At 38.0% G+C, this 71,531-nt stretch overlaps 2 protein-coding genes across 2 annotated transcripts; one reads left to right on the top strand and one right to left on the bottom strand.

The window, feature by feature from the left end:
- Window positions 1-804: 804 nt before the first annotated feature.
- LOC113750540 (origin of replication complex subunit 3-like) lies at window positions 805-11,916 on the top strand (the record flags this gene model as incomplete). The annotated part of the gene is made up of 12 exons (XM_027294502.1): window positions 805-1,092; window positions 1,196-1,273; window positions 1,550-1,626; window positions 1,735-1,822; window positions 2,327-2,538; window positions 3,488-3,557; window positions 6,935-7,020; window positions 7,998-8,087; window positions 8,805-8,880; window positions 10,116-10,243; window positions 10,452-10,634; window positions 11,268-11,916. Coding segments are annotated over 12 exons (1,482 nt in total), but the record flags the coding sequence as incomplete, so codon positions are not given.
- A 29,123-nt stretch (window positions 11,917-41,039) lies between these two features.
- On the bottom strand, window positions 41,040-47,028 carry LOC113750539 (anthocyanidin 3-O-glucosyltransferase 1-like). The gene is made up of 3 exons (XM_027294501.1): window positions 46,709-47,028; window positions 41,568-41,904; window positions 41,040-41,153 (listed from the first exon to the last, which is right to left on the bottom strand). The coding sequence occupies exons 1-3, from the start codon at window positions 47,026-47,028 to the stop codon at window positions 41,040-41,042; spliced, it is 771 nt and encodes a 256-aa protein (XP_027150302.1).
- Window positions 47,029-71,531: the final 24,503 nt, after the last annotated feature.

The raw sequence follows: 71,531 nt of genomic DNA, 5'->3' as shown, positions 1-71,531 counted from the left end.
GTAAATTTTGCATATGGATTCTGCATTAGATAGGCTTACACGATGTTGAAAAACCCCATTGCCAAGTTTGCATGTACAACTGTCTTAGGTTGAAAAGCAAATTCTACTACACTAATTGTTATATTGCTTCCTCATGAAAAGTAAATAGTTGTGTTGATTTGTGTTAGTTGCACCCAATATGAATTGCAAAACTCGTTGTGTGTATCAAATAGGTGATGGCTAGTAATAGCTGATGAAGCTAACTATAGTGATGAGGTAATCGCATAAATTTGTTAAAAACACAAAGACAAACTTCTTGGGCTTGATTAATCCAGTTGCCTAATTTTTCTGAATCGTTTGTAGACAACATGAAGTAGCGCAATTTAAACCTTGAACCTCTGTTGTCCATTCTGGATGATCAGACATCATATAGTTCTTTCTTGCAGAGGCAACCTTCCTTTTCTCAACTAAGAAATTTAGCATTACTAGGTTAATCATCCTTTCCCCATTCAATTGACCGAAAACCAGATGCCGTTTCAACAAATATGGTTTTCATACAAAGTATGTATCTCTGCATGCGTATTGTGATTATTCCTTTTCACTATCTTGAACATAAGTTTAACTGGTAAAGCTTCTTATTGGATATTACAAAAATTAAAGACTTGCACTAGCCAGATGCTGAGCTGTCAAATAGCCCTCTATAAACAGAAATAGGAAGTTCTGTTACTCAGATTTTTGCAACATTCATGTTTGCCTGTGAACTCCTCAATGTGCTTTGGTTTTGGCAACATTTTGTTTTCTGCGGTGTATTAACATGCTTACTGATATGCTCTTATCAGTGAATGGACTGTTAAACTTCCTATAATCCTGATAATGGGAGTCACAACCATTGTTGATGCACTGAGAGATATATTGCCTTCAAGCACACTTCAGTATCTGTCACCTTCTAAATTTGTGTTGGAATCACCAACTGAGAGGATGGATGCAGTCATCGAGTCTGTCCTTGTTAAATATGGTACTTGTTTCTGCTTGGGCCATGAGGTAGCAACTTTCCTCAGAAACTACTTCTTAAGGGAAGACGGAACACTTACATCATTTATTAGAGCCTTCAAGGTTGGTATGCAGTGTATGTCTTGAAGATAGCTTACTGAAGCCAAACACAATGCTTATGTGTCTTTTTAACTGTTTTCTTCTTCCAATAACCTGTCCATTGCAGATGGCCTGTGTCCAGCATTTCATCTTATATCCATCAGGCCTTGCAATTTCTGGGTTACTAGAGAATAAATACTCTCATGTAAGATCTATGTGTCGACTTTTCTTAGTTCTTTTTTTTTTGGGTACTTCAACCTCATTAACGTGGGACTGCTCGTAGGATTGTATTTCCACTTTGGTATCTATTTTGTCATGTTGTACTCTGGTTTCTTAGGCAGTTGAGCTTTGGTTGATGGTGTTGGTGTTGAGAAAGTAATTAGGCATAAACAAATTCTTTAGCCATTTGGGCTTTGATGGCTAGTAAGCTTTGAATCAGAAGAAAAATATGTCTCATATGTCATGCTATTGATTGTCCTAGGACCTGAGCTATGGTACTATTGCTTCACTCCAAGGAAGTATAGTCAAGCAGGCCTTTGGTCTTCCATCTCAGCTTAGGTACCTAAGGAAGCTGTTTCTGAACTTTAGTCTTCTGATGAACAATGAATACATGATATCACAGAAAGAGAGTATGGCTTTCTAAGTTTGGTTTACATATTTTGGTAGGAATAATCAAGTTGAACCAGATGGAGATATATTCCATGATCTGACAGAAATACAGAGGCATTGGCATCTATGGAGCTCTTTGGTTATGGTACATTTTATTCTCCATTCTCGGCTATTGCTAGCATCTTTACTGTAGCTTCTTGGTTATTGGCAGAAAGCTGGAACATTTTAGTGTTACTAATTGATTTAATATGGGTTAGCTACATGGTTATCCTTCTAGTATTTTCGCTTAATATTCTGCGGTTTGAAATGAATTTCTGTGCAGTTATTATTAAGAATATAAAGCACAACATTTGCCCTTGCAGGCTTATTGGCATCTCATTTATCTATATCAGTCTTGGAGATATTTTGGTTACACTTGTAGCCTTAGTGGCATCTCATTATTTTGCATCCAAATAGTTTTTTTAACACTCTTCACTCTTGTTTAAACTTAAAATTTTTTTTGAGAATTATGTTATAGTTTTTTCTTCTTGCCCTGTATCCTTCTCCGGTTTTATATATTGAGAGATTTTTTTTTTGGTGAATACTTATTTTAAGGAAGTTAGGTCTAGCAATCATTTCACCAATTTTTGACAGATAAACTTTGTTGCAGTGCATTTATGAAGCTGCAAAGTATCAGAAAACTACATTGTTGGATTTATACTGTGAGGTTCTTGATCCTCAGCTGTACAAGACTGAGGCTTCTGGTGATCAGGTTGCATCCAGATACAGTGGTAGCCTGTGTTCAAAAAGTCACTGTTTATTGGGAAAGCATCCTTCCTTGGAAATGTGCGGTTCCATTTGTCAGGCAGCCCGTGGACTAAGGTATGTGGTTGCAGTTTCTTTTGGTCAGGAACACACTAAATTATTTCATTTCATTGAGCTAAGAAGTACATCCAGAATTCTGTTCTGTCTTGTCAGTGTTCTAGGCAACTAAATGTCCGTGCTTTTCTTTAAACATGTGCTCTAGTTCACTCAGCTGCAGCTTGACCTAGATGAAGTACAGATGTTCGAGCTCTTAATCTTGTTCACAAAGACTTAAGTAGACAAATGCAGCCTCATTTTTAAGCATTTTAATCCATAAGATATTTTGTATGTCAAGTAGATCAAAGAAATGAAGGTTTGTAGAAACCTAGTAATTGAATATGACTCCAGGCAGTAGAATTTAAAGCAATTGTTCATTGTCTGTTTTTTGCCTGGAAATCGTTTTAGGATGCCTAAAAGAAGCATCATATTCCATGTTTCTTTTATGTACTCCAGCAATCTGGATAGTTACTCTTGATAGAGTTTAGTTCTGAATATTGAAGGTATATATATATATATTTGGACATTAGCATGATGTGGATAGGGTGTTGACATCTTTTCTGCCCAAGTGGATTAAATGTAACCTTCAGCTACATGATATTTTTTTATTTGTCAAATCAACTAATACAACTTCTCATCTCCATATACTGCTCTCAATTTTTCAAGTGAAATTCTTGTTTTACATTGTGCACTACTAAAGCTTAGGATATTCAGTTTTCTGTGATATTCCCTCTTGATGGCAAATGTCTGAGGTGTCTTTCTCATTAATGAACTGTATACTTTAAACCTAACTGCCCAAAAAATTGATGTGTTGATATCGTGCTCTTAAACATGCTAAGATTGGAGTACTGCACAAAATTGCTATTAACCAATCACATATACTGTATGTGGGACAAACTTGTCACAAAAATATTTATGTCATGCCATTGAATTATAGCGTCATCAACCAATTGATTTGTTGTATTCTTAGGGATTTACCAGCTAAGGAGTTGTGGCAGTTGCTGATGAAATGGAGTGAACTGACCAATGGCACAAGTGAGGTGAGCTTATTGTTCTTCTTTACTTTAAGTTGAGGCCTTCTTGTGGTAGTAACTTCTTGTTGTTGATAGAGCTCTTGTAGCTCTTATTTTGGGATGTCTATATCATTTATTTGTTTAGTCATCTGAAACCTAGATTAGAAGTTTTCTTTGAATATGAACATCATGATTCCTTCTAAAGATGTCATTTGGTCACAGAACTAAGCATCTTATTTGCAATTTATAACCATATTTTATTAGAAAGGGTCATGCCTAGCAAACTTCTTGGACCAAAGTAATAGATCAAACTATTTAAGCAACTTGGTTGACAATGGTTATAAACAGTAGTCTGAGTCCCACTTGATGATTGAGCGAATCATGGTTGTGATCATTTTATTCATGTGTTCTGTCACATAGATGAAGTAATGTGCATTTTCAATAGTTTCAGCTATAAGATTAACTGCTTAACTGCTTTGAGCTGTTAAGAGTGGAGAATTATCTTTTTTTTTTTTTTTTTTAAGTTCCATATCTTTTATTGATACCCCCAGTACCAAAAGTCAGGGATTTTTAGGCCATTGCAATTGAAAAAGTCATTGTGTACAGTAGGAAAACCAAAACTGCTACACTACGTACAAAAACAGTCAAAACAGGATAAAAAAACAGCAAGAGAGATTCCTAGTTCCAAACAGAAATTCTATTTAGCCTGCTGCCTAGTCGCTGGTCTCCAACCAAGCAAAATGCTTCTGATACCCATCAATGACCTTTTGCTGAGTCCTGAAACATGTCTAAGCAACATTAGAAGTGTGTTCAATTGATCCAATATCGGTGAATCTAGGAAACAGGATTCAGTTTTGCCAAAACGTGTGGAATATCTTACTTTTTTTGGGCAGATTGCATTTCCTCATTCAGCTAGCAATGCTAGTAGAAATTTGTAGAACTATTCCAAGTAATTCTGCTAGGAGAGATGGCTGAGTGGTTGATAGGCCTGGTCAGAAGAAGAGGGTTTGATCTAAATGAATGAAACAGAAGAAATCCAAGTGAAAAAGGAGGGCCAACTATTTTGATTTTAATCTTAGTAAAGGCAAGAAAGATAAAAAAATCCAGTTTCATAATGGTGACATTTAATTGCTTGAATTTTCTAACAAAATCATGTTATTATCCTCTGCCTCCGCAACTCATATACAGCAGTAGCAAGAGCTATCCTTCTATACAACTTATAAAATTGTCCTGAGAGCAATGTGGGATATATGTTGCAACTTACCAGTCCATCCTGCAATGGGCTTAAACAATAGACACTTCTCAAATAGCTTTCTGAACAAGGTAAGAGAAACACAAGAAGAATAAAGGATCTAGTGTTTTACAGAAGAATAAAGGATCTCTAGTGTTTTAGCAGCTTGTGAACATAAAACGCACATCAGATCCACATCAATTCCCCTGGCAAGTAATCTGTCCTTGTTAGATAGCCTTATTGTTCAATAAACTTCTAAACGACAGATAGTGAATGATTATACTACCTACTTGTTGGACCTTGATATTATTGAATTTGTCAAGTCCATTTTCAATCTGTTATTTTTTTAATTTGTGCTTATATAATTTTTTCTGCATTCTGCTGATTTTAAAATGTATTTAGAGTTACAATAAAAGGTGAAATGGTTGGCAAGAATTATCTTGCTTTTCTTTGATGGTCTAATACTGTTGTTAATTGGAACTTGGAATGAAGATATTAAGATAAAAGAAGAAATACTATGGTCCTGTACAAGAGTTTACTAGATGGGAGCCCAGGCAACAGCCAAGCAGGTGTATGATTTAGTTTGTTAATTTTTTTGGAATCTTTTTCTAGATTCAATTCCTGCGAGGTTTATTTCATTTTGTGGTAAGATCATTGGATAGATATATCATGAGGGATTGCACTGATCCTTTTATGTTCTGGCCATGTCCTTTTCCTCTCATGAGAAGGTTTACATATCTTGTGAGGAACATTATAGTAGTTATTACTGTTGTAGGATTTTGAGTAGTTAGGAAATTAAAACCAGTTCTGTCAGGGTTGATTCTAGCTATGTTAATTTCGGGACCCCACTTGACTAGGGGGTTTAGATTTTCCTGTAATGTTTGTGGGTATTACGAGTTAAAGATTTTATATGCATAAGGTGTTAATACTTGTAAATGATAATGTTAGAAACCAAATTTTTACTTAGCAAACTTGTTTAGAAGAGAAAATAAATACTTCATCATTGCTAATGGATTATTGACTGTTCATAGAAAGACCAGTTGTCCAAAGATGAAATGCAAACATAGAGATTTTTACTTGGCAAATTTTTCACTTAGCAAACTTGTTTAGAAGAGAAAACAAATACTTCATCATTGCTAATCGATTATTGACTGTTCATAGAAAGACCAGTTGTCCAAAGATGAAATGCAAACATAGAGATTTTCTTTCCTGAAGGAATTAAATTTGCACGGCCAATTTGTTTTCTTAAGATCTGGGAATCCCAGTTGACTTTGGAAGCAAATTGGGATGTTCTAAGTTTTACTTTAAATTTCTTATGGTTCTGAGTTCTCTACCAAAATAGTCAGTGTCAATGACATTCAAAACTATATTTCTGGTTATTAGCAATGAATACTGTCCTTGGTGTCAAAAGAGGAGAAGATGATTTTTACAGCGTTGAATTGTTACTGCCTTAAACTTTCAAAAGTTTATAACTAGAAATTCCTTTTGTAAATTTCTTTATTGTGTAATACTTGAGGTAATCATGTTGCAAACCATGTAAAATACTTTTGCTCCTGTCATCATGTATATTTCTTTTCAGATCACATCCGATCCTCCTATTTGAATTGGGATGTTGGTTATTATTTTTTTTTCAATCTTAGTGCAGTATCTTTCAAACTCATGCATGTCAATAAGCTTTGAGTTTATGCTAATGCATGTTCTTCTTGATATCACATATAGCTTAGTAATCAACAGATTTTGGCTCCACCACTCATCAATTTGTCTTAACAACGAAGTTTTGTTCTATTTTATTTGAGATATTTGCCCTTATGATCTTTGTATTTGCAAGAAAAGTTGGGTGCTTGTACAGTAGCATCTTGCAGTCTCTGTATACTTGGCATCTAACAATTAGCCATATACATGCTTTAATGTCTTAAAATGCCCTGGTCATGTTCTCACACTTACTTTTACAGCAGATTCTTGTGGAAATTTTACCCTTTCTGTGTACTTGGATTCTTCCTTTTCTATTTTGCATTTTTCAGCATGTCTTTACCTTTCAACTATGACTTGCATTCTTGTGGCCGGGGAAGTCTGCAGTGCTACTTGATAGCAGACTTAAATCAATCTTGTTTCTACTTGGCCTGTACATCAATTGATGCTTGATGTAGCCTTAATTATGTAAACCATCATACAGGTCCATGAGAAAATAAAGGAGTTGCAATCTTTGGCACGGTCTGAGGACAGGATGCATTTGTCTATGCAGCCAATGGACATGTCCAAGTATGTTTCTACTTATTTTTTCTTTGATATGAATAGTGGTATTTTCTAGTGATAGTTCCATTTTCCTTTAACCATAATTACATAATTTTAGTGGGAGATGGAATGATGGTGCATCATATTATCAGAAAGCTCTTCCTCAAAAGTGTATGCCAGTCTAGTTGTGGAAGCTTCTGGTGCAAAGTCAATATTTGAAAACTAGAGTTATTTTAAAATTTGCTTGGGATATCTCATTTCCTTTCCTTTTCCATATGGTTCCTATACTAAGAATATTGCAGAAATGAGGTTTCTAGGTATGTATATTTTATGAGGGTGCATATTGTTTCAATCTCTTGGCCATGGTCCACTAGGCAGTTCTTGTCTTCCATGTCACTGATATTGGCATCTATAGTTAATGTTGCATAATGCTTTATTGAAGACTAGATAATCAACAGGGTATCAATAGTAAGGATCAGATATTGTCCGAAAATGGTTCTTCAAATTGAATTTGATGGCCTAAACACCATCACACGAGAGAACCAGGGCCTATTCAAACTTTCCATGATTAGCGAATATTTTTTGCATTTTTCATGTGGAAATATCTTCAGCTACTGCTGTAGAAGTATTGATCCCCAAGGAACCAGTGGTCTTTAGTTTCACAAGTGAGGTGAGAAAAGTCAGATCAGAAGAATGATGCCAATATGATCTCCTCTACTTCCATTTACTCTGTTGTTACGTAAATGGAGATAGGGCTTTTCTGTTTAAAAGTATTAACTTTAATACTTGGCACATGGATTTTTTAAGCTTTGATTCATATTTATTCCTTTTATTCTTCTCTCCTCAGAATGCCCAGAATTCCATCATGTACTGTTTCTTTTAGCTCCTATATTTATCCAGTTCTTCTATCAATAGCAAATATACAAGTTGTATGTCACATATCGCTTACAGTTGACTTTGTCATTCATCAGCACATTGATGGACATTTTCTCTTCTTGTCATAGTATACATACAACTCGTGGCAACTTAATTTCAGGAAAGGATATGGCCAAACTGAGTGAACAAGCTGCAAGATTGGCCGGTTGTATGGTGTGGTAAGTAGGTCATATTCCTACTTTATGCATTTGGTGCCTTTGTTGTTGAGTGATGAATTGTCAAGAGAAATGTATATTTAGAATGTAACTAGGGGACTGGGAGGAGAGGGAATATATATCTGGTGGGATGGTGAGGACGATGAAACTGTAATGGGAAACCCTGTAAAAGGTGCTCTGGAAGGCTGCAGCAAGGTAAAACCTTGGGTACTCTCTAATTACCTAAAAGGTCACTGAAACTACTTGTGATTGTTCGATTTGTTGACCAAAAGTACAATCAAGAAAAGTGTACTTGAGACTGCACAATGCACAGTATGGACATCATTTTAGAACTTCTATGTTCTTCCTATCTTGATCCTATTAATTTCAAAATTCAACTCCTGTCTAAAGGTCTTGTAAACATATCTATGATAACTCTACACAATGGAACATTTAAAATCTGTAAGTGCTTAAAAGAGAGTTACCAAATATGCTGCAAATTAAACAATTCTTGAAACTGGAGCAAAAGCCTATTTTGCTGATGTTTTATGTTTATTCTGTTGTATTGTTATACCTATTTTTAGCCACACACAGATTTGCAGGCCCATGTAGAGAGAGTTTATGTAACTTTTTGTGTAGACTGCTGCAGCTTATGTTAAAATTATTAACTGATATTCGTGGTTTTAGTTTTATTTGTGCGCTCTCCTTGTTGAAGTTTTACCAACTTTTGATGTTTTCCAGGGAATACATGGAGCCAATTGAGTGTATTCCTTTGCATGAAGTTATCTGCTTCAAGAATGTTGACAAACTTCAATCAGTTAAGTTTCGAGGATTACTTTGATCATGTATTTGTTTTAGCTTACAGGTTTCCACTTATCCAATCTTCCCATTCTTTTCAAAGACTGTTTTAGACATTTTGGAGTTCTCTTCAAACTCTTAAGTGGTTTAAAATCATATTATATGTAGCATTGCAGGGCACCAGATTTGATCCAATTAATTAGTAAATTTAGCTTGGAGGTTAACTTCATTACCCAATATCTCTCTCTTTTGATTCTCTGGAAATTGTCTAGTGAATCCAGTTAGATAGTCTACTTCTAACAGAGTGAACAAGAGTACAATCTAGGCTAGTAATTTATAAGCCTGTAGTTGTAACCATATGGAATACATGTAGTTATTGTTATACAGCGTACTTGGGTGTGGAATTCCAAAAACTATGTGTGTGTCCGATGAAAGTGAAGAAGCTCAATCTAGCTGGTATTATCTTGTATGAGAGAGCTTTTACAGATAGAAAACACCTTATCAGGGTACAGAGAATGATAAGAGAGGAGTGTCCCTTGTAAAAAATAAGACTGAAGAAGACAAATCATGTGAGAAGCTCAATCTTGCTTCTAAGAATGTCTTTACTGTAGTCCACTGGCTTTAAATTGTATACACTTAAATTGACTGCGAGTATACAGGGTGGTTATTTAGTAGGGAAGCTTCCTAAATATTAATAATAGGTTTGACCAGTGAGGATTATGTACCAAAACTAGTATTAGGCACCACAAAAAAATGGATATATGTAGTACTTTATTGTTATCCTTTTGCACCCAAAATTCTACTTCTCTTTGTACTAATTAAGATTTTATTCTGAGAGCACGTCTGTTTTTGTTCATGCTGAAGTTGAAGTTCCAGTATTCCACAATAGAACAGTTGGTGTTCTTGCTTCTTTGCTTGCATCAGATTCAAAAACTAACAGTTATGCAATAATAAAAGGGTTCCTTATTTAGCACCACAATCTCAGTGGACTATCTTCCCTAGCAGTGACTCCTGCAATTTCTTATAGTTAGAGTAAGCCAGTTTCTAATAATCCAAACAGCCTATAGCACCACTAAAGCTTCCTTCATTCTCCATGTAGAACTCAGACAAATTTCATAGATCTTGTGCTGGGTACCTGCTATTGTAATTTCATTATGGGGTTACCATGTAAAATTTCTTATTTGGTATTTTGATAATAAAAAGTGAAACAAGTAATATCCATTGGCTTACTTGTCTTTTTCTGCTTCGTGTTAGGCCTTGATTGGAGACCCTAGGACAAGAATTCAAATTGATCTGTTGGAGTCTCAGAAATTCCTCAAGTGTAGTTGCTGCAGAGAAAATGCCTGCATATCATTGCCATCCATACATGATACCTCAATAATGTAAGTCTTATCTAAGTTTCTCAATTAGATTTTGTTCATAGTTTAATTCAGATAGATTTAAGAGTTATCTGCCTGTGTAATAATCTATTGCAACAAAAGCTCATTACCTTTTCTTATGTCAAGGATATGTAAATTATATTGACAAAATTTCCGTACATGCTGTCCTGAGTCACCAGTTTGACAGGGTTATTTTCACATATTTTCTCAGATATAGCTTAGCTCAAGAACATGGTGACCTTATCAATATCCATGACTGGTTTCAATCTTTTAAAGTGACAATCTCTAAGTCAGGCATGAGAACTAAAAGTAGATTGAAGCAGTCACAGTCACCCTCACCAAAGAAGAGAAAACCTTCGAATGAACCACAAAAGATAAGCGAAGCATCTATTCAGTATCCTTTCACTTTTCCTTTGTTCATGTTTATTGTCATCTTTCAAATTATTGTAGACATTGTCTGCTTATTTGTTTTCTTTAACCTTTTTTTTCCACGGACTATTAAGGATATCGCGTCAGTGAAAGCATTGGTTATATGTTTATATTGCATCCAGAAGTCGTCAATTCATGCTATTCTACAGGTTTCCCCAGTGGTTTCTCATTATTCTAGGAAGTATGTACTTTGTTAGGGCTCTCTACGACTCACACTTAATGTTCCAGAAGTTGTCTTTCAGAATCATAGCTGGTCTCAGAGTCTCCTTAATTTCTAGCATTGTCATTGACCACAGTTATTTTTTGCACATGAAAATGAAAGAGAAATATGATCTTCACAAACCTAAATGCTACGTACAAGCTTGCAATGCCCCCACTCCCCCTAAAACATCCAACGCTTATTTTGCATAAATGAACATTTTTAACTCGCATAGTGAATGTGGACAAAGTGCACATATATTTATTTGAGTTCCTGCAGTCTTGTGTAGACTTCTAATTATGCATCTCTCAGCAATAGATGTTGCATTGAAAGTTTACTTGAAGATTAGGCACAAAATCTGGTGATTCTTCGTATTGATATCCTTAATTATTTCTATAGAGCCAGGTTCTGCAGGGCAGTCTCTGAGCTGCAAATTACAGGATTGATAAGGATGCCTTCAAAGAGACGCCAGGATTATGTTCAGCGAGTTGCATTTGGATTGTGACAAGGACGCAACTGTTGTGTGCTGAATCATACATTTGATGAATAGGATCTGTAAATTCTCATTATTTTTTTTCTAGAAACGATAGACGATTTTATTATATTTGTGTATGAACCATACACTTAGTGAGCAAAGGCTCAATTCTCCTCCATTGTTGTTCTCTTGCTTTGATCATTGCAAGTTTAAGAGCCACTACATTGTCCAGCAGACTATTCCCTGCGCTATATTCTTTGAGTTCTCACTAAGCTCTCTGAATAATCTTAATCTTGAATGACGGTCTTCTGCTCTCTTTAAATACTCTCTCATTTCTTGCCTTCAAGATTTGCCAAAGAATATTTACGGTTAGTGGAATATGTTCCATTCCTGCAGGTCTACTCCTGGCTTCAATTAGAGCATTCCACCATCTTTTAAAGTTCCCTCTTTGGTCTTCAATTCCATCCCATTTCACTGGTGATAGGTGCCAAACTTCCTCAGCAATTCTGCTGTGAAAGAGCAGATGTTCCATTGTTTCTATGTCTTCACCACAGCTTTCACATATTGGAGATCCCTTCTTTGTTCTATTGAAAATAACTTTATTCAATGGTAAAGCTTTATTCAAACATTTCCAAATGAAGATCTTCAAGTTGTGCATTGCATTGAATTTCCATAGGTGTTTTTCTTCCAAGCTGGATTCTTCTCCTGGCTGCCCTTTTTGGTATTGATTTCTTTCCTGCCTGCTAAGTTTCTTGTAACCTAATGCAATCGTGTACTAGCCATTTGCATTATGTATCCAGAAATGACAGTCCTCCCTGTTAGCCAGACTTGTGGGTATTCTTAGAATTCTCTTGGCCTCTTCTTCATTAAATAGCCTGAACACTAACATTTGAAGTCTTGGATCAGGTCTTCCACTTTCTGTACTTCACAATTTTGAGGTCTAGTTGACACAAGCTTCCCTTGGGGATTCTTTGGTATCCAAATGTCGTTCCAAATTTTTGTACTTCTCGTACACTATTTTCTTCCTGGTGCCCTTCTGCACATCCTCTCTCACTATCATTAGACTTTGCCAAATCCATGATGCATTGTTTTGGGCCTTACAGTCGAAGATTGTCTCCTTTGGGTAGTATTTTGTTTTCATCACTTTAAGTTGGGCATTGTTATGAGACTCTAGATTTGCTTACCTAGCATAGCTTTGTTGAAATTCTATAGGTCTCTGAAGCCTAAACCACAACTTTTTCTATCCAAGGTTAACTTTTGGCACGAGCACCAATGCATCTTCCTTTTCCCATTTTCCTTTCCCCACCAGCAGTTAGACATCATTTGACTCAGTTCTTTGCATAATCTAACTGGTACTTTGAAGCAAGACATTGCATAGGTTGGCATTGCCATAATTATTGCCTTGAGTAGAACTCCTTTGCTAGCTTTACTCAGCAGCTTATTTTTCCAATGAAGCATCTTCTTTTCACAGCTTTCCTTGATGAAATTGAACACCTGCCTTTTGAGCCTAGAGATTACTATATGTAAACCTCGGTATCTTTCCAGAGTCACTACTTGTATGTTGCTGAACTTGTTGCACACCTCCATTTGCTGTGATTGAGATACATTCGTCCTAAAAAAGACAGGATTTCTCTAGATTAACCATTTGCCCTGAGCCCTTCTAGTACTTTCTCAAAATCTCCATAAACTCTTCTGCTTCTTTGGGATTTGCTTTGCTAAAGATAAGGGAGTCATCTGCAAAAAAATAAGTGAGTGATTGTTGGTCCTTGCCTGCAAATCTTCATCCCTGTGATCTTTCTTTCCCTTTCTACTTTCTTGAGCAAGTTGGTGAAACCTTTTGAGGATAATAACAACAGATAAGGAGATAAGGGATCTTCTTGTCTGATTCCTCTCATTGGGGGTTACATGGCCTTTTATCTCACCATTAACATTGAAAGAATAGATAACTGTTTTGAAGCAATTCATTATCCGGCTGATCCACTTGTCACAGAAGCCCATTCGTTTCATTATTTCCTCCAAGAACTTCCACTCTAATCTATCATAAGCTTTAGACATGTTTAATTGCAAAGCAAAAAAAAATCCATTTCTTCCTTGCCATTTTTTTTAAGTAGTGAAGAAATTTGTGAGAAATAACGACAATATCTAAAATTTGCCTACCAAGAAAATTTGCCTACCAAGGACAAAAGTTGCTTGATTTCTACTGATGCACACATCCAGCACTTTCTTTAGTCTATTTGCAAGGATTTTAGATATAATTTTGTGCTGGACCTTTCAAAGGCGTAAAGGTTTGTAATACTTAAGGGTAGTGGGGTTATCTACTTAGAAATTTGTGAGATCACAGTGTGATTTAGGGTTTTGAGCGTGTGATACGAATCTTGTTGATGACAAGAATCGCGACAATGAACCTTAGATCGATGGTGATGTTTCCAGGCTTGAATTTGTTGGATGTTCCTACTCCGGACCCCTCTAATCCTGGTGATTGCGAACCTAATTGATCCACAATCAAACGAACTGGTGAACCCTAGGAATTTGTTAGAAGGCGCCACAATCAAGAATGTTATTCTTGATTGATAAGCCGAAATTGAACACTAGATGACTCTAGATGTTCAAGGAAAGCTCGTAGAGCCAAAGAGAGGACTTCTCTCAAGAACAAGTTCACCAAAATTCGTATTCTCCCCTTGAAAGAGGAAAAACGATGTTTTATGTGTTTTACACCATAATTCCCTAACATAACTAATGGACCTTGAAACTTGGCCCATAGCCCTAACTAAAGGAACGATTCCAAGCTTAAGAGTTGGTCCATTTTATTAACTACTAATGCGGCCCAAATAATGATTAACTATGGACTAAGCTACATTTGGCCATAACTAGAAACAAAATTAGTGAAACTTGAACTGGAAAATTCGGTCCTTAATCTCTTTCTACCAAACAACTTCGAGCAGCCCCTTTAATGAGCAAGTAATTTGACACTTGAGACTCGGTGCTCACATCAGGCCCCTCCTCTCGAAGGGGATTTGTCCTCAAATTGAAGAATTGCTTACAATAGAGCACATTAAAGAATGTCTTGATGAATGCGAGCCAAGAAACATGCCTTCTACTCAACTTGATCATGAACCAATATGCACGTTCCAACTCACATTTCCTTCGCTAGAACCTCAAACTAGTTATACCTTGGGCAGCCTCAACCACCACTTGTTGAGGCTTACATGTGCGACTTGTCATCACCCTTTGAACTTGCATTAACTCAACAAAAACACTAGTTAATAGACATGAAGAGTGTTAGTAGAAAACAAGTCTTTCTCCTCACTTTTGACTATTCCTAACCACTCTTGTTTTTCCTCATCTTGTACAACAAATCTCTCAATCTCAAGTAAGCTCTCTAATTTGGCAATGATTGACTCATTCTCACTCAATTCTAGCTCTAGTTCATTCTCTTTTTCTTTCATGCTCCCCTCGAATCTTACCGCATATCTCACAATCTCATTTTGCATCTCACACAATGTCTCTCCAACTAGCTCTTGATTAGTAACTAATTTAGATGGAAATTCAGACACAACTGGTTCATGATCAAAGCTTGGATGCAAAACAATGGTATCCTTCTCAACCAATGGTGCGATAATGTTCTTAGATGATCCTTAAGGATTGCAGTCAACTAGCTTCTTCACATAAGACTTTGATACTCGATCAAATCCTTCTGCACTACATGCTTAGGCTTGGAAGTGGTCAAATGAACCTTCTCCTTTCTTCTAGAATATGTTGACTTTGAATAGGTCGATTGTAGGGAACCCCTTCTCTTGCCACCCATCTTCTCTATTCGATCAAGGTGTCTATGAAGAGATCTAAAAATGTCATCTAAAACCTGATCAAATTCTATCCTCATGGCATCTAAAACTTCATCTAAGTCCCCCCACTCTCGATTAGACATCTTAGAGTGAAACATGCAAAAACAAGTTAGTATAAAAAATTTGTCCTCACTTCACTCCCTCACATGTATGCACTCAACACTCGTGTTTACACTCAAATTTTCCACTCTAATGATCTCACTTAAGTTCTCAAATTGGTGTCTCGGTTGCCTTCTTTGAATAGGTAAGAATCACTTCAATTGTTCAACCAAGCTCCTTATCAAGTCCCTTGAGTGTGGTCAACTAGAGAGTGAAAGAAATGGTACTAAGAAAAAGACACGAATTCCGGAAATTTTTGGAACAAAAACTCAACTTTTTGGAACAATAATGAGGCTAGAAATTTACTGGAATAAAGCTGGAAGTAACAACTTTAAACTAGTGAGAATGACTCGACAAACTAGTTCAAAAAAGTGACTAAGAATCTGGAAATTTTCAGCATTTCGACAAGCTGAACTTTGGAGATGTGTTTAATGCTGGAAATTACTGGAATTTAGGCGTACCAACTACTAGAAAAAAGATTAGCACTACCAACTCAACACTCTAGCAAAAAGGACGCCAACAAGCTAGAATTGTCGACACTTAGTAAATCTGGAAAATTTGTGTCGAACTTAAGACCTAATACCAGAAATTTAGACATTTATTTCCTGGACTTTAAGACTGAAATTGATGACTGGAAACTACTGGAAAAGGAAGCTAACTAACGGTACCAAGTAATTTCACAAACTTGATGCGAAACAATTGGAACAATGGTTACCCGACACTAGTTCAAGAATTTGTGAAAATCTGGAATTTATTTGGACTGATTACCTTGGAACAAATCTGGTTTGATTCCCTTTTCCCAATGGTTCAAGGTTTTCAAGGCTAGTTTCATGGATTTATAACAAAAATTTGGTCATAATAGCTTTCGGATTCAAACTTGTAATCCGAATTGGACTTGGACATAGAGTTGCAGCTGTTTTCTGTTTGTAATTAGTTCAGCCGACTCAATCCTCCCATACACGAATAAGGTGCAATTCCTAGATACTCTTAAATCAAAATCAAGGCTAGACTCAGAATTTTTCTAACAAGAACTACCCACAAGCTGTTGGATTTGAGGAAGATTGTAATCCGAATTGGAGTTCGGTTGGTAGGTGCAGGTTGTTTGGATGTTTTTCTGTTCAGGCGTATTGTCACTTTCAAAAACACCAAATTGGGTGTGATTTCTGGTGTTTAATGGTTCAAGTTTTGTGGCTGTAACAACAGTTTTCATGGCTCAAATTCTGGTTAATATTCAAACCAGTCAAGAACTCAAGAACAAGAGGCTTAGTTGCTGGAAATTTTACAGGTTTGGTATGAACAGATTTTGGCTCCCAAAAACCTAGAAAATTTCTGGAATTTCGCACAAGGGTGTACAAGATATTTCCAGAATCAAGTAACAACAGAAACTTGAAGGCTTATCCCCTCCAAACAATTTCAAGGTATCTCAGTTAAACAAAAACTGGTTTTAGGGTTGAGTAACTTCAAGAGTTTGTGTATGATAGCTTCAAGAACTTCAAGAACGTTACTTGAACAATCAAGAAGATCTTCATGAACTTTGGGTTTTCAATTCAGGTTCCAAGAATTTTTATGCATGAACAGTCCAATTTCTTTCCAACTTCCGCATGAAACAATCCAAAATTCAAGAACAAATTCGGTTTCTCTTCAAGTAAGTCATGACAAGAGTTTTTCCTAAGAAAAACTATGGCTGACTTGTCTTGTAACAAGTGAAACCCTAACTATGATCAAGAAACAATATTATTATGAAATTTTGAAACAAGAAAATGGATGAAAATAGCAAGAATAATTTGGACAGACTCAATACAACAGAAATCCTAGTTTGGTCGCAACAAGGACAAGCTAATGGCTGGAATTTGTTTCTGAATTTTGCTGGGCTGTTTCATGACCAAGATGACACAAATTATCAACAAGAATTACGCTACAATTTGGAAAAAAATTAGAAGAAACTAACGACTGAAATTTCTGGACAGATTGCAACAACAAAAGATGAACCCAACTTGATACGCGACAAGAAGAAAAGAAACCCTAGCAGCTTAAATTTTTTTTTTTGAATTTTCTGGTACAAAGGCATGAACAACCAACACCAATTGAACCAAAAACTGGACACAAATCACAATGAAACAAGCAACAAAAAACTTTCAGCAGATTGCAATAGCAAGTGAACCTATGAAACAACAAAAGAAGTGTTGACAAGAACAAGAAACTCGTTGAACAAAAACAATCGCTAGCAGTTCTAAACAGCAACGGATGATCTGAAAAATTTCACAAGACTAACGAATTGAAGAAACACAAAGGATATAACTTGGAAAATTCACCAACTAACTTTGATGCCAGCTGATACGAATCCTGTTGATGATGAGAATCGCGACAATGGACCCCAGATCGATGGTGATGTTTCCAAGCTTGAATCTGGCGGATGTTCCTACTCCAGACCACTTTAATCCCCATGATTGCGAACCTAATTGGCCCAACTGAATTAGCGAACTCTAGGAATTTATTAGAAGGCACCACAATTAAGGATGTTATTCTTTATTGATAAGTAGAAATTGAACATTAGACAACTCTAGATGTTCTAGGAAAGCTCGTAGAGCCAAAGAGATGAATTCTCTCAAGAACGGTGTTCACCAAAATTCGTATTCTCCCCTTGAAAGAGGAAAAATAATGTTTTTATGTGCCTTACACCATAATTCCCTAACACAACTAATGGACCTTGAAACCCTACCCATAATCCTAACCAAAGGAACAGTTCCAAGTTTAAGTTGGTCCATTTTATTGACTTCTAATTCAGCCCAAATAATGATTAACTATGGACTAAGTTACATTCGCCCATAACTAGAAACAAAATTAATGAAAACTGAACTGGAAAATTTGGCCCTTAATCTCTTTCTTCCCAACAACTTCGAGCAGCCCCTTTAATGAGCAAGTAACTTGACACTTGAGACTCCGTACTCACATAAGCGTGTGACTAAAAAAAAAAATTTTGAATGGCACTAGTGACATCGTTTTTTATGATGTGCTAGAATTTTTGAAAGAACAAAGGGGTCATATCATCAATACCTGGGGATTTATTTGGATTCATTGAGAAGACTACATTTTTTATTTCCCCTTCATCCACCCTTGTGGTCAGCTTGTCATTCATTTGTTGGGAGATTGTGTATGGCATACCATCCAAAATCTCATCTAGACAATCCACCCCTAAACTGCTAAACAGTTGATGGTAATAGTTAGCTATTTCTTCTCCCACTTCCTCTTCATTTGCAATCCATGTCCATCTCCTCTCTGTAGGCTCCACATCCTATTTCTCTTCCTCCTCCCTTTAACACTGGCATGAAAATATTGAGTATTCTTATCCCCTTCTTTCAACCAGTTGCATCTTGCTTTCTAACTCCAATACATTTCCTCTTTTGCATATGCCTGCTTCCATTGGCTTTTTAACTCCATTCTTTTTCCCCTCGAATCTTTGCACTGCCTCCAACTATTATTTGATTTGTGTTATTTTCATTTTTGCATTGCATTGAAATGTATTGCTCCATTTAAGGAGTGCCACCCTATAGTTGGCTATCTTTTTGGTCACTTTGAACATTCTGGAGTCTTCAAAATCCATGTTCCAAACATCCTTTATCACCTACTGGATCTCCTCTTTTTGTACCCACCTTTTGTCAAAATAAAATCTTCTCCTTTTTCTGTAAGCACTTGAATTAGTGTCAATCATCAATATGCTGTGATCTGAGCCAAAGTTCTCTACATGTGAACGTTTAGTTCTGTCAAAAGTCTAGGCCCAACTTTGATTGCTTAAACCTTTATCTTGTCTCTATCTTACTTCTTCCTCATTGTCCCAATTATTACACCAAGTCCATGGGTACCCTTCAAAACCTACATCTACTAATTCATTGTCAATTGAAAGACCACTCTTCTCTTGCTTTGCCACCCCATTTCTCTTTATTTGACACAATGTTATTAAAGTCCCCAGCTATTAACTACTTAATTCCCCAGATCCTCTTTCTTTATTGTCAATTGAAAGACTATTTATTTCCCCAATCTCTTCGTCACTTCTTTAAGTGGCTGTCTAGTTCTTGTTGGAGATCTGATTTGTTTGCTCATTCTTCTCGCTTTCTTCAATGATGCCACCTTGATCCTGTTAGAAAGAATTTCATCAACTTGCATTGCTTCTCGTTTTCTTGATTTTCCTTTTCATTACTGTTATCCTGTCTCTTCTTCCTCTTCATCTGCTCTGAAAGAGTTAGAGTGTCATTTTGCAGGTCCTTTGCTTCATTGGCTTCACCTTCTCCTAGGTTGTTGTTGTTATTTTGGACTTTTTATTTGCGTGTGCACTTTTGGTTGCCATCACTTGGTTTTGCCTGGTGACTGGGCTGCAAGCTTTTCTACCCTAATGTGTCCCCATTTGTGACTATTGTCCACATATCCCCCTTCTTCCTTGGTTTGTTGTCTCAGATATTCCATCTCTAGTCTCAGCAGATGTTGCAGGCTCCCCCTCTGATATTTGTGTTGCCTTGTTTTCCCTCACTTATCTGCTTGTTTTGTTGGTTCTATTCTCTCCACGTTGGCATTTTGGAAACCAGTTCATTATTTCTTATGCCCTAGTGAATTTTGTCACCTATGTATTTACTTTGAGATTGCTCTTTCTAGGGTGAGCTCTTCCCTCCACCTGCTATTATCCAGGGATCATATTGATTCTCTAATTAGTCTTTTTTCACTGTCACTTCTGTAATACAGCTTCTCTGTAAAATAGAGAAGGGATTAGTACTAACACATTACAGCTCATTAAGATCATGAGCTCACCGACAAATGGTGAGATTAATGCAACTTAAAGTTGGATTAATCTAACAACAGATTTAACTTAGGTACTCTATTCTCAGGATTTTAATTCAAGTTGTTTCACTCCTAATCCGAGGCTACATTTCCTTTAATGTATTCTCTAATTATTTGAACTTTTTGAGTATTGCTACAAAAAAGCGGGGGAAAAAAGGATCACGATATGCTTATATGACATTTCTATTGGTGGAAGAATTAAGTTTATTTCTAGTGAAGTTTTCTTGGGGTAGACATATCCTGATTTTTTAAAAATTACACATGGAAATCTTGTAAGTAGCATAGGGCTGCAACATATTCGAGTAGCTTGACTTGACCTCTCGAGTAATTCGGTGTAGCATCCCATGTCGGAATTGTAAGAGGAAAGGAATGGGTTTAAGTATGTGGGATGCTTGGACTATTGAGTAATTTGGGTTATCCATTTTAGAACAGTGGATTTCGGTACAAAATTTACTTGGGCCAACCCTCAAACTCGGGTCATGACAGTTGGTATCAAAGCGAACCTCGCGTGGTCTCTATGTACGGTAAGCCTGGGCCAGCGGTTTACGGTTATGACTACGCAAGGGGGTACAAGGAGCTAAGTGTTTTGTGGGGCTAAGTGCCACATTCAAGAGGGCCCATCTCTAGAACCTACGGGACTAAGTGCCACATCGGGTGGGAGTAATCTCTATAGTCCGTACGAGCCACCTCTAGAGTCCAAATATGACCGAGTGGATAGTTTGGATTCTAATGAGTTTTGCAAGGATGCAAAGTCCTCAAGGTGGGGAAAATATAGAATCCCATATCAGAATTGTAAGAGGAAAGGAATGCGTTTAAGTACTTGGGGTGCTATTGAGTAATTTGGGTTAACCATTTTAGGCCAGTGGATTTCAATCCAAAAATTATTTGGGCCAATCCTCGGACTTTGGTCGTGACACTCGGTCAGCTGCTTAAGTTGAGATCGATCTACTCGTTTGGATCTGCGAGTCGAGCTCGCATAAGATCGAATAATCTGTGCTTGTGAGCTCGACGAGCTCTAATGACTACTCGCGCTAATTATTAATTAACACTTTTAGAAATAATCTAATGACTTCTTTGGGTTGCTTATTTGAAATAATTATGATCATAACCTGAATTGTTATAAAATTTGTAAAGGGTGAATGAGTCATTTCACTATAAAAAATAATGGAATTGAGGATTAAAGAAAAGAATTGTCACAAAATAAGAAGTTCTTCAAGAAACTTCTTTCTTCCTCCCATAGTAGTCTTGCTTCGACTTTGAGCTTGGAAGAAGCTAATCACCTGGTGCTCCACCCGAACTCGATAGCTTCCACGGCCACCAGCTTGAGCTTCACTAGACAGTAACGGCGAACAGCGTTGACTATAACTTGAAGGGGGTGAATATAGCAAGGGCCGAAATTAAAGAGGTGGAGGAGTGGAGTTTGCAGCCGATAATGTGAAGTTCCATTAATTGCATTGCTATTATTTGAGGTATTTGTGCTATACTTATGTATGAAACATGTTAATTATTAGTCCATTTTTGCTAATTTAGGGAGAATTTGTTAAACCCAAAACCCTAACACCAAAATTGAGGGCTACAATTGTGAAGGTATTTCGGAGCATAGAGGAGAGTTGGGTTGTTATCTTGTGATTGGGGAAGTAATAAGTGTGACAACCCCACCTCTCTTTAAGGCGAACCAAAGGGTTTAGTGGACCGCCTGCCCAACTCTCATCAGGACTCACTACAATCCACAAGCCAATAACAAGAAGTACTTCAAGGGTTTCAAAAATAATAACCTTGAGGTCCTCCAAAATACATTGCTTACAAACCAAGGAGAAGCGAGTAACAACTAGTTCCATAATGTATTAATGTCCTTCAAATACAAAATACTTCCAACCCACAATTCAACTTGCATACATTCAAAAGATTAAATATTAGGTACAACCACCAAATATAAAACAATAATAATCTTTCTATATTATGATAAAAGGTTGCCAACAAGAAACTACCTCGGTCAAGTCTAGCTTTCAAACCCTGTAAGGAAAACAAAGACGTGGGATGAACTAAAAGCCCAGTTAGGTTTCAAGTATTATGCAAGCAAAGTACCAATCCCAGAGCAAGTAAGAAAATGGTAACTAAGCAAAAAATAATAGGCAAGCAGGAAACAAGTAGTACTTTCAAGTGGAAGGATATATTTCTCTTGCATTGGCTACTTGTCTCGTAATAGTTGACACTTCGTCAACCTTGGAATACACTGTTAAAGTCCAATAGATCACCACTTCACGCCAATCTCCGTCCACCAATCATCCCCCATCCCAGGCCCACACACCAATCAAGTAACAAGTGGGGTACTACTCGAGTATACCAAGGCCAGTAACAAGATACAAGACCCATGGTTCGTCGGTCATCTTGACCAAGCCTTTGTTGGCTCGATTTGACCAACCAGCCAATGGGGTTTGGGACCCTAATCACAAGTATAGTCGATGAGATAACATCTCCAACCGACTTTCAAGTCATGCACAGATATATCAGTTCACTGGTAAATAGGTTGACAAGAGTTCAAGCAAGTTAGGTCGAGTGTGATAAAGTATACACTCGCCTTTTCAATATCAAGTCAAGATATCTAGCAATCTCAACAACAAGTTACTTGAAGCATCACATAATCTTAATCATGCAGTTGGAGCACTCACCTATATAATGAAAACTTCACATTTCAGTACCGGGCTCACGTTCTTGCCTGCTTTCAAGTCCTGAGACCAAAAGAATATATCCAAAGTTCACAATTTCAAACTACCACATTTGAGACATGTCAATTTTCAAAACTTGTTCAAAAGATCGTAAGATTTTCGTGTTCGAAACAAGGGAAAAACCACGTGCAAGTTAGATCAATAGTTTTCAGTGGTATACGAAGCAAAAGAGATCGATTATGGCCAAGGGATTTAAAGAAAATTGGATAAAATTTCATCCCTTCTCTCGGTTCCAAAACTAGAAGTGTACCATCAAGAAAAGGAGTTCAAAAGGTGAGTTTCTTTCCACTTAAAACACTTGGTTTCTACTTAACAAATCACACATATATGTGAGAGTAAAGTCTTATACAATATATAGAACAAATTTGTCCAAGATCACCATGAAATTTTGAAAATAGACACGAAAATCCTTTCTTTCTCTTCCTTGGCCAAACACAATTTCTAGCAAACACTTTCAAAACTTTTGTCGAGATCCAGCTTTTCACTTGTTCAAAATACCAAACTCATAATATCTTTCACATTCGACATAGAAAGAAACATATAGCATAAGTTGTTAGCAATGAAATCCATCAATCTCACAAATATACAATCATAATCAAAGCTATTTATCATGAGTTTAAAATCATGAATTTTCAGCAAGGAAAGTTGAAATTCGTAGCCCTCGAGTACCTTTGAAATTGGAAGTTTTCGGCAAGCATCATCCTTTGCAAAATCATAATTTGAGTTATAAATGTCAAAAAATTATACAACTTACCCCGTTAAAAACTAGACTCGAAGCACTAACAATCTTTAGAAGACACCTCAAAGAGATTCAGTTTATAAATTGGTCCAAATTGAGTCGAAAGCTACTACAATATTCCAGTTTTTACTTGTGCAGGGTAGAATTTTCAGTCAACTTTGCCGATTTTCTGGTGTGTATATAAAATGAACCACAGTTCAAATTTTATACCGTTAGAAAGCTCTCTAAGTCTAGTTTCAAATGCAATTGACGGTACTCAAATTCAATTTTTTTACACTAAGTTATGATCATTTTACTAAAACTGCCCAGAGGTGACTGTCACCTGAAGTTCCAAGCTTTAACTTGTTTGAAAATACCAAATACACCACATATGGTATATCCAACATAAAATGAAGCAATTAACAAAATCTGTTTCTAGTGTGTACTTGTTTCAGCCAAGCATTTCACCAAAAACTTCACAAAATCTGTCATCAATTACCATAATAAAGCTGTCATCAGCTAAGCAGAATTTCTAGCAAGAAAATTGAAACTTTTCTTCACCAAAACTCATTCTTTTCTGCCCAAACTCAACTTACATCCTTTAAACTTAAAAAGGCATGGAAGAAGGAAGGATTTACAACCCTTTTTACCTTATTTTCCTCAAGAAATTGAAGAATCAAGGCTAGCAACTCTCCACTCTTTTTCTCTCTCTCTCGGCTGCAACAAGAAGGATGGAGCAAAAATTTCAAGCTTTCTTTCTCTCGATTTTCTTGGCTAAAAGAGTTGAAATTTTTTCTTGTTTCTTGGTTGATGTTCATGGATGAAAAATGAAGAAGGCCCCTGGTTTAATCTTGTGGTTTTTCCTCGATTTTTAGCAAACAAAGGAGGAGAAGGAATTTGTTTCTTCCTAACTCTCTCTCTCTCTCTCTCTCGGTTGGACATGGACAGGACAAGGGCAAGGAAACTTCTCCATCTCTTTTCTCTCTTTCTCTCGGTTAAGATAAAGGAAAGAAACAAGAAAGAATGAATTTTGATTTGGTCAATTTTTGCATGCCATTATGGATAAATTTTCTCTTAGTCAAAAATCGTGGCAAGGAGCAAGACTAAAGAAAATTTCTGGTCAAAATGTTTTGTGGTTGAGCAAGATATCTTATACTTGACACACACTCACCCACTTGTCACTCATACATGAATCAAGAATTTAATCTAACAATTACCCCACATCTCTCTATTATCATGTTATGACCCAACTAATTTCTCATTCTAGTTGGTGTTAAGTCCTGTTGGTTTTTATCCTACACTAATTGAGGGTGCATTCAAGTCATCTGATCACATGAAACAAGCAAACATGGAAATTAAATAATATAATGCAAAGTACAACACATTCAAATTCTAGATGAAATCATAGATGACAAACATAATTTTCGGGCTCTCACAATAAGGAGCTAGGAAAATGCAGGAGGATATAGCTCAATTCATCGGACATTGGACGCCCATGTTGGCGCAGTAGCAGCAAGGGCCACTGGAGTAGGTAAGTCAACAAATGAAGCTGCTTTACTACTTTTCTTTCTTGAGAATGTCACATAATTCATGCTGCCCTCTTGCTTTCTTGTTTGGAAGACGAAGAAAAAGAAATTTAAACAGTGACAACTTTTGAGAATTTGAGTCATGGTTGAATAAAAGCTTACATTGCAGGACTATTGTCATTATTCTTGAGCATAATCGCTATACAAACCAATCTGCTACACCACAATGCTTAAGAATCTTTACTTGTTGTCCTTAAAAGGTCAAAATGCAGTTTTAGTTGGTAAATTTAGGCATTTGTTTTCTTTGTTTTATGAGAGATTTACAACTCCGATGAATTTGAGATTAATACTAGTTACTGTTAATCAATATTCACTACCAAACACTAGAATTTGATGAAAGGTGGAATTCATGTCATTTTGGGCTATTCGTTTTTTCATTATGTATATATTCAAACTTGTAGTTCTTAGATTTAATTTGTGCATCTTTGTTGAAGCGATAATGTCACATTTTAATTTATAAGTCTTAGTTAAAGTGTTTGTTAAGGTCAAACTTTATCTAGTAAAGTTTTTCAATTCGTCTTTAATTTACTAAGAGTTTGTTTCTTTGCTTAGTATAGTAGTATTTTGTTATAACTCATAAGAATTAGCAAAGGTCAATAGTGTTAACAAATAGCTTTTCTATGTGGTTTTTAGGTCTACAATTATTCATCAATTTAACTTATTTTTTTATTTTAAAGGCTTGTTGATTAGCTCCCCCTCCCCAAGGTTTCCTCAATGCCACAATTTAACAATGTGTATCTATTGCCGATTCATCCACTCCATTGATGTTGGAAAGCCCAATATTTGTCTTTGTGAGTAATGGCAATGCAAGAAATGAAGTTATTGCTCCTAGAAATGAAAGTGGTACTCCAATATAGGACAAGCGACTACCGGGGACAAGAATGCTCAAGAAGGAGCGGCAAGTGAAGGTGATGGTCAATTTCACCTTCACTTGCCTAAAAGAAATAAAATATCAGAGACATGGGAGGACTTTGACGAATTTCAAGAAAGAGCAATTTGTTATGCCATTTGCAAACATTGCCGAAAAAAATATCTCAGGGCAAAACAAAGCAAACAACTAGTATGTGGAGGCATCTAGGTAGCTGTGCAGCTAGAAAAGCTAAATTGAAAAATGCAGAGTAGCAAACAAAATTAAATTTCCAGCCAACAGATGAAGTTTTTCCAATTGTACTACCATTGCATTCAGGGAAATTCAACACGGAAAAAATGAGGGAGGTAGCTGCACATTGGATCTTGATGCATGAGTATCCTTTCACCATTTTGGAGGAAAAGGGTTTCAACCTTATGGTGGCAGACAGGTTAGCGGCCATGCAAGGCTGTCCAAATACGATTTTTGAGTCAGTTCGGCAGTTGCCGAGGGAGGTTCGCGGGTGCCTAGCACTGGATGCTAGGGAATTCCCGTCAATTAGATTAGTACCCGGTTAGGCAGTAGTTCTTTCGTTGGTCACTGTAGTGCTTGCTCTTGGAATAAATAAAAAAAAAAAAACCTTATGATGAAGTCTGGATTTTCGAAGTGGCAAAAATCTCTCGAATGACAGCAAAAAAGGATTGTGCACAAGTTTATGAATTGGAAAAAAAAGAAGCTAAAGAACATGTTGAGATGTACAAAAAGTTAGCTTGACAACTGATTTATGAAAATCAAAGAATCGAAAGATTGAGTACATGGTCATGACCGGGCATTGGTGTGACAGCCCTACCTTACCCTAACGCGAACCAAAGGGTTCGGCGGACCGCCTGCCCAACTCTCGCCAGGACTACGGAGTCGATACACACAAATCCAATAGTACGCGCGGGAACCCAACGAAAACAAACCACCGGAGACCACCAAAAGTTAAAACAGAGCTTACCAAATCATACGGAAGTACGGGACGTCGATTAAATACTTATACATATATTTACATTGGAGTCTTGAACAAATAAACCAAAATACAAGTCAAAGTATTCACGCTACACAAAGTACAATTAGGGTTTCAGTTACAGAGGAGCATAAGCAAATAACAAGAGAAGTCCTACAACTAGCTCAACTCTTTTCTCCCAAAAGCTTGGTTTCAAAACATGGAACCCTGTAAGGAAAACAAAATAACGGGAAGGGGGTGAGCTTACGCTCAATGAGGTACCAAAATAATAGCAGTCTAAAACATGGCATTTCATATTCAATTAGTCACATATGCATATCAAATAAGGATATGAACAAACATCTTAAATAGAAAGGATACAGGTGGCTCTCAGGAGCCAATTTCCATCTGCAGTACTTGATCCGAACCCGTTGACTCTCAGTCAACGTAAATAGAACCAATATATCCGTAGACCCCATTTTACACCAATTTCCGTCCACTAAACATACCCCTACCGGGCCCGAAATCCAAACAGTACAGAAATGGTAATACTCGAGTATACCGGAATCAAGGGTCTCAATACCCAAAGATCCCAAAACAGACTACCGTGGTTCGTTATCTAATCGACCAGGCCCTTGCCGGCCCGACTTGAGTCACTAGTCACAGGTGTTGAGCTCAGAGGTTACAGAAAGGTCGTTGGATACCAGCCTCCAAACGACGTCCGAACAGATTCAGATACAGTTAACAGATTAACAGTAAATAGGCATATGGACAGATAAGAGAACGAGTGTGATAAAGTACACCCTCGTCTCAAACAGAATAAACAGATAGTGCAGTCATTCAGATCACAGATTGCAAGTGCAGAAATCAAGTTAAGTAACAAATAAGGGGAGTGGTACACTCACCAATTCAAGTACAGGTACTTCCAAAAATTTCCACCCACAGTGGCCTAATCACCGTGAAACCCTAAGAATGACAAAGGTAAAACAGTTGACATTTCTTCATCCAAAACCGAGTAAATAGGATGCACAAATGAGGTTCGATTACTAGTCAGGTACCTCTCCAAGTTATATACTAGTACGAAAAATAAAAGACGGCTTAAGACTAAAAGAAAACGGTTGGTCCTAAGGACATACATGACCCCAAAACCCCTCACTCCTCTCAAAATCATACTTACAATGATGTACTAGCTCATATCTCAAGGTGAAATTGAAAGTGAGAATAATTCCAAGAAAACAGATTTTTTTTCCAGTTTTGCACACCCCTGATTGAAAAATCATATCTTAGGATTCTTAAGTCCAAAATTGGTAAAATTTACACCGTTGGAAAATAGACTCAAAGGGATAAAATTTCTCAGAAGACACATTTAGAAGATTCAGATCACAAGCCAATCAAATTCGAGACTCAAATTGCTGTCTTAACCAGAAAAAGGCAGAGCAGGTATACGAGTTCGGTTAACTTTGAAAAATCACCATAAATTCCAAAGACCAAACCAGAAACTGAAATTTACACGGTTCATAGCCCTATGAATCTAGTTTAAAACACAACAAACGTAACTCAATTCTGATATTTCGACATCCAGATATTGTAGATTTCCCAGAACTGCTCCGGGGTTCCTGCGAAAATTTTAACAGCATTTCTCCTTGTTTTTCTTACTTTTCACCCTACAATCCAACACCAAATTCAACCCAAATCAACCACAACCTCAAATATAATTTACAAGCTATTAAAAAAATCTAATTAGGGTCACAATACCCTGCATATATAGTCAATTACAACACGAGGTTAATAATGCAACCGAAAACCAATTTGAAAGACAATAGGCCTAAAAGCAGGTTTGACGTGTCTCGGTGTTTCGATCGCAACTTAAGTTACGCTTATCGGATGGAGGTGCAATATACACTGTTTCGAATCTAATAGATAGGGCTACAATGTTACGGAAGGTCACTCAGTCCAGTTTGTAGTGAAACTAGGTCAAAAGTTCAGTATACTAAACCAGAACCGCAAAAACAGGTGAACAAACCGTATTCTGGTTAACGAACCGTAATTTAGGTTACCTAAGTCCAAATCAAGTGATTCCAAAGCCATCCGAAAGCTAAGACACCAGGCTACATTTCTTAAGAAGACATCAACAACCAAATCAGAAGTATTCTCAACCAAATTAACCAATTACAGAAGCAATTATCAAGTTCGGGTAGAAACAGGGCAGCAGGGGTATTTCAGTCTTTTCACAGGCTACGTTGCTCCGATTGGTCTGAAATTTTGTAGGAAACTATAAAATATAATTACCTACAACTTTCATGTTTTAACCCAAGGCTAATTCGGCCTCTAACTATGAGGAACAGTACCGGGTAGAATGTGATTACATGAAACCCTAACTTCTGAAATTTTCCGTCAAATGCGGAAATTTTCCGCAACAACCACAATTTATGCATTCTAGCTCCATTCTAGATTATTTCCAACCATCATACATGGCCACAAAATAGTAATCATATGAAAACAGAAAAATCACAAATAAATATAAAACTTCACCAATTCAACCAAAAGTCACAAAATAACACCTAAAATTATCTCTTTAACTCACATAAGGTACAAATGGAACATTATTAGGATCAAAGGGAAGGTTCCTTGGTCACATACCTTGCAAACCCAAGAAAAGACCCAATTTAGCACCTTGCTCCTCCAAACCACTTCACAACCAACCTTAATACCACTAAACTAAGAGGTTTTATGGAGTAATTTGAAGATTAACCGGTTGGAATGAAAGATTGAGCAAGATTAGAGCTAAGAAATTTGGAGAGGTTTTTCTTCTTTTCCCTTGAAGAGAGCCGGCCAAGAGATTGCAAATTAAAGATGGTTTTTGGTCAATTTTGATTTATTGATAAAGTTGGTCCAAAGGTCAAAGTCCAACCAAATCACAAAGTGACACTTGTCACTCTCATTAATGCTACTCTACCCTTTTGTCTCTCCAACCTTAATCCATTTGGTAACCTCTAATCATCTCTTAACACCTGCTAAATTAAACCCTGTATCCAAAACTTACCCTAACTGGCCGAATTTTTCCGAGCTTTTTGCACTAGTGGGTCCCACGTCCGGTATACGTTCTTAATTTCTCAAAAACTAACCGATACTAGAAAAATCATTTAAAAACTATATTTACTCATAAAAATTATTTTTAAAATTTTCCGGATAAAGAAAATGTGGAAAAACGTGCAAGTAAAAGAAAATAAAATCTAGAAATTAAGAAAATTACGGGTCCTCACAATTGGATTGATGCTAGTTGGAAACTTCAAACAAGGGTGTTAAGTTTCATTCATACCCCACCACCTCGATGCAGAGTTGAGATTTCTGCTGCCCTCTTCAAATGTACGAAGAAGTGGGGAATTGAGTAGAAAATCCATACTATTTCAGTCAACAATGCTGCCAGTAATGATGTGGCCATGAGATTGTTGAAAGATGACTTTAGCAGATGCAAGAAACTACTAGGTGGAGGAAAACTATTTCATATCCATTGTTGCACCCATGTCTTGAACCTTATGGTTCAAGATGGCCTGAAGAAGATAGTGGATACCTGTGAAAATATCAGGGACAATGTGGATTTTGTGAACAAATCCGATGCTAAGGCATTGCTATTTGCAGAAATTGCTCAACAACTTCAAATTCTTGGAAAAAAATTGCTCCACGACTGTAGGACAAGATTGAACTCCACATACGAGATGTTGAGTTGTGCTGTGAAGTACAAGGAGGTTTTTCCTCGTTTCCAAGATTATGAGCCCTTTTATGATTTGTGTCCATCTACTAATGATTGCAAAAAAGTAGAAAAGGTCTGCACCATTTTTGAGAAATTCTATATAACCACACACACAATTTCAGGGAGTGAGTATCCAACCCCCAACCTATTCCTCACTACAAGAATTTTGGTCATCAGTGATAACTACCTTTCGTCACAAAAAATCAAAAAGTTGTCACTGATGACCATTATTGACAACATTTCAATTGTCGCAGGATCGTCACTGAATCTCCGTCGGTAAAAGTATACAGTGACGACTTTAAAGTCGTCAGTAAATAGAAGCTTTTTTATGACATTCTATGTCGTCAGTAAAAAATGAAAGTATACAGTGACGACCTTAGAGTCGTCAGTGAAGGAAATTTTTTATGACAACATATGTCATCAGTAAAAACTATAAATCTAGTGATGACACCTTCTCTTGTCAGTGATGCATGGAGGGACGGTAATGAGGGCATAGGGGAATTAGTGACAACTTTGTTGTCAAGAAACCCCTGATCAACTGTGGCAACAATCCCTTATCAATAGACAGTTTTAATTGAGTGACAATAACAATTGTCAATAAAGACATCTTGCCTAGAAAAATACTACTCATTTACAACACCTTACACATGACTTTCCTACTACAATAATATCTAAAAAATGAAAACAACAATGTTTAATAAATAACAAACGTCGGCACTCGTTACAATAGAATATGCCAGAATAACATATTAAATATTCAAATGTCATAAATAAGTGCAACATCATAGTACAAATAGTTTCATAAGTTTGAGTAGAACAAATACTACTCATATAAGTCAAGACTGCACTAAAAAACATATTCCAAGTCCCAAAACATTTCCTGCGCTTCCGAAACATTTTCTAAACTTAAGACAGCACTATAACCACAGTTTTTGAGCCGACATGTAAGCCGTACTGCTAATCTTCTTCGAAACCTCCAAAATGAGCAATATATCTACAATAAAGTAGTAAAGTTATCAGGTGACAAAAGCAAAACAGTCTCTAATTGCTAAATAAACAACAAAAGTAACAAGCATTCACTAATCTTGATTTAGTTTGGATTGGTGGATACAAGCATTCACTAATCACAAGTTGCCAATTCTTTTCGGATATAGCCAATAAGGCCGTGTTAATTTGTGACAGTAGTCAGTGGCAATACCAGGTTCAGTGAATATTGTCATGTAACAAAGGTACATAATTAGTTGTGGCACAATGTGCAATTTGGAAAGCAACTTGCTTTGCAAAACAAATTATTTTGCATTACTTGTCTGCATTTATCAGGAAGGCGGTTACCCCAACAATGTACTTTGGTAGCTGGATGGCATATGCCATTGAAGATTATGAAAGGGGACTATTCTGTGAAATTCAATGCAAAAATAGTGCATGGTCCTTATTGTAGGTTGCCTTTGGTGAAACCTTAGCCAAATTTGGATAAAAAATTAAATGTGCTAAAAATGTACTAGACAACATGGCGCAATGACAAGTTGATACAATGATTTGCAAAACCACCAATCAAAACAAGTTTTTAGAGTGGTGAAGTATAATTTAAGTTTCTGATTAATGAAGATTTCGGTATGTATATTTCTCATGAGTATTAGTTAACAAGAAACTCTTGTGCCTTTTTTTTTGTTCTCTATTTTACTCGGGTTGATAATTGGCACTTGGCAAGGAACTTCTACTTATTGTTCCGCTCAATATCTAAATAGTAGATCTTTTCTTATTTTAGTTTCCTAATACTCTTTATGCTAACTTGAAGTAAATAGCAACACTGAAAACAGAAATTGATTAATATGTGTGTGTGTGTGAGTGCATATAATTGACAAACAGAAAACAATAAAATAAAAGAATTTTCAATTCAGGCTAGTTGTTGTTGGGGGGGGGAAGGGGGGTGGGCCTCGTCAAATTGTGTGGGATTCAACATTATACTAGTATGTTAATTTTGAAAGACGTGCTTCTCTCTCTACATGCAATCACAACAAATGTAGATCGAACGTTGCAAGTGATTAAACAAACCTAAGCACTAAAATTATGTCGACGCATTGTGACTCAATTGGTAAGGGTTTAAGCCTTTGTATTTTTTTGAATAGTAAGCCTTTGCATTCGAAGCACTTGAGTTAGAATCTTATATTCAAAATTTACAATTTAGATTCAAATTTTATATGTATTCATGTCCATTAGTATGTATATGTGTGTATGTATATATATATGTATATTGTGAGCGTAGGAAATATTAATTTAAATAGTACCAATTAAAACCATAAGCTATTATTTAGTCTCCAAAATTTATTATGAGTTAGTTTAGTCCTTTAGACGAGTTTAACAAAGCTGAAAAAGTGTTTGCACTTTATTATGAGCCAATTTAGTCTCTCATTTTTTTTTTTACTTAAATCGAAAGAGTCCCTCAACTATATTTACATTACTAGTTTGGTCCTTATTTGATTCATCCACCCAATTTGCTAATTTTCTACACTAACAACAAAATTTCCTTGAAGATGGAAATAAGGCCGTGTAAATATCTTTCTTTAAAAGGAACTGGAAACTTGTGATTTCGTTAAAAGGAACTGGACTTTTGGCATCATGGTTGATCAAAAGGCTTCTTGAAGATGGTTATTCTATCAACGCTACAATTAGGTCCTCTTCAGGTTCATGTTTGCTAATTTACTAGTAATTAGTTCTTTACTTGAATTACTTTACCATTTCCGTCTGTAACTTTACATATCATCAGAACAACAGTTTTTGGCAACTAAGTAGGAGCTAATTTCAGAAACGAAGGGTTTGAGACAGAACAGCAAATTGTCTGCACCATATTTCTAACAAGAAATCAGAAGCTTTGGTCATGAGAGACAAAGGGAATGAAGAAGACAGTGCCATGATAAAATTCAACAAGGAAAGAAAGGATTTTCCAGAGTAAAGGCGGTAATTAGGAGCCATCAAAGTTTCCGTTTGAGCTTTAAAGCCTAAATGTCATTGCAAAACAGAAAAACTAGAATCAGGACACCACATAGCAAATCATTAGGCTTAATTGGAAATTGCATGACATCAATGTTTAGCAAGTATTCAAAAAGCTAAATCAGTACTTTGTTTTTGCTGTTCATTTCTAACCTAAATTAGTAAGCAGATATCAAATCTTCCTACTCTGTCCACAACGACCAGTAGTGATAGCAAAGTTATGTATGAACTTACTTTATAAACTCAAGGTGATTTACTCACAACAAGAGTAAAATGAGAAAAAGAAACATCATGGAGCATAAAAAACGGCAAGTGAGCAAAAAAGGAAAACAACAACAAATTTTCTTCATACATTTGGAGACCTGGAAACTAATCATGATGAAACGATCATAACCCAAAGGATAAACCTCAATGCTAACAAATGCAAATGAACATAGAGCTTGTGAATTGCTGTGCAACAAATTTATAAGCCGCGGACTTTACGAATTGCGAAATGTGAAGCATAAAAGAAAAAGGGTTCCAGCTAAACGGAACTCACTGCTTCATGTAACAAGAGCGAAGTTAAACATGAGAGACGGACTTAAGACATCACAAGCAGAATGCAAGGAAGGAGAATCAAGAAAGACGGCCATATAGGCGTGTGAGTAACCAACAAGGAAAAGGAAACACCCATCAACAAACTGCCATCCAGCAGACTTTTGTTACGTGCATTCTGGGCATGAATCACGCTCATTAAAAAGATTCTCAACATCTGACTAATTTATCAAAGAGAGACATGAAACAGAGGGAACCTATGAAATGGAAGAGATAAACAAGAGAAAACAGCCCATAAGTATTAACGAATAGATTGCTGTCTATTTACATTCAGATTCTCAAACTAATCTGGCAACTTGGAGAAATCATATCATTCTAGTTCCAAACGCTACTCGGTGAACCAGCAAACAGGGCAAACATTTTTCAATCAGAACCTAGTTAGGCATTTCGTCGAACAGGTTGGGGCATTAGAAATTTCATCAAACTTTTGCTCCAATTGAAGTTAATCGGCCCCAAAATTGTTCAATAAGCAAGAGCTTTCAGTTCAATTTAACACATAAGGCACATATGATCTAAAATCCTGAACAATCAACATGACAATTGTACTTAGCAAACGCACGGCAAAAATGCTCTGAACATCGCGGAATGCAACAACGAAAAAGTGGAAAAATCAACTTCAAGAATCATGGCTTTTTTTTTTCTTCCCGACTAGCAAACGCAAGGATTCTGCCTAACTTTGGACTGGCCAGAGTCCCTATTGAATAAAAAAGCACAAAATCCCCTCTTTTGGTTCAAAACTTTCGTTCGGGCTTTTTATCAAACAGGTCATGGGCATTAAAAATTTCAATGATTCTTTGTTCAAGTGATATTATATCTAGCCCCAAAATTCATCAGAACAAAATGGATTTCAATCCCAGCATCATATAAAACACATATATTCACGGGCTACGTAAAACACAGAAGGAAGACTGAACTGCAAACGAAGAAATTACCTCTCACGGTTTCGCCAAAGCAAAATTCTCCAAGGCAAGCATCCAATGAGGACCGCTGGGGTAGACATCAATCAAGCCGTTGAACTGCCTCTCTCCTCTTCTACGTGCTTATCATCAGCCTTCAACTTCTTGACATCTTCGTTGTTCTCTCCCTCCTCGTCAGCTTCATCTCTGACGCGCTTTAAACTGCCGGCACCGCCAACAGCAGCATCATCAGCTTGGGGTTCGACTATTTTCATGTCTTGAGTGGACGATTCCTTCACCTCACCGTCGACTAGGGTTTCTGGGGTTTACTTTTGCTCTATTTCTGCCATAGTTTCCTCTCTGTTTTCCTTTCTTCTCTTAGTCTACCTCTCTCTGACTTCAACTCTCTCCTTTTGCTTTTTTTCTTTTCCGCCGCTCTCCTTTTCCTTCCCTCTTTTTTTCCTCTTTTCGTAGCTATTCTTTCCTCAGCCGAAGCTCCCTCTCTTTTCCGTTGGCTTGCCCGATAGTTTTTCTCTTTGCTAATCCTTGTCCGCTGCCCTCCTTCATTTTCTGATTTCTTCCGCCGAGAATCGGCATACCTTTTTGGTAGAGAGTTGCTGCTAAATGTGGTCTTCTATTTGATCATTTCCGAGCCAAGATCAATTAGGAGTGGCGAGGAGATGTTTCGGCAGAGATAAGGAGCAGTGTGCTACGGTTGGTTCTAAGTGTTGGCTGTTGGCTTTAGGATACTGCTGGTGTTTTGTTCGGTGATACTGGTAGTGTTGGCTTTAGGATACTGGTAGTGTTGGCTATTTGGTTCTAAGTGTTCTAAGTGTTTCCGCGCCTCTCCTCAAAATATTGACTTTGAATGAAATTTCAATTCCTTATATTTCCCCCTTACTTGTTCAGTACCAAAATTTCAATCAACGTTTTTTAGTTTCCAACATTTTAGTTGAATTAATATTTTACAAATATAATATTACTTGCTACTTTTAAATATTTTTGTGAAAATATTCATAATGGATGAGAAAATTATGTTGAAATATTACAAGCGGTAAATGCACCTTGGATCTGCTTCAAATAGTTAATTTTTTATGACATCAAACAGTTGATCCGATATTAATATTACAAGTGAATTTTTAGCTTCAAATTTTAATTAAATTTACTAATGTATTTCTAATCACTACTTCTTAACATATTTATCAAAAAATTATAATGGATGAAAATTTTTTGCTAAATTCAAAGAACTAGTAAATATATTCTTTCTCAAGTTGTAATAGTTTATATAGTTGTTCTAACTAGAAACTTTCATTAATTTTTTTCAGTTAAAAACCTATTGAGTAACTATGACTAGTTTAATAAATCATCAAATTTTTAAAAAATTAAATTAATATTTAAGTAACTATGACTAGTTTAATAAATCATCAAATTTTAAAAAAATTAAATTAATATTGAGGCTCACAATTAAATAAAGTCATAGTTAATAAATCATCAAATTTTAAAAAAAATAAATTAATATTAAGGCTCACAATTAAATAAATGCATTAGAGATGTTCAAGTTAGTGATGATACTTATGTTGTCACTAACTACGTTATAGTTTTACTGACAAAAATTGGTCGTCAGTAAATATAAACAGTGACAACAATGAAATGTTGTTAAAGAAAGCGGTAGAATTACTGACAACATTTATCAAGTCGTCACTATCGCAAATCTCGTGCCTTCCAAGTCCCATGGCGCGAAGTAGTTTTGTGACGACAATTAAAGGTTGTCACTGAAAACTCAGTTGCTTTGAGTCAATTGTGACAACCTTCAAAGTCGTGACTAAACAACCTCATTTTGTGACGACTTTTTGTCGTCACACAGAAATGTTGTCACTAATGATCTTTTTTCTTGTAGTGCCTCTTAGAGGTCTTGAAGGTTAAGAAATTGTTGGATGCAAGAGTGAATGACGAAGATGATTTTGTCCAAGTAATGATTACAAGAATGAAGCTAAAGTTTGATATATACTGGAGCAAATGCATTTTATTGATGTCCGTTGCAGCTATTTTAAATCCAAGGCAGAAAATACGAGCAATTGAGTTCGCCTTTCCTAAAATGTACTCGCATTGTGAGACTCAAGAGAATATTACAAAAGTTTGGAAAGCCATCTTTGACCTTTATGAAGAGTATGTTGCTATGGCTAATAGTGCAAGTGCACGTTCAGAGACTTCAACAAATACTTCAGCTTCTAGCCACTATCCTTCTCGACCTTTAGCAGAATGTTGGGATGACTTGGATGAGTGTTATGGCGAACTCAAGACCAATGAGCCCCACAAGTCTGAATTGCTGGACTATTTAGACAAGTCTAGCTAGCCAAGTGGACAAAATCCAAAGGAGTTCGATTGCTTAGATGGGTGGAGGACCAACTGGTTTGCATACTCGGTTCTATATGTTCTGAGTTGGCTGTTGATATATAGGCCATTTCCATCACTATCATAGCATCCGAGGCCACCTTTAGTGTTGGGACTAGGGTGATTGATTCCTATCGAGTCTCACGTGCTCCAAAGATAATTCAAATCTTATTGCGTGTGGGCAATTGGTGTAGAAATTTGCACGGGAGTCAAAAAGAAAGTGAAAGTAAGTTTCACCTTTATGCTTTTGTTATTTCTTCATAAATTAGTAGTTATAAGTTACTTAATTGATTTTATAGTGACTTGTTTATTCGAACTTCCAACATCTCAATGCAGCCACAAAAGATGCTGAAAGAATACAAGCTTCCAAATGTATGAGATGCTAGATTTAGCTATTCAGGTGCACTTCATTTGTGCTTCTTTGAAAAATTTTATTTTAGTCATTTAGTGTTCTTATTTTGTTTGCAATTTTGTCCAAATTTAGAGAGCAAAAATACCAATTTTATTTTAGTTGATTATATGATGTTGGATTGTTGGAAAGTTGAAAATATGAATTTGGATCATGGACGAACTTAGAATAGATTATATTGTTGAAACTCATGTTTTATGATGTTATTAGATTGTTGAAGCTTCCTTATGGATAGATTGGTGTTGACTGTATTATATTTATGCACAGATTGGTCTCTTGAGCTTCATAATGGGTACAAAAAAGCATTTAAGGGGCTATTGTTGGTTGAAGGGGTTTCACTTGCTACTAAATCTACTCCATTTGGCCATTGCCTATTGTTTAAAAATTAAGATGCTATTTTACTTGTATAAGTTGGACTGCGGCAAGTTGATGTTAGCTCTCATTTGTGCTTGTTTTGGCTCGACACTTTTGAGTTGGAATCTTTCGTTTGGTGTGGATTATCTTCACTTTTAGGCCTTGGGTATGTCACATTTTTTGTGGTTAAATGAACTTCAACAGGATGTACATGCAATTAGTTATATAGAATCTCCGCAGGAAATTCCGTAATCGAGCTCTACGTGAGCTCGATATTGGCTTGATCTCCAACGAGCCAAGCTCGAGTCTGGAATATGCTGCTTCGTCGAGCTCAAGCGTAGTATAAGGAGCTCATTCAAGTTCGAGCACTGTGAATGACCATCGAGCTTGAGCTCGAGTATAATGCCCTTGTTTAATTCTCCTAATATCATCTATTAGCCAAAAAACTCTAAATGATGTAATTTCATGGTACATGTAGACATTGGATATACTAAAAGTACTTGAGGAGTTGTGATCTTTGCGTTTGATATCAAGCAAAAACATATTGGATGTATTCAAAGGATCCTTACATCTTTGGATCCATTATCAAGCAAAACCCTGAACGGGGAGAAAGATCTTTGCTAAATATATTCTCGATGTCAAAATTTCTTGAGTTTGTGTTCAATACATAATGTTGGAATATACAATCCAATAGTGGTTTCATAGAAATTAATTGGATAAGTAAATAAGATGTTTGGTATTTAAATTCAATGTTAGGGAGTTTGCATAGTACTTTAACACGGTATTAGACGCCAAGTGACCTGTAAGGGGCAAAGGAATGAAAACCAACTCTATTTCATCATTATCGAGTTCTAGAAAGTGGAATCTAACCATTTTGATGGATTTCAATTAATGGTGTTGTCTATCTAGGATGCTTATTAACATCTTGAAATGATGTTGAAGTCTTAAAAGATAGAGTTTAAAATTGGAAAAAGAGGTCATGGCTTTGCTGAAAGAGTCTTGTAGACAAAGAAATTAGTCAACAACCTTAGTTTTTGTCAAACAAATATAAACTTCTTCATTGATGCCCTTTCGCACTTTTGTTTGCTACTCAACTCTTCAAGACAATAGAGGCCAAATAAATTTTGCCACTTTTCTTTCTCTGTTCTCTTTCTAAAATTTGTTTAAAGCACATTTTACTCAGAGAATAGGAAATTCAATTGCAATTGTCTCTTTGATTGTCCTAAACTAAGATATGGCCATGATTTGGCTAACAAAACAAAATTTAAATATGTATTGTCTAGATAACTACACATAACTCTAGTACAATTGACATAGATGGGCTATAAGGAGCAATAACCAAATATTGTAATTCTGTTTTAAAATGTACAAATTAATGTTGATGAATTGCAACCTATTTAGAACATATCAAATCCTTACGAATAGTTCATTGTCTTTTGTTAATTTCTCTGTTTCTTCTTTTTTCTTTAGATCTATATTTTTGAAAGATGACAACAAAGATATATTCATTCATAGATCTATTTCCTCTCTTATTTTTTTGCTATTTTCTTAGAACTTTTTGCTTGTGATTTCAAATACATATCACTAGATTGTTGGGGAGATGAAATTTTTAAAGATAAAGAAAATTTTGGGAAAAAAAGAAATTAGCAATGGAAAAAAATACAGCAAAGAAAAAAAAGATAACAAAACCTAGGTTTCACTGGTTTTATTGGTTTCCAATCAAACTTGGTTTTTGACTAGATTTGACTGAGTTTTTGACAAGCTATTTAGGGACTAGGACTAGATATTTGGTTGGTTCTTGATTCAATCGGTCAGACTGACCGATCCACTCCAAGTTTAAAAATATAGCATAGAGTAGATTGATAAGCATATTAGTGTTACTCTGAGAATATGGTCAACCTACAAGCATAGAAATAGCATACACGAAGATTATAACAAAACTAAGAAGCAAATCAACGAGTTGCATGTGGAGTGTGAGAAGGAAATTTTTCTAACTGTTGTGTTTTAAGCCATATATTTAATGAGTAGAATTTGTAAATTCTCATTAGACTAGGTTTTGAATGTTTATTCTTCCCAAGAACACTACAATTAGCCCACAATGGTGGGATTAGTACTAACGCATTGCAACTCACTAAGATTATGAGCTAACTTGCAAATGGTGAGATGAACGCAGCTTGAAGTTAGATTCATCTGACAAACAACTTGTCAATTGTCCCCCCTCCCCCTACCCACCAAAAAAAAATACACAACTTGTGAGAATTGAACTTAGGTACTCTATTATCAAGATTTGAACTGAAAGTTGTTTCACTCCTAATCCAAGGCTACAATTTCTTGAATGACCTTTTCTAACCATTTGAACTTTGAGTATTGCTACAAAAAGCCAATATATATATATATTTATTATAATGTGCTTATATGACATTTCTAGTGGTGGAAGAATAATGTCTATTTTTAGTGCAGATCTGGGAGATACATCTTTTTTTATTATATATTTTAAATCTTGTATGTAGCATTCTCCTTCATTTATTTCTCCTAATCTTATCCATTAGCCAAAAGTCACTAATTATGAATCACGGTAATGTAGATATTAGATATACTGAAAGTATTCAAAGAGTTGTCACACCTTTGGGGTTTGATATCAAGCAAAAACATATTGGACATATTCAAAGTTCAAGAATCCTCACATCTTTGGATCCAATATCAAGCAAAAACTTGAATAAGGAGAATGATCTTTGCTAAGTATATTCTTGATGTCAAAATTTCCATGACTTTGTAGATTGTTGGAAACTACAATCTGATAATGGTTTCATACTAATTAATTAAATAAGTAAATAAGATGTTTAGTATTTAAATTCAATGTTACCGAATTTGCATAATAATTTCACATGGTATTAGAGCAGAAAATCGAACACAAATATATAAAAATTTTGGATAATCAATCCCACAGTATAGGTCATTCCATGTTAGAAAAATTAAACACACTATAGTCATATGGAACAGACAATAAATCTGCAAATCTTACATGCCAATGTTGTCTTGAAATTCTCATACAAATTTTATTTTATCAGCTATGATGATTTTAGACTTGATCCATGACATACTTAACACAAGTTGTAGAAGTCCTCAATTAAACTTCCTAAGGAAGTGTAAGAAGAACCACCCTCTACCCAAAAAAAAAAAAACTGCCCTTCACCAAGGGTATTCTTGCCTTCTCCATCAAGTCTTTCACCTTTCTCCTTATTTCACTGTCTGGCTGCATCAATTGTCGAATTCCATCCTCTATTTCATTAGATTTCACAATAACATCATTTTCATTCATAATATCATTATTGTAATCCATTTTAATCTCTGCAGCTATGCCTAAATCCTTAACTATCAAAAAGGCATTAATCTGCTGCTCAGCATACATTGGCCACATTGCTACTGGCACTTCAAATGATACACTTTCCAGCACTAAGTTCCAACTGCAATGTGTCACAAATCCTTGCACAGCAGGATGGGCTAAAATTGGTGCTTGTGGTGCCCATTTGATCACTTTGTCAATCCTGAAAGTGTGGTCCAAGAACCTTATGACAGGTCTTTTTCAGGATTTTCATACTCACATACTCTAGACATGTTTGGTGGAGCACCTCGTAAGGACCACAAGAACTGGCATCCACTATGCTCAATTGCATGTGCAATTTCATTTAGTTGGTCACCATAGAAAGACCCAAAGCTACCAAAGCAAAGGAACATCACGAATGAATTAGGCTGGTCATCTAGCCATGTCAAAATGCTATCAATTTCATGCTAGTTACTTTTAACACCACTAAAGTTTAACAATGGCCCTATTGGATGGATTGGTGGCATCTTCTTTATGCTCTCGAGGGTCTTTATTGAATAGGATTCTAAGTTGAGAAATGTGTTAATCATGATTCCCTTGATCTCACCAATAATTTTTCTGGTGAGTTTGAGGCTCATCCCTTCCTTGTCAAAAACTGATTTAGGGAATTGTTTACCTGGAACAGGTTGATGTAAATTGATACAGACACCTTGTGACGACCCACCTCCCCCTAGGGTGTACCCCAGAGTTTAGCGGACCGCCTGCCCACCTCTCATCAGAATTCGCTCACTTATCTCGAATAAAATAATTCACGACCTCGAATGTAAATGGAACAACAGTTTTCAAGTTTGGAACATACAAATACATTCATTTCTGTGTCAAACTTCTATACAATCCCAAATACATCAAAAGATTGGAGTTCTAAATACATTCAACCCTAATCGAGCGACTAGTGCGAGTACAATTACAAAATTTTCAAAACTAGACTACGCTAGCCTGTACCAGTCTCACGCCTCGCTCGTATCCCCTGTAAGAAAAACAAAACTAATAGAGTGAGTTAAAACTCAGTGAGTCTCCAAATAGTAAATTGACCATTTATTAGAAGTGAGAGTATCAAAGTGGCAAAGTAGCGAGTATAACAAGTCAAGAAAATGAACAATAATACTTCGGATGGCCAAATATTAGGTATTCACATTTCAAGTAAAAGGATACAGTTGCTTTTGCAAACTAGCTCCACCATAGCTTGATCAAGTAGTAGTTGACACTCCATCAACTTTCAAGTACGGTAACCAGTCCAGTAGTACACCACTTAACTCCAATCTCCGTCCACCAACCAAACGCGTTACCGAGCCCGAACTCCAAGATAAACACTGGTGGTAATACTCGAGTATACCAATTAGTCGAGGAGATAACACTCCACTCGACAAAACTAAAGCCCAGGGTTCGTTATCTAATCGACCAAGCCCTTGCCGGCTCGACTCAATTAACTAACCACAGGGTTTCTAGAATTCCAGACAAGATATGAATCATATACAAGTACATCAAGTCAATGGCAGCCAATAAACGAGAATATATCACATTAGGGTAAGTGCGATAAAGTACACCTTTGCCCGACCATACCAATCAAATATCATTCGATCATATTGGTCAAGTATTGAAAACAAGTGCCAAGTTCAATCAGGTAATTGGAAGCACTCACCAATGATTTAGTGCTTCTTAGGATCACGTTCAGGTATTACTTCTTGTTTGGAGTCCAAATCTGCGATAAAACATCGTTTAAGAGCTTGAAATCAATCAGGGTACGAAACTTAATCGTTTCGTTTAACGAAAATCAAATAACTGAAACTCATTTGGGTAATATTCATATTACTTATCACACCCTAGAAAACTCATGCTTGCTCTTTTAGTTTCGGTAAGGAAGCAGTTAAAATGTTTAAGTTCGAAAAATGGCCTAAAGGACGAGGAAAACATATTCCGAGTGGTCGCTACTTTCATTTTTCCAAGGATACAAGTTTGGGTCAAATTTCAGTTTATATACCTCTACGAAAGAAGACTTGAATACCTTAGCCAATCCAATTTCAATTCGACCTCAAATCTTCGCTCAAGTCGCGAGTACATGTACCTAACCCTCAAGTGAAAATTTGGGCGGCATGCCCTTTGTATTTCGCTATTTTCCAGCCAGTTATGGCTTCATTATTTTCCTCAACTCAGCCCAATTCCATACATAAATAAGATTAACACAATAGCTCTTCAACTCAGCTCAATGTCATCCAAATATAAGTCAAGTCGAGCAATGCAACCAACCAAATCAAAGCTAGAAGCTAGAAACTAGTTTTAAAGACAAATAGCTAAGCAGCAGGTTTGACATCTCTCAGCATTTTAGTCACAACTGAAGCTACGCTTATCCGATAGGGGTAAATTTTATGGAGTTTTGAAGCTAAGACAGATACCTACATTTCCTATAAAGACATTGACACCCAATTCTTTCATTTTCAAGGTCAAAATGTGAAATCTCAGAGAAAACAGAAAGCTGTCCATTAAACAGGCATTTGGGCAGTCAGGGGTATTTTAGTCATTTTACATTCTACAGTACTATGATTGAGCTGAAATTTTACAGGTAGCTATTTAACGCAATTCCATACAACTTTTATGTTTTGAGGAAGACCTGATTCAGCCTTTATCATGGACGAATATGCAGGTCATTTTGGTTCCAAAAACAGGGCAGAATCACTATGATTGTTAAAATTGAACTTTTACTCTAGAAATTCATATCCAAACACTTCACCACATTCATTTCCTACCTCAATACCATAAATTATTAGGTAAAAAATGATAATCAAGGCTGAAAATTGCAAACCCTGGCTAAACATTCCATTATATCATCACAACTAAGAATTCAACCATCAAAATCCAATATTAAGAACTTCTATTCCCAACTTTAGCAAAATTAACAAAAGTAAAGCAAGTTCAAGCATGATATCTTCCCAAAGCCCCTTGTAAGTGAGAAACAAACCACTTTCTCCCCAAAATTTCAGCACCCCAAGTCTTCCAAGCACCAAAAGGAAAGGTTAATCGGTTTAGTTTCGTCGATTCCGCTCAAACAAGCTTGATTCAAGGTGGAAGTTACTAGTTTCTCTCTTGTTTGTTTTTCTCTCTTGAATCTCAGCCAACAAGTCAGAAATGAAGAAGAAACAAAGCTAAAAGAAAGATAAGAAGATAGGAATTGGTTTGGTCAAAGTTGGATGGATTGCCGCCAAGTGTCGCCGCAAGATTAAAGCTCAAATTTTTTTCTTTTTCCCCTCTTTTCTTGGTCAAAATTTTCGTCAATTTAAGGCTATTGAAAGGCTGATATTTCTGAAATAATAGCTAGAAAATTAAGGTAATAAAGTGGTGTTCAAGTGGAGCACTCAATCGGTAGCAATCGGTGTACGTCGGTTCGAACCGTTTTTTCATTAATTCGCCCGTACTAGGGTTTTCACTTATGATTCACTAACTTATTATTATCACTTCTAATCATATATTTTCTCTTATCTAAAACTCACTCTTAGCTACCGAATTTAATACACACGTCTCACTAAATAATCACACTATCGAAATACGCAAAAATCATAATTTACGCCAACTACGAAACTAAAGGTAAAACTCTTTATTCGATGATTTATTGCAACTATTGAGGGAGTAAATGAGTAGTAAAGCTATTATAAAGTAATTTATTCAAAATAAAAGGGAATTTTGAAGAAAATATGAAGAATTTTGCGAGTTCTCACACTCTCTCCCCCTTAAAAGAATTTCGACATCGAAATTCATAACTTTATTCGCAAATAGTTCAGGGCATTTTTCTCGCATGTCCTTCTCTAGCTCCAAAGTTGCTTCCTCCACCTCATGATATCTCCATAGAACCTTAACCAGTGGAATTTGTTTAGTTCTCAAGTCCTTCACCTTCCGATCTAATACTCGAATGGGTCGTTCTTCGTATGTTAAAGACTCGTCCAGTTCAATATCTTCCGGTGACAAAACATGAGTCGGATCCGGGTGATATTTCTTAAGCAAAGAAACATGAAAAACATCATGGATCCGAAATAAACTAGCTGGTAACTCTAATCGATAAGCTACCTTTCCTATCCGCTAGAGCATACTAAAAGGTCCTATATATTTTGGTTGCAACTTCTTCCCCTTTCCTGTTTTAATCTTTCCTTTCAATGGAGTAACCCTAAGAAACACCTTATCCCCTATCTCAAATTTCAAATCCTTCCTTCGATGATCGGTATAGCTCTTTTGTCGACTTTGGGTCGTTTGAAGGTTCTGACGTATCACTTTTACCCTTTTGTAAGCCTTCTCAACCCATGGAATTGTGGCTGGATCTGTGATCTTCCTCTCTCTTTCTTCATCCTAATGGATTGGTGATCGACATCTTTATCCATAAAGTGCTTCATATGAGGCCATTTGAATAAAAGAGTGATACTGTTGTTATATGCGAACTCAACCAGAGCTAGATATTGGCTCCAACTCCCTCCAAAATCTACTAGATAGGCTCTCAGCATATCCTCAAGAGTTTGAATGGTTCTCTCAGATTGTCCATCAGTTTGAGGATGATACGTTGTACTATAACTCAATTTAGTTCCTAGAGCCTCTTGTAGTTTCTGCCAGAGTCGAGATACAAACCTAGGATCTCTATCGGATACTATACTTACTGGTACCCCGTGTAATCTCACGACTTTGTCCATATAGAGTTTGACAAGTTTCTCCTAAGAGTATTTCATATTAACTGGAAGGAAGTGTGTAGTCTTAGTTAATCGGTCCACTATCACTCAAATCGCATCATGACCTTTTTGAGTTCGTGGCAACCCTGATACAAAATCCATCATTTTGTGCTCCCATTTCCATTCAGGCATCTCTAAAGGCTGTAACAGACCGACGGTCTTTGATGCTCAGTTTTCACTTGTTGACACGTAAGGCACCTTTAAACAAACTGGGCAATCTCCGCCTTCATATTATCCCACTAATACAGACTTTTGAGATCTTGGTACATCTTGCCACTACCTGGATATATCGTGTACCTAGAACGGTGAGATTCCTCCAAAATCTCCCTTTTCAGTTCTTCATCCTTGGGTACAACGACGCAATTTCGAAATTTTAGAATTTCATCAGGATTTAGGTTAAAATCAGGCAATTCTCCTTTCTTTACTCTTTCCACCCACTTTTGTACCGTTGGCTGTTTCATTTGGCCCTCTTTAATTCGGTCCAACATCGTCGACTTTACCTTAATATTTCCAAAAATTACTTTCTTTGGTTCAAGACGGGGCTTCCATTCGGAGACATCCTCTAACAAGCTCCACTCTCCCACCATTAAACTTGCTAATTGAGCCTTTTGACTTAACACATCTGCTACAACATTGGTCTTTTCTGGATGATAATTAATGGTACAATCATAGTCTTCTAAGAACTCCACCTACCGACGTTGTCTCAGATTTAGCTCCTTCTGAGAAAATAAGTACTTAAGGCTCTTATGGTCTATATATACTTCAAATGTCACCTCGTATAAATAATGCTGCATTTCTTCAAAGCAAACACAACTGCTGCAAGCTCTAAATCATGGGTTGGATAGTTTTGTTCATGAGACTTCAACTTCCGAGAAGCGTAGGCAATCACATTCCTATTTTGCATTAAAACACACCCTAATCCTTCTCTCGAAACATCAGTATACACCGTATAGCTATCCTTCCCATTCGGCAAATCTAACACTGGTGTCATGGTCAATTGCTTCTTAAACTTCTGGAAACTTGTTTCACACCTATCAGCCCAAATATATTTCCCTTGTTTCTTGGTCAAATTCGTTAGGGGTCCCGCAATTCTTGAGAAATTCTTTATAAACCGACAATAGTACCTTGTTAGCCCCAAAAAGCTCCGAACTTTCATAGTATTCTCCGATCATTTCCACTTATCAACAGCTTCCACTTTATCCGGGTCTACTGTAAGTCCATCTTTGGATATTATAAGGCCTAGGAACGCCATTTTCTCCAGCCAAAATTCGCACTTGCTAAACTTAGCAAACAACTGGTGTTCTCTCAGGATTTACAATACCATTCTCAAGTGTTGCTCATGCTCCTCCCTTGTCTTAGAGTACACTAGGATATCATCAATAAAGACCACCACGAACGTATCCAAATAGGGTTTAACACTAGATGCATTAGATCCATGAATGCCGCTGGAGCATTGGTTAGACTAAAAGACATCACTGCAAACTCAAAATGCCCATATCGAATGTTAAAGGCAGTTTTTGGCATATCCTCCTTTCTAATTCTCAATTGGTAATATTCTTGTCGAAGATCTAATTTAGAGAACACCACAACCTCTTGTAATTGGTCAAACAACTCATCAATATGGGGCAAAGGATATTTATTCTTAATGGTTACTACATTCAACCCTCAATAATCAATGTATAATCTTAAACTCCCATCTTTCTTTTTGACAAAGAGCACTGGAGCGCCCCATGGTGACTTACTCTAATGTATAAATTCCCGTTCTGCCAAGTCTTGCAATTGAAATTTTAACTCCTTAAATTCTACGGGCGCCATTCGATAAAAGGTTTTTGAAGATTAGTTCCAGATGCTAAATCAATCTTAAACTCAATCTCTTTTTCAGGTGGCAAAGACACCAACTCCTATGGGAACACGTTTGGATACTCATTTATCACTGGCGTATCTTCTAACTTAATCTTTTCTCTTGGGGTGTTAACTAGAAAAGCCAGATACCCCCGTGCTCCGCTACAAAGCAATTTCCTGGCTCTAATTCCCGAAATAAGAGCAGATGAGGCTAGAATGCCCCTCACGTCTAGTTTTAGAGTTGCCTCACCCGGTATGCAAAACTCGACCACCTTTATATGACAATCTACCCGAGCATGATAATGAGCTAGCCAATCCATTCCTAGAATAACGGCGTACCCCTTAATGGCTAGACTTATAAGGTCAACTACTAATTTCCGTTTACCAACCCAGATATTGCAGTTTCTATACACCTCGCTAGCAAGTAAAGATTGATTATCCGTAGGTATTCTTACTTCTAAATCATATGGTAGCCTTTTGGCTTTCATATCAATGCCAAACATAAATATGGGACTAACAAAGGAATGGGTTGCACCAGGGTCTATCAAAATTTTGGCTAAATGATAAAAAACAGGAATCGTACCTTCCATTACCTCCGATGGATTATGTACCGATTGCTGGTCCAAAGAGTACACTCTTGCTGGCACTCTTGACCTGGTCCCTCCTACATTGGTTGGTTTAGGGTTTAATTTTCCAGCCGACTGAGCATCACTAATATGGGAGCATTTGGCGATCTGGTACTCAGTACTTTCACACCTTAAGCACTTTCGAACCTTTCTCCAGCAATTATCCTCTTCCCAGAATACTCACAAGATGCTCTGGGGGCAAATGTCTGGCCTCCCTGCGAAGCACCTCTCGCCTGTCCCCTTTCACCTGGGGCTCTCCTCGGAGTAACTCCCCTAGATGGACCCGTAAATCTTCCACCTCTAGCCCCTCGACCGGTTTTAGGAGGTGGCATGTTCCAATCACTATGTGCCTGCCCATGGTTTCCACCAGGCGCACCTCTCCGTTTTGCATGGAAAGTCCTTACTTGTGTCCTGGCAATTTCTATTCTCTGGGCCTTCTCCAAAACCTCCGTCAAAGTGTTAATTTGAGCCGCCACCAAGACCTCATGTATTTTCACATTGAGTCCCTGTACAAACCTCCTTACTCTCATTTGTTCCATAGCTATCAAATCGGGAGCAAACTTGGATAGATTCGTAAACTGAGTCTCATACTCCGATACACTTAGGGTTTCCTGACAAAACTTAATAAAATCGTCCTTCCTCTTCTCCTGAACTATAGGTGGAAGATATTTCTAGTTAAACTCCCACACGAATTTCAACCAGGTTCATGCGGTTCCCTCTTTTTCCCATTTAGCCCTAATTACGTTCCACCAGGCTCTCGCTGGTCCCTCAAACTGAAAGATAGCAAAATGCACCTGCCTATCCTCCGCATAGTTTAAGGCAGCGAAAATATTGATCATCGTCTCTAGCCACCTTTCAGCTACCTCAGGGTCCAGTCCTCCAAGAAATTTAGGAGGAGAAAACTTTTGGAATATCTCTAGGGCCCTATCTTGTCCCATTTCAGGGTCCCTAGGTTGATTAACAGGAGTTTGACCCTGTTGCTCTACTAATCGAGTAAGAATATTGGTCATTTGCTATATTGTCGTTGCTACCTGATCCCCCGTTTAGCTCGGGATCCAAGTTGCGCCTCTTTCCTCGGTTCTTGCATCGGTTCCTATGCCTGTCTAGCCCCACGGCCACAGCTAGAATCGCGCCCTCGGGTAGCTCCCCAGTCATGATTTCTTCTACCTTCCATGTTTCTTGATTAATCAACTATATAAATATAAACAAAATAAAGTATGGCTCAAATAAAACATTTTTAAATGATAAAGTAGAGGCAATAAAACACATTTCAAATAAACATTTCCTTTCTATACATAGCAAAATAAGTCACATAACAAGTTAGAACATAATGTACAAGTCAAAGGACATATAACAAAAGCAAGCACTATATATATGAACCTTAACACGTCAAATTAAAAAACAAAAGCTGACAAGTCATCCCACTACCTCACAAAATCCCTCAAACCCTAGATCCCTAGTCTAGTCAGTCACTGATCCAACCGACTCTGCCTCTTCTGCAGGTGTAGCAGACTCCTCCTCAAGGTCCTCTTCAGGATCCTCCTCGAGATCACTGGGGACTGCATTTCCTTGACCCTCCTCGGCCAAGTTCTGCATCACATCCTCCACTAAGGCCCCACACTCTATCAAAATATGGTCGGTCCGGTCTCTCACATCTCTAACTATCTAAACAAGGCGACCATTAGCAGCCTGAGCCTGCTCTCTGAAGGCATTGGTCCGCTCCTGCTCCTCGAGAACCGAAGCCTCAAGCTCTCGGATCCTAACCCCCTGTACTCGGACGATTGCCTACAGATGCTCTATCTCCGTCTGACACCTACGATTGACGCTACCCAATCGTCTCCTCTCATCGGCGATCGCAAGTACTATCCTATCGGGATAGGAGTAAGTCTTCCAGCAATCGCAGTGTCGGATCTTGCGTGCTGGACACCACCGACACACTGGCCCACCAGGATGCTCTTGATAAGTAAGTACACGACATATATGCTCCTCAAGGTGCGTCTGACCGGTAGGTGCTGGCCGAGATGGCCTGACACTCCCACTCGCATCTTTACCCTCCATACCTACAGTACAAGTAACATCGTGAGAATAAGCAAATTAGACAAATAAATCGAGGCTAAACACCTATTCTCGAGTGTAAAACCCTAGACTATCATGACCAAGCTATATCAGGTATAAATCACTCAATCTACCCAGATCAATTCAAACCTAAACCTGATACCACCTGTGACGATCCCACCTCCCCCCTAAGGCGTATCCCAGAGTTTACCGGATCGCCTGCCCAACTCTCGTCAGGACTCGCTCACTTATCTCGGATAAAATAATTCACGACCACGAACGTAAATGGAACAATAGTTTTCAAGTTTGGAACATACAAATATATTCATTTCTGTCTTAAACTTCCATACAATCCCAAATGCATCAAAAGATTGGAGTTCTAAATACATTCAACCCTAATCGAGCGACTAGTGTGAGTACAATTACAAAATTTTCAAAAACTAGACTATGTTAGCTTGTACCAGTCTCACGCCTCGCTCGTACCCCCTGTAAGAAAAATAAAGCTAATAGAATGAGCTAAAGTGTGAGGCCCCAGTCAGTTCGTAAGTTGATATTAGGGTTATTTATTATTCGGTGTGGTGCAAGTAGGGTTTTAGGGTTAAGGAGAAAACCCTAATCTTGGTTAAGATTGAAAACCCTAGTTTATGTATTAATATTCGTAGGTTCGAGCTATAATTTATATTCGGTGTTCTGGTGTATGTTTTGGTATACGTAAGTTTAGGATTCGTTTTAGTTTACAAAGGTTTAGCAAGTTTGAAATGGGTAGCAAACTCTAGATTAGCAAACCTCTAGTGTTACAATTTATTAGAAAGTTTAAGTGGGGTTTAAAAACCCCAATTTTGTCAAAGATATAAAAGTTGTTGTTTGATTGTTTTTATTATGAAAAAAGTATGTTAAGTATAGGTGATTAAGAGAGAAAAGTGATTAGTGAAGTAATTAAGCGTGATTACATGTTTTAAACTAGATTAAGTTATGACCTATGTAGTTAATTGAAAGATTATCAAATGTTTGAGGGCAAGAGTAGAATAAAAGCTAGGTTGAAGTGCAAGGGTTTAAAAGGCAAATAAAGCATTTTTATGTGATTGGTTAGCCTAAAAATATCTCCTATTGTCTTTGACTATTTATTATCTTAGGATTATAAGATAAATCACAAGACAAACAAGACAATACTTGAGAGAAAAAAATAAGAGAGAGGCGTAGATTGAAGAGCAAAGGGAAAAATCTTCAATCTTCATCTTCTACCTTTCATCTTGCCTGAAGCTTTGAGAAAACAATTTAGAGCTTATGTTGAATTATCATCTACCAAACTCAAATTGAAGTATCCCATCTCCTTTAAAGATAATTTTGGGATTTAATCTTTAACCCTATGGATATTATGATTTTGTTGTGATTATGGATTTGTATGGTGGATTTGATGTTTATATTGAAGTTTCACGGTTAATTTTAGTGTTTTGTTGCTGTTGGAAATTCGGTCAAAAGGAAAAAAAAATTAGGGCTTTTTGCTTTAATGTTTTCCTTAGTTGCTTTGATTGAGAAATTGATTTGTAGATGGAATTTGTGGTGTATTGATTGTTCTTGTATGGTTAGATTTTGGTAAAATCAGATTTGGTTCATGAAACCCTAGACTCCATTAGGATAGTTTAGCTTGGCTAATGCCTAGTGAGTTGGGGTTTGGTTAGTTGGATGTTAGAGTAAGCTCATTAGTGCGAATGAAGTGAGGATAGGGATTTTGGTTAGTGTTTGGTAATTTTGTGGTAAAATAAGGAGAGAATTTCGGAACACTAATAGGCTGATATACGTATGGTTGTTGGGTATCAAAGTGGTTAGAAAAGTTGGTATAAGAATCATAGAACGGACTGTACGGTTGCGGCGCGCAAAACCGGCAAATCTGGAAAACTAGGGCAGTTCAGCATCCGAACTTTGGTTTCATTAATTTTTCTTGATGTTACGTACAGATTCAGAAGTTCCTCAAAACATGAAAGTTGTATCCTCTTAAGCCCTGAATATGCCTGTAAAATTTCAGGTCAAACGGATTAGTGTATCCAGAGTTATAGACAAAACACTCAGGCCTATCTTGAACATCAGATTCTGTTGCGTTTTGAGTTAGCTTCTGCCCGTGATTTTTTTTCCGTTTTGATAACGTACGATCTGGGTGTTGACTCCTTCATAATAAATGTAGATCTTGGTTTTAGCTTCGAAACGGTATAAAGTGCGTCGAAATCCGAGTTCCGTAGCTCGCATTATGACCAAACAAGATAGATCGTCAGAACTGCCATTGAATCTGGACAGTTCTGATGGGTACTTTGGCACTCAATTTTCGTTCTGTTCTGAGTGGATTCAGGTCTTGGCCAAAACATCAAAGTTTTAGCCTTATGTCCCAGCTTTCTAATGCCTTTGGAATTTCCTGATTTGGATTGGTGAGCTGGGAATTATGTTCCAGGAAACATACCCTGTCCATCACTCTAAAGTGCGAATTTCTGGAACGATTTTCCATACTTTCGACCTATTTTTGTTCAGATCCGGACTTAGGTGTCTTCATAAAAATTGTAGCCCTTCCTCATAGCTTCGTAACGGTACCTTATGTACCTTGATCCGACACTCGTAGCTTCGATTGTATTCAAAACAGCTTTGACGGCAAACCGATTAGGTTACCATTTCCGAATCCGTATGCCGTTTCCGCACTCGTATGTGCCGATTTTGCCGTTTTGCTCGTTTTAAGTATGTTAGTAGCCGTTTGTGATATATTGTGACACAATCTTCTATTTCAGACGTTGGTGAGTTAGGAGGAGCCGGTGGGGCCTACTAGGTACTCCTCGCGGCACGAATTTTGTACTTTTGCTCTTTTATTCGTTGGGTAAGTATTCAGGCCGCTCTTGTGTGTTAGTTGCTTATGTGTTTCGATATGTATGAAGAGGGTACCTAGGCGAGGGTGTACTTTATCGCACTCGACCTAAACCCTAACTTGCGCACATATTTGTACATGGCTTGTGTATATGAGCAATTTTGGAACTAAAACCCTTGAGCTTGTGGCTCGGGGTGACTTTTGAATAATTTTGTGAAGTTTGTGAGTTTGGGGCCCGATCTCAATACCTAGATGGACTACTCGAGCCGGTTAGGGCTTGGTCGAAGTCAGTCCAACCTGGATTGAGGTCACCAAGTTTGTGAATCCGGTTCACCGAGTATGTGGACCAAGTTTGTGACCCGAGCTTGTGAACCAAGCTCAATTTCGTTCGCTCGAGCAAGTTTGTGAGGTGTCTGGCCAGAGAGGGTGATAAGGTGTACGGTGGGAGAACAAGTGGAGTTCTACGGACCATTATTTGTGGTCGACGGAGTGTCGGCAGGAGATCATACATGGCACATGAATTGGCTTTGGAGCCACCCGTATCCTTATTATGTGATGTTATTTTTCTGCTTTTGCTTTACTCTTACATATGTGAGATTTACGCTTTTGCCCCTGTTTACTTGCTAAGCATATAGCTTACCCCTTTTTTTTTGTTTTCCTTAGCAGGGGCCGACGCGGGGACTTTTGGTACATACTGTGACAGCCCCACCTCCCCCTATGGCGAACCAGAGGGTTCGGCGGGCCGCCAGCACAACTCTCGTCGGGACTCAGTTGTTCACTACATTCCTCAAATAAATACAAGATAAATCTCAAATATTACATCAAATTCTCCAAGAATTACATATCACAAGCGAAGCGTCCACGCTTCCACTGCGCCACTCTGATCCATGATCCCAATTCCTATACAAGAGGAATTCCACAACAATAAAATCACAACAAGCCTTCCTTCGCCACGAGCCCTGTGGAGGGGAATAAAATAGTTTTGGGGTGAGCTAGAAGCTCAGTGAGTAACCAATAAAATCAGAAATCAAATATATTTCACAATGTTGCATTTCGATCATTTCGATGATGTCATGATTCAGAGATCAAATGTACGTTTATTGCTCTCGTGAGCTAGTGAAATCATTGCACTTGAACACCCAACGCTCAAATAGATCATTTAACATTAACATTGAGAGAGAGCCTCTTTTTGAGCTCCAGATAAACATGAACATGAACCATAAACAAGGTGGAGACGTTGGTGTCCAGCACAAGACTTTCCCAGAACTCATTGAAGCCAAATCATGTCATGAATCCACATGCAAGCACGTATGATATGCAATCGAATAAATAATGCAAGAAACATTTCACAAGTACTTTGGAAATAGTTTAGGGTCACTCACCTCCACGGCTCAGAAATCATCCATCATATAACATTGCCTTGCGCAAATCCAAGTCTTAGATCACAATCTCAATGCAAACAAATCCCTTCAAAGTTCGGACAGCACTTCCCCTGAATTTGCTAACTTTTCCAGCCATCATGGCTTCATTATTTCCTCAGCCAGTCCCAAAGGTACACACACAACAACAAGTTCATCCAATAGCCATTCAGCAAGCTCCAAGTAGTACTAGTACAAGTCAAGCTAGGGAAAAGTCCGGATGTGAAAGTTAAGCTCAAAACCAGAAAAATAGTTTTTTGATATCATTTTGCGGTAATGGCACCAAAGGCACTACGGTTGTCGGATGAAGGTCCAAGATACACAGTTTCGAAGCTAAGAGAAGGACTACAATATTGCAGAAGGTCACTCAACCCAGTTTTGAGTGCAACCAGGTCAAAAATGCAAGATACTACACCAAAACCGTAAAACAGATTCACAGAACGCACTCTAGCGGAAACATCATAAAGCAGGCTATCCAAGTCCAAATCCAGAAATTCCAAAACCATCTGAAATCTAGGAAACAGGGATACATTTCATCAGAAGACCTCAACAACCAATTCGGAAGCATTCCTGACCAAAAAAACCAATTACAGAAGCAATTCTTACATTCGGGTAAAACCAGGACAGCAAGGGTAATTTTGACTTTTATCATTCTACGCTACTCCGATTGATCTGAAATTTTGTAGACACCTCTAAAATGTCATTCCCTACAACTTTCTTGTTTTAAGCCAAGACCAATTCAGCCTCTAAATAGGATCTATAAATTCGGGCAGAATGTTATTCACAAAAACCCTAACTTGTCAATTTTTCTTCCAAACCAGAAATTGGTTGCAATCATCCACTTTTTCCACCTTCTAGAATCATTATATACCATTTCCAATAATCATAGATAGCCACACAATCATGTTCATATTAAAACAGAAAAATCCCCAAAAATAATAAAACTTTATCACTTCAACCACAAATCAAGAAATAATCCATAAACTTGCATCTCATACTACCACTAATCATGATTTAAGCATCAATTAAGGGAGGAGGGTGGTTCTTCACAACTCACCTTAGCAATACAAGAGATAGAGCAACTAGCCACCTTAGCTTTCCAAACAACTTCACAACCAAGCTCAACTCCACCAAACTAAGAGGTTTTATGGAGTAATTGAAAGATTAATCGGTTTAATTGAAAGATTGGGCAAGATTGGAGACTAGAAAATTGAGAGCTTTTCTTCCCTTTTTTGAGCAAGAGAATTCGGCCAAGAAGCTTGCAAAATGAAGAGATTTTTGGCCAATTTTAATTAGATGGTAAAGTTATGAATAGTAGTCAAACTCAAGACTAAATCTTATGGTGACACTTGTCACCTTTAGGTTTAAAACTTATCTTTTTGTCTCTCCAATACAAATATCTTAACACTTTGTAAAATAATATCACTTAATACAAAATTCCAACAAGTTGTCAAAAATATAATGCATTTACCGAACTAGCGGGTCCCACGTCCAAAATACGCTCGTAATTTCTCAAAAACTAACCGATACTAGAAAAATCATTTTAAAACTATCTTTGCTCATAAACTTTATCTGGAGAATTTTTCTAATAAAGAAAATGTAGAAAAGGCGGGCGATTAAATAAAATAAACCCTAAAAATTTAGAAAATTTTCGGGTTCTCACACTCATACTTTTCGGGGCGTCACAAACTCCTCTCCTTAAAAGAATGTCGTCCTCGACATTCCATCTTGAACCAATCAAGTCGAGACATCCCGCAAGAATCACTAATATTGCAAACCAAACCCACAGTCCGGCATCCTAAACTTCAAGCCTAGGATACACTACAGAGATCTGAAGCCTAAGCTCTGATACCAACTGTGACAGCCCCACCTCCCCCTACGGCGAACTAGAGGGTTCGGCGGGCCGCCTTCCCAGCTCTCGCCGGGACTCAGTCGTTCACTACATTCCTCAAATAAATACAAGATAAATCTCAAATATTACATCAAATTCTCCAAGAATTACATATCACAAGCGAAGCGTCCACGCTTCCACTGCGCCACTCTGATCCATGATCCCAATTCTTATACAAGAGGAATTCCACAACAATAAAATCACAACAAGCCTTCCTTCGCCACGAGCCCTGTGGAGGGGAATAAAATAGTTTTGGGGTGAGCTAGAAGCTCAGTGAGTAACCAATAAAATCAGAAATCAAATATATTTCACAATGTTGCATTTCGATCATTTCGATGATGTCATGATTCAGAGATCAAATGTACGTTTATTGCTCTCGTGAGCTAGTGAAATCATTGCACTTGAACACCCAACGCTCAAATAGATCATTTAACATTAACATTGAGAGGGAGCCCCTTTTTGAGCTCCAGATAAACATGAACATGAACCATAAACAAGGTGGAGACGTTGGTGTCCAGCACAAGACTTTCCCAGAACTCATTGAAGCCAAATCATGTCATGAATCCACATGCAAGCACGCATGATATGCAATCGAATAAATAATGCAAGAAACATTTCACAAGTACTTTGGAAATAGTTTAGGGTCACTCACCTCCACGGCTCAGAAATCATCCATCATATAACATTGCCTTGCACAAATCCAAGTCTTAGATCACAATCACAATGCAAACAAATCCCTTCAAATTTCGGACAACACTTCCCTTGAATTTGCTAACTTTTCCAGCCATCATGGCTTCATTATTTCTCAGCCAGTCCCAAAGGTACACACACAACAACAAGTTCATCCAATAGCCATTCAGCAAGCTCCAAGTAGTACTAGTACAAGTCAAGCTAGGGAAAAGTCCGGAAATGAAAGTTAAGCTCAAAACCAGAAAAATAGTTTTTTGATATCATTTTGCGGTAATGGCACCAAAGGCACTATTGTCGGATGAAGGTCCAAGATACACAGTTTCGAAGCTAAGAGATAGGACTACAATATTACAGAAGGTCACTCAACCCAGTTTTGAGTGCAACCAGGTCAAAAATGCAAGATACTACACCAAAACCGTAAAACAGATTCACAGAACGTACTCTAGCGGAAACATCATAAAGCAGGCTATCCAAGTCCAAATCCAGAAATTCCAAAACCAGCTGAAAGATAAGAAACAGGGCTACATTTAATCAGAAGACCTCAATAACCAATTAGGAAGCATTCCTGACCAAAACAACCAATTACAGAAGCAATTCTTACATTCGGGTAAAACCAGGACAGCAAGGGTAATTTAGAATTTTCTCATTCTACGCTACTCCGATTGACCTTAACTTTTTTAGGCACCTCTAAAATGTCATTCCCTACAACTTTCATGTTTTAAGTCAAGGCCAATTCGGCCTCTAACTAGGAGCTGTAAATTCGGGCAGAATGTTATTCACAAAAACCCTAACTTGTCAATTTTTCTTCCAAACCAGAAATTGGTTGCAATCATCCACTTTTTCCACCTTCTAGAATCATTATATACCATTTCCAATCATCATAGATAGCCACACAATCATGTTCATATTAAAACAGAAAAATTCCCAAAAATAATAAAACTTCATCACTTCAACCACAAATCAAGAAATAATCCATAAACTTGCATCTCATACTACCACTAATCATGATTTAAGCATCAATTAAGGGAGGAGGGTGGTTCTTCACAACTCACCTTAGCAATACAAGAGATAGAGCAACTAGCCACCTTAGCTTTCCAAACAACTTCACAACCAAGCTCAACTCCACCAAACTAAGAGGTTTTATGGAGTAATTGGAAGATTAATCGGTTTAATTGAAAGATTGGGCAAGATTGGAGACTAGAAAATTGAGAGCTTTTCTTCCCTTTTTTGAGCAAGAGAATTCGGCCAAGAAGCTTGCAAAATGAAGAGATTTTTGGCCAATTTTAATTAAATGGTAAAGTTATGAATAGTAGTCAAACTCAAGACTAAATCTTATGGTGACACTTGTCACCTTTAGGTTTAAAACTTATCTTTTTGTCTCTCCAATACAAATATCTTAACACTTTGTAAAATAATATCACTTAATACAAAATTCCAATAAGTTGTCAAAAATATAATGCATTTACCGCACTAGCGGGTCCCACGTCCAAAATACGCTCGTAATTTCTCAAAAACTAACCGATACTAGAAAAATCATTTTAAAACTATCTTTGCTCATAAACTTTATCTGGAGAATTTTTCTAATAAAGAAAATGTAGAAAAGGCGGGCGATTAAATAAAATAAACCCTAGAAAATTAGAAAATTTCCGGGTTCTTAAACTCATACTTTTCGGGGCATCACACATACACTAGTATAGTTAGATTTGCATGTAATAGTTGGACAATTAGGATGTTGGTTTTAGTTTTGGTGGTTTGTATAAGGACCCTCCTTAGGGTCTACTCTTTGGTTTTGGTTATATTCATAAGGATGTAATGGGATGATTCGAACACTTTTGGGATTGTATATATTGTGTATATAGTGCTCTTTCGATTTATCTAGTTATATTGTTTTAAGTTTCGAGTCCTGGCGCGAGCTAGGCAGGCGGCCCCCTAATACCCTCGGGTTCGCCCTTGGGAGAAGTGGGGTCGTCACAGGTGGTATCAGAGCGCCTAGGTTAGAGGACTTGGGCAAGTGGGACATACGTGATAGGCACTAGGCATACTTGATTCTTTTAAGATGAATGATATATTTTAAGCTGAAATGTCGGAGAACTGACGAATTAATGTTTTGTAGGTATGTATCCGGGCAGTTCGAGTGGTGCCGGACCCAGTGGCGTGGGACCGAGACCTCTGAGTGCGAGGGGCCCAGAGGATCGAGTGTTGCGTAAGCGGGCGATCCGTTATCGGCAGAGGCCGGGAGAGCCTTACACTTTGTACTCCCCTTTTGGTCAGGCGTCGCACCGACCTTGTAGGTGTTGGGATACGTACAGTTACCCTGACGAGATCGTCCTGGCAGTGGACGATGAGCGACGCAGTCTGATTAGTCAGCTAGAGGAGGCCAGAGAGGTTGGCCACGGGCAGGTGATACGCATTAGGGACTTGGAACGGGGTCTCCGAGATGAGATGCATAGGGCGGACGCTTTACGCCGTCAGCTTCAGGACACTCACCAGTATCTCTTCGCTATGAAAAGGCAGCTGACGGAGAGGGCTCGGAGTATTTTGATGGACTGCGAGGTCATACTAGATATGGCCGCGGAGGCACCGCCACGAGCCACCGGTCCAGAGATGATGGACGAGGTGGACACGTTAGGTTTCGTTGGGAACCTGGGCCCTAAGGGAGGCCTGTAGGGTCGCTTTTGTACTTTTGGTTAACTGGTGGATTACTTTTGTTAGAACTGGCATGACTACTCCCTTTTGTTATTTGGTTGGCTGGCTAGATTTTTGGAGCCGGTGCTTATGTGTATATTGGGTTTTGTACCGACTGGAGGTCGGGTAATTTGTAAATCTTTTGGTGTGACTTTGTAAATATATGTATATATTTGAGTATAATTTTAGAACTTATCTTTTGTATGTCTTTTATGCTTAAGTTTTGTGTTCCCTCTTTTGCTTATAGTTTGGACAATAAGTATATGTTATGTTCCGATCTATAGACTTGTACCCATAGATGGATTCCGGTGGTCCAAGTAGAGATAGGGAGCCAGGACGAGACTCTGAAGGAAATAATGAAAATGGGCCGGATCAAGTCGCCACAGCCATTCAACGGATGGCCGATCTACTAGAGCGAATGGCAAATCAACAGGGCCAGGGAAGCAGTACTGGGAATCCTGGACATAATCCGGGACATAATCCAGGTAATCATGAGGGAGAGGACCGTGCTTTAGAACGGTTCCAAAAGTTTGCACCTCCTAAGTTTATAGGTGGACCCAATCCTGACCTAGCAGAGGCCTGGATGGACCGTATGTTAGATATATTTTCCGCGCTTAGGTATTCGGAGGAGCGGCAGATATCTTTTGCTGTTTTTCAGTTTGAAGGGGGCCGCTCGAGCCTGGTGGAACGTGATTAAAACCAAGTGGGAGCGCGAACAAACCCCCTGGACCTGGATCAACTTTACACGGGAATTTAATGAAAAATATTTACCTCCCATTGTGCAAGAAAAACGGGAAGATGATTTTATCCGCCTGCGTCAAGGGGCATCTAGTGTGGCAGAGTACGAGACTTAGTTCACTAAACTCTCTCACTTTGCCCCAGAGCTGGTACTCACAGAGCAAAAGCAAATTCGCCGTTTTACCCAAGGCTTGAATGTGGAGATCCAGGAAGCACTAGCGGCCGCACAGCTGGACACATTTAGCCAGGCGATAGAAAAAGCACAGCGGATTGAGACTGTCAGGGGACAGGTTAAAGCCTTCCATGACCGGAAAAGGAGGCAACCTAGCTCGAATGATTCCGCGGTTGGACAGAGCTTGCGAAACGAGCCACTTGCTAAGATGAGTAAAGGCACAGACGGTCCACAACCTGTAAGAACTCTGAACAACTTTGGGCGAGGTCAGGTAGTGCAAGAGGCCCCGAGGAGTACCCAGCGTGGAGGGTCAAGTACGGCCACTAAGCCAACCTGTGGTTTCTGTGGGGGCAATCACACCGATGAAAATTGCTGGAAAAATAGTTCGGTACGGAAGTGCTTCAAATGTGGCAGCACTGAACATCTGATTGTCCGGTGCCCTAAGATGCAGAAGGAAGGACTCAAACCACCAACAGAAGGGACCACAACAAAACCGACGAACGCCGGGGGAAATCGACCAACAGGGCCAGCAAGAGTGTATGCAATGGGTCAACAAGAGGTGACTGACTCTTCGGCGGGTTTCGAAGGTACGCTTTGACCAAAGAATTAATTTCGAGGATGAAATTGTCCTAAGTGGGGGAGATTGTGAGGCCCCAGTCAGTTCGTAAGTTGATATTAGGGTTATTTATTATTCGGTGTGGTGCAAGTAGGGTTTTAGGGCTAAGGAGAAACCCTAATCTTGGTTAAGATTGAAAACCCTAGTTTATGTATTATTATTCGTAGGTTCGAGCTATAATTTATAGTCGGTGTTGTAGTGTGTGTTTTGGTATACGTAAGTTTAGGATTCGTTTTAGTGTACAAAGGTTTAGCAAGTTTGAAATGGTTAGCAAACTCTAGATTAGAAAGCTTAAGTGGGGTTTAAAAACCCTAATTTTGCCAAAGTTATACAAGTTGTTGTTTGATTGTTTTTATTATGGAAAAAGTATGTTTGAGTATAGGTGATTAAGATAGGAAAGTGATTAGTGAAGTAATTAAGCGTGATTACATGTTTTAAACTAGATTAAGTTATGACCTATGGAGTTAATTGAAAGATTATCAAATGTTTGAGGACAAGAGTAGAATAAAAGCTAGGTTGAAGTGCAAGGGTTTAAAAGGCAAATAAAGCATTTTTATGTGATTGGTTAGCCTAAAAATATCTCCTATTGTCTTTGACTATTTATTACCTTAGGATTATAAGATAATCACAAGACAAACAAGACAAGACTTGGAGAGAAAAAAGAGAGAGGAGAGCCGAGATTGAGAGAGCAAAGAGAGGAAAGAAATTCTTCAAGTTCTTCATCTTCTAGCCTTTCATCTTGCCTTTGAAGCTTGAGGGAACAACTTAGGAGCTTGATTGTTGAAGTTTGATCATCTACCAAACTCATTTGAAGGTATGCCATCTTCTTTGAAAGATAAATTTTGGGGTTGTTAATCTTTAAGCTATGGAATTGATGTATGTTGTTGTGATTATGGATTTGTATGGCGGATTTGATATTTATATTGAAGTTTCATGGTTAATTTTAGTGTTTTGTTGCTGATTGGAAATTCGGTCAAAAGGGAAAAAAATTAGGGCTTCTTGCTTTAATGTTTTCCTTAGCTGCTTTGATTGAGAAATTCATTTGTAGATGGGATTTGTGGTGTATTGATTGTTCTTGTATGGTTAGATTTTGGTAAAATCAGATTTGGTTCATGAAACCCTAGACTCCATTAGGATAGTTTAGCTTGGCTAATGCCTAGTGAGTTGGGGTTTGGTTAGTTGGATGTTAGAGCAAGCTCATTAGTGCGAATGAAGTGAGGATAGGGATTTTGGTTAGTGTTTGGTAATTTTGTGGTTAAATAAGGAGAGAATTTCGGACCAATAATAGGCTGATATACGTATTGTTGTTGGGTATCAAATTGGTTAGAAAAGTTGGTATGAGAATCATAGAACGGACTGTACGGTTGCGGCGCGCAAAACCGGCAAATCTGGAAAACTAGGGCAGTTCAGCATCCGAACTTTGGCTTCATTTTTCTCGATGTTACGTATGGATTCAGAAGTTCCTAAAAACATGAAAGTTGTAGCCCCTTATGTCCTGAATATTCCTGTAAAATTTCAGGTCAAACGGATCAGTGTAACCCGAGTTATAGACAAAAAACTAGCACCTGTTTTATACCCTGAAGTGTGTTACGTTTTGACTTTTGCTTCTGCCCATGTTTTATCCGTTTTGATAACGTACGATCTGGGTGTGGAATCCTTCATAATAAATGTAGATCTTTGTTTTAGCTTTGAAACGGTATAAAGTGCGTCGAAATCCGAGTTCCGTAGCTCCCGTTATGACCAAAACAAGATCGATCGTCAGAACTGCCTTTGAATCTGGACAGTTCTGACGGGTACTTTGGCACTCAATTTTCATTCTGTTCTGAGTGGATTCAGGTCTTGACCAAAACATCAAAGTTTTAGCCTTATGTCCCAGCTTTCTAATGCCTTTGGAATTTCCTAATTTGGATTTGTGAACTGGGAGTTATGGTCCAGTAAACATACCCTGTCCGTCACTCTAAAGTGCGAATTTCTGGAACGAGTTTCCATACTTTCGACCTATTTCTGTTCAGATCCGGACTTAGGTGTCTTCATGAAAATTGTATCCCTTCCTCTTAGCTTCGTAACGGTACCTCATGTACCTTGATCCGACATTCCTAGCCTAACTTTTGATGAAAATAGTTTGAGATGGCAGATTTGGCCATTTCGGTTTGTCGTTCCGCGCGCGCGCGTGCCCCCATTTTGCCGTTTCCGCACTTGCACGTGCCGATTTTTCCGTTTTGCTTGTTTTGGGCATGTTAGTGGCCGTTTATGATAATATGTGATACAATCTCCTATTTCAGACAGTGGTGAGCTAGCCGGAGCCGGTGGGGCCCACTACTAGCGAACACGCGCGAAGTGATTTTGCTCTTGTACCACTTTTGTATTTTGAGTAAGTACTCAGGCCGCTCTTGTGTGTTAGTTGCTTATGTATGAAGAGGGTACCTAGGCGAGGGTGTACTTTATCGCACTCGACCTAAACCCTAACTTGCGCACATATTTGTACATGGCTTGTGTATATGAGCAATTTTGGAACTAAAACCCTTGAGCTTGTGGCTCGGGGTGACTTTTGAATAATTTTGTGAAGTTTGTGAGTTTGGGGCCCGATCTCAATACCTAGATGGACTATTCGAGCCGGTTAGGGCTTGGTCGAAGTCAGTCCAACCTGAATTGAGGTCACCAAGTTTGTGAATCCGGTTCACCGAGTATGTGGACCAAGTTTGTGACCCGAGCTTGTGAACCAAGCTCAATTTCGTTCGCTCGAGCAAGTTTGTGAGGTGTCTGGCCAGAGAGGGTGATAAGGTGTACGGTGGGAGAACAAGTGGAGTTCTACGGACCATTATTTGTGGTCGACGGAGTGTCGGCAGGAGATCATACATGGCACATGAATTGGCTTTGGAGCCACCCGTATCCTTATTATGTGATGTTATTTTTCTGCTTTTGCTTTACACTTACATATGTGAGATTTACGCTTTTGCCCCTGTTTACTTGCTAAGCATATAGCTTACCCCTTTTTTTTTGTTTTTCTTAGCAGGGGCCGACGCGGGGACTTTTGGCACATACACTAGTATAATTAGATTTGCATGTAATAGTTGGACAATTAGGATGTTTGTTTTAGTTTTGGTAGTTTGTATAAGGACCCTCCTTAGGGTCTACTCTTTGGTTTTGGTTATATTCATAAGGATGTAATGGGATGATTCGAACACTTTTGGGATTGTATATATTGTGTATATAGTGCTCTTTCGGTTTATCTAGTTTTATTGCTTTAAGTTTCGAGTCCTGGCGCGAGCTAGGCAGGCGGCCAGCTAATACCCTCGGGTTCGCCCTTGGGAGAAGTGGGGTAGTCACAGTAAGCCTTTTGGCTGAACTGGGCCTTGCCCTTCGTTACCGATCGACTCGAGCCAGAAGCGGACTCAGTCGGGCGATATGGTGACCCTGGGTGTGAACGTTGGTATACTCGAGTATTACCGTGTAGGTTGGTGGAGCTTGGACAACGTCCAGGAGGGGGTGAATGAAATGAACAAACGAACGAACGAGGGTTTTTACCTACCAAATTTCATTTTCAAACGATCGGAGGAATAAGGGGAAAGGTCAGGAGAACGAAGGAAGGAACGAACAAATGGCTCCCTGTGAGCCCGTATCCTTTTAATGTATGTGTTATTATCGCTTTCCATTGTAAGTGTTTCTTGAATTATTGATGCTCTATGGTTAATGTATTGGATTGATTATTTGATTATGTGTTCGGAACCTCACTGAGCTTTTAGCTCATCCCTTTAGTTTTGTTTTCCTTAATAGGGGAAGGCACGCAAGGATGAGAGCTTGGTATAGACTAGCTTGGTCTAGCTCTTTGTTTTTGTAATGGTTCTCGCCCTAGTGCTTGGCACGGGCTGGTTGTATGGTGAAGTGAGAACCTTTGTACATTTGATGGTTGTACTTCCTTTTGAGATAGCAATGTATATAACTTTCGCTTAAGTTTTGGATTGTTGTATGTTATTCCTTTGGTTGCATTCCGGATTTGATTGAGGAACGACTGAGTCCCGGCGAGAGCTGTGCAGGCGGTCCGCCGAACCCTCTGGTTCGCCTTAGGGGGAGGTGGGGCTGTCACAGTTGGTATCAGAGCCTGCTTCGCGTGGTCTCTGCGTGGAGTGAGCCTGGACTGAGTGGTGAATAGGTATGAAGGATTAAGTGCTCGTTCGAGCATAAGCTATGGACTGTGAATATTATAGGCCTTAAATCGTCCCCGTGGTATCTGAGGACTGTGGATAGGTACGTCAGGGAGGAATTTCGATTGTAGATAGTTTACTCTTGGGACTGGCCAGCTCGAGACGTGAATTGTCTTATTTCGGATTCTTGTACCCGAGTACTCCAGAGTTGAGGCGGGGTTAAATATTTGAGATTTGCATTTTGGGAACATGAACAGGCTTTGTCTGGCTAGGATGAGTACAAGAGGTCAATGGACATCTAGTTTGGATAGTAAGTGATGTGAGAGACCGGACGGGGTTATCTTAGCTGATACTGGGACGACTTCACGTTTTCCTTTTGATTCGCCCGTATATTGCTACCACCTGACGTTAGTATGTGTGTTTGTGTACATGGTTATCTGTCCAACTTGATATGTATTTGCGCATTTGCTTATTTGTCTTCTTGATATGGCATGTTATGTGTGGATATGTTTATTTGTGTAATTGGTATGTTGGATCTTGTTATTTTAGTCAATTTACTGCATTCATTCATTAAAGTACCCTTTTGAAAAGAAAAGAAAAAGGGAGGGGAAAAACTATATATATATATATGGAAGGAAGACGTAGTCGCGGACATGGTCATAGTCGTGGAACAAAGCGAGGCCAAGAGTCAAGAGAAGAAGGGGGAAACAACAGCTGAACAAAACACGGACCGAGAGTGCCACTTGTATTTAAGAATTTATTATGACCCATTGTTTTGCCCGACAGGCTATCATCTGAGTTCCAGCAATTCTGTGAGATGGCACATTGGGTTGAGATGTATAAGAAAATCGCGGTTCTTCGAGACAAAATAGAAGTCCAAAAGAAACTAGCCGTATACTGGGAAGGGCGATGGAAGCACGAGTATTCAGAGAAAATTGAGCTCTTGCACAAGAACTTAGAGCTAAAAAAGAAATACGAAGGGATTTCCGAGGAGGCCGTAGCAATGGCACAAAGCACTACTTCTATGGGGGTTCCAGAGAAAACTCAAAGGACAGAAATTGCAAGGCCACAAGTGAAGACCTTCCATGCAAAGAAAAGGAGCGCATCTTTTGAGAGTCAAAGGCCAGAACAGGGTAAGCGAGGTAGGCCATTTGTTAAGAAGGGTCGTGGAGCGGGTAGTGTGAAAATTTTGGAGACACTTAGGAAGGATACTCCAGGAGGAGACCCGAGTGGAAAAGGACCACCGAGAGGTATCTCACGAAGAGATCAAACCTCAATTCCTTTCCCATTTTGTGGTTATTGTAGAAAATCCAATCATATTGAAGTGGGTTGTTGGAAAAAGGGGGGAAGATGTCTGCATTGTGGGAGCGCCGAGCATCGGATTGCTAATTGCCCGATTCAATTGCGCGAAAAGAAAGAAACCCAGCAGCCAACCCAGACCGACTTTGGACCGTCAAATAGAGAAGGGACTGGAATGAGGACCCTCGTTTCTTCTGAGGACGTAGAAGGTACAGGCCATTGGTTACTTTAGATTTGATGGATCCCATTAAAAGTAAAATTTCGAGGACGAAATTTCTTTGAGGGGGAGAGAGTGTGAGAGCCCGTAAAATTTTTCTTAATTTATACCATTTAATTCTATTCCTTTTCATGCATTTTCCTTATTTTATTTTACTACATTAATTTTTTGGACACTTTATAAGTGAATATAATTTTTCCAACCATTTTTCTAGTATAAGTTAGTTCGGGTTAAATTTGAAGTGCGTTATGGACGTGGGACCCACTAGTGCGATAAAATTTTGTTGATTAAGTGATCTTTGTGCTAAGTATTATTATTTTACAAGGTGCTAGGAGACAATTGGAAGTTAGCTAGATAAATTACCCTTGGTAGACAAAAGGATAAGCTTAAAACCCTAAAAGGGGCCAAGTGTCACTATGCTATTAGAAGTTGGACTTTTGACCAAGATTGGTAACTTTACTAAAATCAGATTTTTGACCAAAATTCATTCATTTTCTTGTCTCCTTTGGCTGAAATTAGTGAGAGAGAAACCAAGAGAGTTCTTCATCTTCCACTTCAATTTCTTGTCCAAATCTTGAGTTTCAACCAACCAAATCACAAACTACACCATACAAGTGATCATTAAGGAAGGTTAAAGGTGTTGGTGGAGTTGTTTTGGAGGAGGAAAGATTAAGCTCCTAACTTTCTTGTGGTTATAAGGTATTTTGCCAAGAATATCCTCTTTACTTCAATTAATTGCTTATTAGTGGTTTTTAGTTGTTTTAGATGTTGTTTTGTGGAAGATTAGCACTTGAATGCATGAATTCCAGATTAAGGTTTCTTTTTTTCCCAATTCTGCCCGGTACTATTACACCTAGTTAGAGGCCGAATTGGCCTTAGTACAAAACATGAAAGTTGTATAGAATGATGTTTTATAGTAGCCTGCAAAATTTCAGCTCAATCGGAGTAACGTATCCTGTGAAAAAACCGAAATACCCCTGCTTCCCTGTTTCTATCCGAACATGCTAATCAGCTTCTGTAATTGGTTGTTTTGACCAGGAATACTACTGATTTGGTTGTCGATGTCTTCTTAAGACTTATATCCTTGTATCTTAGCTTTTAAATGGCTTTGGAATCACTTGAATTGGAGTTGTATATGCTGAGATATGACTGAATGAATCAGGACTGCCACAGTAAACTTTGAATTGGAAAATCTGGGGTTGTTTTGGTAAATTTGACCTAGATACATTGTAAACTGGACTGAGTTGTCTTCATAAAAGTTGTAGCCCTCTGTCTTAGCTTCGAAACTGTATAAATTACACCCCAATCCGATAAGCGTAGTTTCATTTGTGTCCGTTACGCAAAACAACGTCAAATCTGTCTTTTGTTTTCCAACTCAACCTTCATTTCCGCACATGCTCCTAGCTTGATTTTGTACTAGTATGACTTGGAGCCTATGGAATGGCTATTGAAATGAGATGATTCTGTATATGACTTTGGGTTTGATTGAGGAAAAGAATGAAGCCATAAATGGTTGGAAAATAGGTAAATACAAAGGGCGTGCTGCCCAAATTTACGCTCGAGAACTAGGTCGATATACTTGCGACTTGAGTAAGGCTTGAGAGTGAATACCATGTGAACCATCTAGGTTCTTTGCCACTTTGGCTCAAATAGCGATTTTAAAGTTTTATAAGTGAGTCTAAGTTTCACAAATATTTTACTTAGGTCCTTTGGTTTCAATGTACTCTTTTCACTACCCAAAACCATATTTAATTTGTACTAGTACATATTCGACTTGTCTTTGAATCACTTAAATCTTTGATGGTTGAAGCATAATGTATTCTTTTGATTCTATTAGGGTTCATTGGTGACTGACGGTATTATCCGGAAGGATATTTTGGATATTATTTTACGTAAATAGGTGAGTGTTCCATGTTTGTTATATTCTCCTTGACTTCATGACTTGTTGTTGTTGTTTGATAAGGTGGTAAGTGTTTTCAATGATTTCCAAAACGAATTTTCTAGTCGAGCGTGTACTTTATTGCGCTAGACCTAAATGAAACGAGAAATTTTCAATGATTTAATGATTAATACATTAGTTACGCATGATGTAAAGCCTTTTGGTTGAATGGGCCCTGCCCTTCGTTACCGATCGACTCGAGCCAGAAGCGGACTCGGTCGGGCGATATGGTGACCCTGGGTGTGAACGTTGGTATACTCGAGTATTACCGTGTAGGTTGGTAGAGCCTGGCCAACGTCCAGGAGGGGGTGAATGAAATGAACAAACGAACGAACGAGGGTTTTTACTTACCAAATTCATTTTCAAACGATCGGAGGAATAAGGGGAAAGGTCAGGAGAACGAAGGATCGAACAAACAAATGGCTCCCTGTGAGCCCGTATCCTTTTAATGTATGTGTTATTATCGCTTTCCATTGTAAGTGTTTCTTGAATTATTGATGCTCTATGGTTAATGTATTGGATTGATTATTTGATTATGTGTTCGGAATCTCACTGAGCTTTTAGCTCATCCCTTTAATTTTGTTTTCCTTAACAGGGGAAGGCACGCAAGGATGAGAGCTTGGTATAGACTAGCTTGGTCTAACTCTTTGTTTTTGTAATGGTTCTCGCCCTAGTGCTTGGCACGGGCTGGTTGTATGGTGAAGTGAGAACCTTTGTACATTTGATGGTTGTACTTCCTTTTGAGATAGCAATGTATATAAGTTTCGCTTAAGTTTTGGATTGTTGTATGTTATTCCTTTGGTTGCATTCCGGCTTTGATTGAGGAACGACTGAGTCCCGGCGAGAGCTGGGCAGGCGGTCCGCCGAACCCTCTGGTTCGCCTTAGGGGGAGGTGGGGCTGTCACATTAACGAATGACTTGATAAAGGAGTAAGAGGGGTAAGAAATAGAGTTGAAGGAATTTTAAATGACTGTGAGGTCTTACTTGGAGATCGGGGCAATAAATCCTCTAGTGTTGGAAATGCTTATGAATCTGAACCGACTAAAGATAGGGAAGCCTCTGGCTCGGTGGCGGGCCGTGAGGAGCTAAGCCAGTGATTTTAGGCTTGTTTTGACCTTTTGTAAAAAGTGGATGGGTTGAGAGTTAGGATGTTACTCACTTGGCTTTTGTAAAGGGTCTTGTTGCTATATTTTGTGATGACTTTATGTATTTGCTATGTGACTCGATCCTGTCTAGTACTTACTGACTCTATTTATGACTTATGATGGACGATGTGTAAAAACTTGTATTCTATGAAAACAAATATTATTATGTTTTATTGTATGTGGCTTCTTGAATTTACGATGTATTGTACTTGATATTCTACTCTACCTCCATGTTTAATGATTATTTCTGCATATCTAGACCATTATAAATATGAAAGGTAGGAGAAGTGGACACGGCCGTGGGTGTGGACCCAGGCAATCCCAATAACAAGAGGATGATCGAGAATCTGGGGTTAATCAAAATCAAGGACCAGGGACTAGAGCGGGAGACCAAATGGCTTTGGCTATTAATCGTATGATTGACCTATTGGCTCAGTTAGTGGATCGTTAGGGCCAAAACCCTATTAACCAACCTAGAAACCCTGAAAATCCTGTGGAAGGAGAAGATAGACTCCTAGAACGGTTCCAAAATTTTTCTCCCCCTAAATTTCTTGGAGGACTCGATCCTAAAATAGCCGAGAATTGGTTCGCAAAGATGATTGATATTTTTCGCGGTCTTGAATTATCCGGAAGAGAGGCAAGTGAATTTTGCCACATTTCAATTTGAGGGAGTTACTCGATCCTGGTGGAATGTCATACGAGTTAGGTGGGAAAGGGAGCAAACCCCTAGGACCTGGATAAACTTTACTCAGGTATTTAATGAAAAAAATTTT

Source organism: Coffea eugenioides, chromosome 10 (genome assembly GCF_003713205.1).
Source record: "Coffea eugenioides isolate CCC68of chromosome 10, Ceug_1.0, whole genome shotgun sequence".
NCBI classification, from domain to species: Eukaryota; Viridiplantae; Streptophyta; class Magnoliopsida; order Gentianales; family Rubiaceae; genus Coffea; species Coffea eugenioides.
Note: the sequence above shows the minus strand (reverse complement) of the source record. Positions and strands in the feature narration are given on the sequence as shown.

Excerpts from the sequence above, each read along its gene's own strand:
- LOC113750539 (XM_027294501.1), bottom strand. The coding sequence starts at position 47,028 with ATGGTGGGAGAGTGGAGCTTGTTAGAGGATGTCTCCGAATGGAAGCCC. Across the intron at positions 41,905-46,708 it reads TATCCAGGTAGTGGCAAGAT|GATTGACAAAGTGATCAAAT; the intron begins GTACCAAGATCT and ends CCACACTTTCAG. Across the intron at positions 41,154-41,567 it reads TGAAAGACTTGATGGAGAAG|ATTGTAGTTTCCAACAATCT; the intron begins GCAAGAATACCC and ends AACCATTATCAG.